A 72,089-nucleotide genomic window follows, 5' to 3' on the forward strand; every position below is an offset into this window, starting at 1 on the left:
AATGGCTCGTTTACACTCGCATGTCGCCAGTGTGTGCACCATCCAACAAGGACTTCTCCAGTCTTCGCATCCATAGAGGGGATCACACAGTATACCCAAGACCACGGCCATGAGTAAAGTCTGGGATCTAAACCTCCATGTGCAACTCTTCCCATCATCCAGGACAATGTGGGGATGATGCTTTTCCCCTATGATGGAGACCAGATCATATACAAAAGTGAGAACTAATTCGCTCAGGGAACATAATTTTGATATTTTGGGTCCAGAAAACTCCCCAGACATCAGCCCCATTGAGAACCTGTGGACAATCCTCAGTGACAAAAGCCCAGAAAGTGTGATGAGCTCCGCTCAGTGATAACAACGGGCGGCCATCAGTCAGGCTCTGCCGCTATCCAGCCGCCGGGGAGAATCACGTTTGCTACTGAGGATTTGGATTCTTCCCATAAATGCGGCCTCATTGTCACCTCTGTGCGGCAGACCCTCGCTCTCTACCAGTAATGTCTGCTCTTGTGGCCAAAAGATAGAGCAATTTATTACATATCAAAGTGCATACAATAAAAACGTGCTGCTGTAGCACTACAACTCCCAGCATGCCCATAGCGGCACTGTTACAGGGTGGAGGACCAGGCAGATAACAGACGACGTTTTCTGTACAATATATACATCTTGTAGACATTTGCATCGCGCTGCCCCCCGCAGGCGTCATCCATCACCGCAGAAATCAGCTGCGCAGCTCGTCCACCCAATGATTCTGCAGAAAAGGAGAAGAGTTTATATCCACGGTCAGATTACAGCAGAGGTGGCCGGTAATATCAGGTCTACTCCACCTGCGTCTGCGATAGCTCCTCCAGATCGCCATAGCAACCCTTCTTATATCGGATCAGGTCTCCCCACAGGACGGATTTCCCACAGCTGCAAGAAAGGAGGCAGAGGTCAAGGGGCGACATAATGAGCAGCACATAACCACAGAGGGGTCGGGATGAGGCCGCAGATATTTCTTCTGCAGGCTTCTAAAATTGGGGGTTTAGACTAAACTCAAGATGTCAGTAATGTCTCTGAGGGTTTGTTACAGTGTATCAGGCAGCCAGATATAGAGAGCAATGAAAGGCGGAGATGGCACATAACGTAGGAGAGTGAGGATGAGAGTGTGATGGCAGAGGCTCAGGTGGGGCTGACCTGGGGCACAGACCCTCTACGGGGATCAGATGTTCCGGCTCGCTTTGGAGGAAGACTTTGGCCAGGCATAGGATATGGGCAGTCATAGAGCAGCCAGGGTGCAGGCAGCGCAGGGCGTCATCCTGACTCTGTGGGAGGAAGAAGAAGAGATGCCATTATCACATGGGATAATCACAACTTTTAGGTCATTGTTCACCAACAGCCTGCACCCTCCACCCCACTGTGCCCATCTGCAGCGTGAGGACTCTACTGTGCCCCTAAGTGTACAGCCAGGCGCCCCCTGCGGCGTCGGCGTACGTGCTGACACCACCTGCTGTATGCATGTGCATACTCCTCTGTACTGCGCCCCTCACAGTACACCCAGGCACCCACCTGTAGTTTGTCGTAGCAGACCCTGCACCGCTGGGTGACGCCCTGCAGTTGGCCGCCCGTCTCCTCGCCTATTTCCCCTTGTGTCTTGGCAATGGGCTTGGCCCTCACTTGTCCGTACGCCAGCGGCATGTGCAGCGGAGGCTGGAGGAGGGGAGGCAGCTCCCTGTGGTACTCCTGTCTGAGCCAGCGCAGGGTGAGGGGTAAGCGCTTCCAGGGAGCCACGCGCAGCATGTGGTAGAGGACCAGGAGGTGGAAGTCGAAGCTGGACTGTTTCTTTGTCTTGCGTGGCACGTGGGTGAGCCGGCGAGAGACGTGCGGGTGCTGCCAGGCCCACTCAAACTGAGGAGAGAGGTGAAGACCCGGTTACATCCAGAGCTGAATTACAGCCAGAGCCTAACACCATGAACCTCCAGAGCTGCACCCAGAACTCCCGTACTCCAATCACACCCAGAGCTGCGCTCACACTGCAGCCTGCTCTTTATTCCTATACAGCATAGTTCTCACCCGTAAGGCAGCGATGTCATTAGGGAATCCGTGAACGATCAGCACCATGTCCCTGTATGAGGGGAAGGAAAAGTCACTGGTGTTGTACAGTAGACGTCTCCCCCGTGCCAGGAGCCGAGGGCCCTGAGTGCTCGCTTCCCCTCCTGGGATTTCCTTCCTTCTGATTTTCGGTCTCTGTTGCTGTAGGTGAACAGGACTGGACACCTGCTGCTCTGATGCTTCTCACAGCTGGAGGTTTGCTACACAGCATCCAGTGCACACAGTGCTCTGCGAGGGAAACACTCCGGACTGATGCAACAAACTATGAGGAAGGGAATTTCTGGGCTTCGCACACAGAGGACAGGCTGGATGATACTGTAACGACATCTCAGCTGTGTGAAACTCACAGGCTCCATGTGTCCACATTCACTTACCACAAGCAGAGGTGCTGAAAATCATGAGGGACGGAGACAGTATATTAGGAGGATACAACATGGATGCCAGCGCTGCTTACCAGGGGCCCCTCCCACTTGTCTTCCAGGCTCCGCCCTTTTGTTTGCCTCCGTTGTGCTGATGGATCCTTCTCTCTGGATTCACTGTGAAGCCGATGTAGATCCGACCTTTATACTTGGGGTTGGTGCAGAAAAGAAGGTAAACCCCGAAAAACCCCTCCACATCTACGACCATCCCGCCTGCGGGAGACACAGAAGAGCCGGAGATGAGCAGCAGATGAGCCCGGCGCTCCTGTATACGGTATATACTGTGCAGAGCCACACAGCATAGCAGTATGAGTCTATATACCGTATACAGACACACACACTGTATATATATTTCAATTCAAAGAAAGCCCAGATGAACGGCACCAGGGCTCTAATCCACCAGCAACAAGTCGAGGAGCAATCACAGGCGCACAGTGTGTAAAACACTGCTGGGAATAGCGGTGCTCAGCATCAGAAAAAACATGCCGAATTTATAAAAGAAGGGAGACGAGGCGGCTCTCCCCCAGATCTGCAGTGCTTCTTTATTCCACCATTACAGGTCACACAATAACGGACGGGCAGGTACATGAGGCATGCGGGGAGAAAAGCCGGATGACAGCCGTTTCCCGCACACAGACGCTCCCGCAGCTCCAGCTGTGTCATTACCTGATGTCATTTCCTTAAACAGGTCTATGACTGACAACAGGGGAACATTTAAAAAAAAAAACACGAATGGACATTTTCAATTAAAAACAAGTAACATCATTACATCTTTATGCTGACTGCAGGAACCATCACAAGAAGGCTAGTTTCACACCAGCGTTTATTCCACGCAGCGCACGGCGCCGCTAAGCCCCGCCCCCTGCCCGCCCCATCCGGTCATCGCCGCCTACTATCGCACATGGACGCATGCGATCTGCGCACCATCCTTAGCATAGGGTGCACAGATCGTGCGCGAGTAGGACTTTAGCGTGCGCTGCGCACTTTTGAAGGTGCGCCGAACGCAGCATGTTGCATTTTGGTACACCTTCAAAAGTGCGCAGCACACGCTAAAATCCTACTAGCGCACGATCTGTGCACCCTATGCTAAAGATGGTGCGCAGATCGCATGCGTCCATGTGCGATAGTAGGCGGCGATGACCGGATGGGGCGGGCAGGGAGCCAGCAGGGGGCGGGGCTTATCGGCACCGTGCTCTGCATGGAATAAACGCAAGTGTGAAAGTAGCCTGAGAATTTCTTTTTTTTAAAAAAAGTGTATAAAGATCCTTAAAAAAAATGTCTTTTCTTTACAGAAATTTTTTTTTTTTTACAAAAGGAGTTTTTGTTTTTTTTTACAAAAAATTTTTTTCTCTCTTTACAAAAAAATGGACGGCTCCAACCTATCATCGGTCCTGAAGGACCCTGCGCTTTGGATTTAAATATCCATCTGGCTTCGTGTCTCATCAACCATTTATTATGATTATTATGTGGTGGAAATTTTACGATTTCTAAACCAGCAAAGCCCAATAATTCCGGGTTGGATTTGTGTTTTTCTTGCCTATGTTTTATTAAGCGCAAAGACCCTTTTCCTGCACTAATCGAATGATCATGTTCACGGAATCTTGTTGCACGTGGTCTAATCGTTTTTCCTGTGTAAAAAAAATAAACAAGGACAAAACAGAATATATCCCACAAATGTACTTCTACAAGAAATAGAATCTTTCACTCTATGCTGAACGGGTGCGATTTTTAGAGGATTGGAAGTCCTATGTAAGTGACAGGAATTACAGTCACCGCATTTAAAGTTCCCTTTTGGTGGATTTTTCTTTATTTTTTTTAGTTTTTATCAAGAGCTAACAAACGCTTATAAGATCAGCGATATTATTAGTGCGTTTATATGCAGATTGCGGAGCCATAGGATGCCAGTTTCTTCTGATGGCTGTGTGTGACCCTGTCAATGGAACGATGTTTAAAGCTAAAGAAAAATCTCTTCTGTGGATTTATCTCACTCTGTATTTGCTTTTTGTGGTGTTTAGTGACCCTCTTTAATAAATCGCTTTGAGATACAGCTTTAACCCGTTCATGAGCTTCGTTCAGAACACCAATGGGATAACCGCTCCTCAACAATCGTGGTTTTAATTCCTCAATTTGTTTATTACAGATATCGTCGTTATTGTTCTGTTTCCTTTATCTAACCATCCGACTACAAGGAAGCCCTTTCTTAGTGTGCACTGTTAAAATGTGAGAGTGAATTACCGTATTTTCCGCTTTGTAAGACGCACTTTTTTTCCCCAAAATTTGGGGGGAAAACGGGTGCGTCTTACAAAGCGGACATGCCTTACCTAGGCTGTGATCGGGGGCGTCCGGCGGTTGCTGGCCGCTGCTGCGGGTGTGTCCGGTGCCGCGTTGTGTGCCCGTCGATGCCCGGGGCTCTGCCAACATTGTGCGACAGGCCAGAGCCCCGGCATTTCCTCAGTTCCCTGTGTGCCGGTAAAAAGATGGCCGCCGGCGCGTGCGCAGATGGGATCTCGGGACCCAGTTCTCGAGAGATGAGATTTGAAATCTCATCTCTCGAGAGGTGGGTCCCGAGATCCCATCTGCGCACGCGCCGGCGGCCATTTTCCCTGGGTTCCCTGTGTGCGCGCGGTGGTGCCTGCAAAAAAATGTCCACCGCGCGTGCGCAGATGGGATCTCGGGACCCAGCTCTCGAGAGATGAGATTTCAGATCTCATCTCTCGAGAACTGGTCCCGAGATCCCATCTGTGCACGCGCCGGCGGCTATTTTTTTTTTACCGGCACTTCAGCGCACATATACAGGGAACCGAGGAAATGCTGGGGCTCTGGTCTGTCGAACAATGTCGGCAGAGCCCCGGGCATCGATGGGCACACAACGCCGCACCGGAGCACCCGCAGCACCGGCCTCCAACCGCCGGACAAGTGGAGAAACCTGACACCAGCACAAGACTCTGCAGCAGCAACAGCACACATCGGAGCCCCCCCTCATCCCTGAATGCGGCCTGCAGCATCACTCCACGCCTGCCTCCTCCAGCAGCGAGCCTGGGACCCCTCTACACCGCAGCCACCAACCCCGGTAAGCAATAAGATGGAAGGATTATAAGAGGCACCACCATTTTATTAAAAAATATTTTTTTCTTATTTTTCTCCTCAAAAATTGTGGTGCGTCTTATAATCCGGAGCGTCTTATAAAGCGAAAAATACGGTAGTCGCGGTTGCTTTTCTATGTATCCTGGTGATCATATTACCATCGACAATATCGATTTTTACATCCAAAAATTCTATATTTTTTTGTCCAAAGCAGGAGGTAAATCGCACGTTGTCCACATTGATTTCGTTTAGATATTTAATGAAATTATCAAAATCATTCTGAGAATGATCCCATGTGATGAAAATATCATCCACAAATCTCAGGAAGATGCGGATGTGTTCTATAAAAGGATTGGAAATATTTGTAATATATTTTTCGTCAAATGCTGCTAGAAACAAATTAGCAAAAACCCATACTACGGGCGTCCCCATAGCGGTACCAGTATTCTGAAGATACCATTGGTTCAGACATTTAAATGCGTTATGGGATAATACAAAGTCCAATCCATCTAAAACAAACGCCATCCAATCAGAACTCCTGTCAGAACTCAGCAACATTTTTTGAATAGCTTCAATAGCATTTTTTTGAGGAATCCGTGTATAAAGGTTCACTGCATCAATTGTGGTTAGAGAAAAACTTCACTGCCAATCAAAGTTTGTTATTATTTTTTTTTTCTTGTTGTGATGGCTCCTGCAGTCAGCATTAAAGATGTAATGATGTTACTTGTTTTTAATTGAAAATGTCCATTCATGTTTCTTTAAATGTTCCCCTGTTGTCAATCATAGATCTATTTATGGAAATGACATCAGATAATGACACAGCTGGAGCTGGGAACGTCTGTGTGCGCGAAACGGCTGTCGTCCGGCTTTTCTCCCCGCATGCCTCATGGTATCTGCCGTCCTTTATTGTGTGACCTGTAATGGTTGAATAAAGAAACACTGCAGATCTGGGGGAGAGCCGCCTCGTCTCCCTTCTTGTTTTAAATACTGTATATATATATATATATATATATATATATATATATATATATACACACATATACATATACACCGCTCTCCTGCAGACACACACTGTATATATACACCGCTCTCCTGCAGACACACACTGTATACACTCACTGGCCACTTTATTAGGTACACCATGCTAGTAAGGGGTTGGACCCCCTTTTGCCTTCAGAACTGCCTCAATTCTTCGTGGCAGAGATTCAACAAGGTGCTGGAAGCATTCCTCAGAGATTTTGGACCATATTGACATGATGGCATCACACAGTTGGCGCAGATTTGTCGGCTGCACATCCCTGATGCGAATCTCCCGTTCCACCACATCCCAAAGATGCTCTATTGGATTGAGATCTGGTGACTGAGGAGGCCATTTGAGTACAGTGAACTCATTGTCATGTTCAAGAAACCAATCTGAGATGATTCGAGCTTTATGACATGGCGCATTATCCTGCTGAAAGTAGCCATCAGATGTTGGGTACATTGTGGTCATAAAGGGATGGACATGGTCAGCAACAATACTCAGGTAGGCTGTGGCGTTGCAACGATGCTCAATTGGTACCAAGGGGCCCAAAGAGTGCCAAGAAAAAATTCCCCACACCATGACACCACCACCACCAGCCTGAACCGTTGATACAAGGCAGGATGGATCCATGCTTTCATGTTGTTTACGCCAAATTCTGACCCTACCATCCGAACGTCGCAGCAGAAATCGAGACTCATCAGACCAGGCAACGTTTTTCCAATCTTCTACTGTCCAATTTCGATGAGCTTGTGCAAATTGTAGCCTCAGTTTCCTGTTCTTAGCTGAGAGGAGTGGTACCCAGTGTGGTCTTCTGCTGCTGTAGCCCATCTGCCTCAAAGTTCGACGCACTGTGCGTTCAGAGATGCTCTTCTGCCTACCTTGGTTGTAACGGGTGGCAATTTGAGTCACTGTTGCCTTTCTATCAGCTCGAACCAGTCTGCCCATTCTCCTCTGACCTCTGGCATCAACAAGGCATTTCCGGCCACAGAACTGCCGCTCACTGGATTTTTTTTCTTTTTCGGACCATTCTCTGTAAACCCTAGAGATGGTTGTGCGTGAAAATCCCAGTAGATCAGCAGTTTCTGAAATACTCAGACCAGCCCTTCTGGCACCAACAATCATGCCACGTTCAAAGGCACTCAAATCACCTTTCTTCCCCATACTGATGCTCGGTTTGAACTGCAGGAGATTGTCTTGACCATGTCTACATGCCTAAATGCACTGAGTTGCCGCCATGTGATTGGCTGATTAGAAATTAAGTCTTAACACACAGTTGGACAGGTGTACCTAATAAAGTGGCCAGTGAGTGTATATACGCCGCTCTCCTGCAGACACACACTGTATATATACGCCGCTCTCCTGCAGACACACTGTATATATACACCGCTCTCCTGCAGACACACACTGTATATATACACCGCTCTCCTGCAGACACACACTGTATATATACACCGCTCTCCTGCAGACACACACTGTATATATACACCGCTCTCCTGCAGACACACTGTATATATACGCCGCTCTCCTGCAGACACACACAGTATATATACACCGCTCTCCTGCAGACACACTGTATATATACACCGCTCTCCTGCAGACACACACTGTATATATACGCCGCTCTCCTGCAGACACACACTGTATATATACGCCGCTCTCCTGCAGACACACACTGTATATATACACCGCTCTCCTGCAGACACACACTGTATATATACGCCGCTCTCCTGCAGACACACACTGTATATATACACCGCTCTCCTGCAGACACACTGTATATATACGCCGCTCTCCTGCAGACACACACAGTATATATACACCGCTCTCCTGCAGACACACTGTATATATACACCGCTCTCCTGCAGACACACACTGTATATATACACCGCTCTCCTGCAGACACACACTGTATATATACACCGCTCTCCTGCAGACACACACTGTATATATACACCGCTCTCCTGCAGACACACTGTATATATACGCCGCTCTCCTGCAGACACACACAGTATATATACACCGCTCTCCTGCAGACACACTGTATATATACACCGCTCTCCTGCAGACACACACTGTATATATACACCGCTCTCCTGCAGACACACACTGTATATATACGCCGCTCTCCTGCAGACACACACTGTATATATACACCGCTCTCCTGCAGACACACACTGTATATATACGCCGCTCTCCTGCAGACACACTGTATATATACGCCGCTCTCCTGCAGACACACACAGTATATATACACCGCTCTCCTGCAGACACACTGTATATATACACCGCTCTCCTGCAGACACACACTGTATATATACACCGCTCTCCTGCAGACACACACTGTATATATACGCCGCTCTCCTGCAGACACACACTGTATATATACACCGCTCTCCTGCAGACACACTGTATATATACGCCGCTCTCCTGCAGACACACACAGTATATATACACCGCTCTCCTGCAGACACACTGTATATATACACCGCTCTCCTGCAGACACACACTGTATATATACACCGCTCTCCTGCAGACACACACTGTATATATACGCCGCTCTCCTGCAGACACACACTGTATATATACGCCGCTCTCCTGCAGACACACACTGTATATATACACCGCTCTCCTGCAGACACACACTGTATATATACGCCGCTCTCCTGCAGACACACACTGTATATATACGCCGCTCTCCTGCAGACACACACTGTATATATACGCCGCTCTCCTGCAGACACACACTGTATATATACGCCGCTCTCCTGCAGACACACACTGTATATATACGCCGCTCTCCTGCAGACACACACAGTATATATACACCGCTCTCCTGCAGACACACTGTATATATACACCGCTCTCCTGCAGACGCACACTGTATATATACACCGCTCTCCTGCAGACACACACTGTATATATACACCGCTCTCCTGCAGACACACACAGTATATATACACCGCTCTCCTGCAGACACACACAGTATATATACACCGCTCTCCTGCAGACACACACAGTATATATACACCGCTCTCCTGCAGACACACACAGTATATATACACCGCTCTCCTGCAGACACACACTGTATATATACACCGCTCTCCTGCAGACACACTGTATATATACACCGCTCTCCTGCAGACACACACAGTATATATACGCCGCTCTCCTGCAGACACACACAGTATATATACACCGCTCTCCTGCAGACACACACTGTATATATACGCCGCTCTCCTGCAGACACACACTGTATATATACGCCGCTCTCCTGCAGACACACACTGTATATATACACCGCTCTCCTGCAGACACACACTGTATATATACACCGCTCTCCTGCAGACACACACAGTATATATACACCGCTCTCCTGCAGACACACACAGTATATATACACCGCTCTCCTGCAGACACACTGTATATATACGCCGCTCTCCTGCAGACACACACTGTATATATACACCGCTCTCCTGCAGACACACACTGTATATATACGCCGCTCTCCTGCAGACACACACTGTATATATACACCGCTCTCCTGCAGACACACTGTATATATACGCCGCTCTCCTGCAGACACACACAGTATATATACACCGCTCTCCTGCAGACACACTGTATATATACACCGCTCTCCTGCAGACACACACTGTATATATACGCCGCTCTCCTGCAGACACACACTGTATATATACGCCGCTCTCCTGCAGACACACACTGTATATATACACCGCTCTCCTGCAGACACACACTGTATATATACGCCGCTCTCCTGCAGACACACACTGTATATATACGCCGCTCTCCTGCAGACACACACTGTATATATACGCCGCTCTCCTGCAGACACACACTGTATATATACGCCGCTCTCCTGCAGACACACACTGTATATATACGCCGCTCTCCTGCAGACACACACAGTATATATACACCGCTCTCCTGCAGACACACTGTATATATACACCGCTCTCCTGCAGACGCACACTGTATATATACACCGCTCTCCTGCAGACACACACTGTATATATACACCGCTCTCCTGCAGACACACACAGTATATATACACCGCTCTCCTGCAGACACACACAGTATATATACACCGCTCTCCTGCAGACACACACAGTATATATACACCGCTCTCCTGCAGACACACACAGTATATATACACCGCTCTCCTGCAGACACACACTGTATATATACACCGCTCTCCTGCAGACACACTGTATATATACACCGCTCTCCTGCAGACACACACAGTATATATACGCCGCTCTCCTGCAGACACACACAGTATATATACGCCGCTCTCCTGCAGACACACACTGTATATATACGCCGCTCTCCTGCAGACACACACTGTATATATACGCCGCTCTCCTGCAGACACACACTGTATATATACACCGCTCTCCTGCAGACACACACTGTATATATACACCGCTCTCCTGCAGACACACACAGTATATATACACCGCTCTCCTGCAGACACACACAGTATATATACACCGCTCTCCTGCAGACACACTGTATATATACGCCGCTCTCCTGCAGACACACACTGTATATATACGCCGCTCTCCTGCAGACACACACTGTATATATACACCGCTCTCCTGCAGACACACACTGTATATATACGCCGCTCTCCTGCAGACACACACTGTATATATACACCGCTCTCCTGCAGACGCACACTGTATATACTGTATACACCGCTCTCCTGCAGACACACACTGTATATATACGCCGCTCTCCTGCAGACACACACAGTATATATACGCCGCTCTCCTGCAGACACACACTGTATATATACGCCGCTCTCCTGCAGACACACACTGTATATATACACCGCTCTCCTGCAGACACACACTGTATATATACACCGCTCTCCTGCAGACGCACACAGTATATATACACCGCTCTCCTGCAGACGCACACTGTATATATACACCGCTCTCCTGCAGACGCACACTGTATATACCGCTCTCCTGCAGACACACACTGTATATATACGCCGCTCTCCTGCAGACACACACTGTATATATACACCGCTCTCCTGCAGACACACACTGTATATATACACCGCTCTCCTGCAGACACACACTGTATATATACACCGCTCTCCTGCAGACGCACACTGTATATACCGCTCTCCTGCAGACGCACACTGTATATATACGCCGCTCTCCTGCAGACACACACTGTATATATACACCGCTCTCCTGCAGACACACACAGTATATATACACCGCTCTCCTGCAGACACACACTGTATATATACACCGCTCTCCTGCAGACACACACAGTATATATACGCCGCTCTCCTGCAGACGCACACTGTATATACCGCTCTCCTGCAGACGCACACTGTATATATACGCCGCTCTCCTGCAGACACACACTGTATATATACACCGCTCTCCTGCAGACACACACAGTATATATACGCCGCTCTCCTGCAGACACACACTGTATATATACGCCGCTCTCCTGCAGACACACACTGTATATATACGCCGCTCTCCTGCAGACACACACTGTATATATACGCCGCTCTCCTGCAGACACACACTGTATATATACACCGCTCTCCTGCAGACACACACTGTATATATACACCGCTCTCCTGCAGACGCACACTGTATATATACACCGCTCTCCTGCAGACACACACTGTATATATACACCGCTCTCCTGCAGACGCACACAGTATATATACACCGCTCTCCTGCAGACGCACACAGTATATATACACCGCTCTCCTGCAGACACACACTGTATATATACACCGCTCTCCTGCAGACGCACACAGTATGTATACACCGCTCTCCTGCAAACACACACAGTATATATATACCGCTCTCCTGCAGACACACACAGTATATATACACCGCTCTCCTGCAGACACACACAGTATATATACACCGCTCTCCTGCAGACACACTGTATATATACACCGCTCTCCTGCAGACACACACAGTATATATACGCCGCTCTCCTGCAGACACACACTGTATATATACGCCGCTCTCCTGCAGACACACACTGTATATATACGCCGCTCTCCTGCAGACACACACTGTATATATACGCCGCTCTCCTGCAGACACACACTGTATATATACGCCGCTCTCCTGCAGACACACACAGTATATATACACCGCTCTCCTGCAGACACACACAGTATATATACACCGCTCTCCTGCAGACACACTGTATATATACACCGCTCTCCTGCAGACACACACTGTATATATACACCGCTCTCCTGCAGACACACACTGTATATATACACCGCTCTCCTGCAGACACACACTGTATATATACACCGCTCTCCTGCAGACACACACTGTATATATACACCGCTCTCCTGCAGACACACACTGTATATATACACCGCTCTCCTGCAGACACACACTGTATATATACACAGCTCTCCTGCAGACACACACTGTATATATACACCGCTCTCCTGCAGACACACACTGTATATATACACCGCTCTCCTGCAGACACACACTGTATATATACACCGCTCTCCTGCAGACACACACTGTATATATACACCGCTCTCCTGCAGACACACACTGTATATATACACCGCTCTCCTGCAGACACACACTGTATATATACACCGCTCTCCTGCAGACACACACTGTATATATACACCGCTCTCCTGCAGACACACACTGTATATATACACCGCTCTCCTGCAGACACACACAGTATATATACACCGCTCTCCTGCAGACACACACAGTATATATACACCGCTCTCCTGCAGACACACTGTATATATACACCGCTCTCCTGCAGACACACACAGTATATATACACCGGTCTCCTGCAGACACACACTGTATATATACACCGCTCTCCTGCAGACACACACTGTATATATACGCCGCTCTCCTGCAGACACACACTGTATATATACGCCGCTCTCCTGCAGACACACACTGTATATATACGCCGCTCTCCTGCAGACACACACTGTATATATACACCGCTCTCCTGCAGACACACACAGTATATATACACCGCTCTCCTGCAGACACACTGTATATATACGCCGCTCTCCTGCAGACACACACTGTATATATACGCCGCTCTCCTGCAGACACACACTGTATATATACGCCGCTCTCCTGCAGACACACACTATATATATACGCCGCTCTCCTGCAGACACACACTGTATATATACGCCGCTCTCCTGCAGACGCACACTGTATATATACACCGCTCTCCTGCAGACGCACACTGTATATATACACACCGCTCTCCTGCAGACGCACACTGTATATATACGCCGCTCTCCTGCAGACGCACACAGTATATATACGCCGCTCTCCTGCAGACACACACACATTATATATACACCGCTCTCCTGCAGACACACACTGTATATATACACCGCTCTCCTGCAGACACACACTGTATATATACACCGCTCTCCTGCAGACACACACTGTATATATACACCGCTCTCCTGCAGACACACACTGTATATATACACCGCTCTCCTGCAGACACACAATGTATATATACACCGCTCTCCTGCAGACACACACTGTATATATACACCGCTCTCCTGCAGACACACACTGTATATATACGCCGCTCTCCTGCAGACACACACAGTATATATACGCCGCTCTCCTGCAGACACACACTGTATATATACGCCGCTCTCCTGCAGACACACACTGTATATATACACCGCTCTCCTGCAGACACACACTGTATATATACGCCGCTCTCCTGCAGACACACACTGTATATATACGCCGCTCTCCTGCAGACACACACTGTATATATACGCCGCTCTCCTGCAGACACACACTGTATATATACACCGCTCTCCTGCAGACACACACTGTATATATACACCGCTCTCCTGCAGACACACACTGTATATATACACCGCTCTCCTGCAGACGCACACTGTATATACCGCTCTCCTGCAGACGCACACTGTATATATACGCCGCTCTCCTGCAGACACACACTGTATATATACACCGCTCTCCTGCAGACACACACAGTATATATACACCGCTCTCCTGCAGACACACACTGTATATATACACCGCTCTCCTGCAGACACACACAGTATATATACGCCGCTCTCCTGCAGACGCACACTGTATATACCGCTCTCCTGCAGACGCACACTGTATATATACGCCGCTCTCCTGCAGACACACACTGTATATATACACCGCTCTCCTGCAGACACACACAGTATATATACGCCGCTCTCCTGCAGACGCACACTGTATATACCGCTCTCCTGCAGACACACACTGTATATATACGCCGCTCTCCTGCAGACGCACACTGTATATACCGCTCTCCTGCAGACGCACACTGTATATATACGCCGCTCTCCTGCAGACACACACTGTATATATACACCGCTCTCCTGCAGACACACACAGTATATATACACCGCTCTCCTGCAGACACACACAGTATATATACACCGCTCTCCTGCAGACACACACTGTATATATACACCGCTCTCCTGCAGACACACACAGTATATATACGCCGCTCTCCTGCAGACACACACAGTATATATACGCCGCTCTCCTGCAGACACACACTGTATATATACGCCGCTCTCCTGCAGACACACACTGTATATATACACCGCTCTCCTGCAGACACACACTGTATATATACGCCGCTCTCCTGCAGACACACACTGTATATATACACCGCTCTCCTGCAGACACACAGTATATATACACCGCTCTCCTGCAGACACACACTGTATATATACGCCGCTCTCCTGCAGACACACACTGTATATATACGCCGCTCTCCTGCAGACACACACTGTATATATACACCGCTCTCCTGCAGACACACACAGTATATTTACACCGCTCTCCTGCAGACACACACTGTATATATACACCGCTCTCCTGCAGACACACTGTATATATACGCCGCTCTCCTGCAGACACACAGTATATATACACCGCTCTCCTGCAGACACACTGTATATATACGCCGCTCTCCTGCAGACACACACTGTATATATACGCCGCTCTCCTGCAGACACACACTGAATATATACGCCGCTCTCCTGCAGACACACACTGTATATATACACCGCTCTCCTGCAGACACACACTGTATATATACACCGCTCTCCTGCAGACGCACACTGTATATATACACCGCTCTCCTGCAGACACACAGTATATATACACCGCTCTCCTGCAGACACACTGTATATATACGCCGCTCTCCTGCAGACACACACTGTATATATACGCCGCTCTCCTGCAGACACACACTGAATATATACGCCGCTCTCCTGCAGACACACACTGTATATATACACCGCTCTCCTGCAGACGCACACTGTATATATACGCCGCTCTCCTGCAGACACACACAGTATATATACACCGCTCTCCTGCAGACACACACTGTATATATACACCGCTCTCCTGCAGACACACACAGTATATATACACCGCTCTCCTGCAGACGCACACAGTATATATACACCGCTCTCCTGCAGACACACACTGTATATATACACCGCTCTCCTGCAGACGCACACAGTATGTATACACCGCTCTCCTGCAGACACACACAGTATATATATACCGCTCTCCTGCAGACACACACAGTATATATACACCGCTCTCCTGCAGACACACACAGTATATATACACCGCTCTCCTGCAGACGCACACAGTATATATACACCGCTCTCCTGCAGACGCACACTGTATATATATACCGCTCTCCTGCAGACGCACACTGTATATATATACCGCTCTCCTGCAGACGCACACTGTATATATATACCGCTCTCCTGCAGACACACACAGTATATATACACCGCTCTCCTGCAGACACACACAGTATATATACACCGCTCTCCTGCAGACACACACTGTATATATACACCGCTCTCCTGCAGACACACACAGTATATATACACCGCTCTCCTGCAGACACACACAGTATATATACGCCGCTCTCCTGCAGACGCACACAGTATATATACGCCGCTCTCCTGCAGACGCACACAGTATATACAGTGCCTACAAGTAGTATTCAACCCCCTGCAGATTTAGCAGGTTTACACATTCGGAATTAACTTGGCATTGTGACATTTGGACTGTAGATCAGCCTGGAAGTGTGAAATGCACTGCAGCAAAAAAGAATGTTATTTCTTTGTTTAATTTTTTTTTAAATTGTGAAAAGTTTATTCAGAGGGTCATTTATTATTCAACCCCTCAAACCACCAGAATTCTGTTTGGTTCCCCTAAAGTATTAAGAAGTATTTCAGGCACAAAGAACAATGAGCTTCACATGTTTGGATTAATTATCTCTTTTTCCAGCCTTTTCTGACTATTTAAGACCCTCCCCAAACTTGTGAACAGCACTCATACATGGTCAACATGGGAAAGACAAAGGAGCATTCCAAGGCCATCAGAGACAAGATCGTGGAGGGTCACAAGGCTGGCAAGGGGTACAAAACCCTTTCCAAGGAGTTGGGCCTACCTGTCTCCACTGTTGGGAGCATCATCCGGAAGTGGAAGGCTTATGGAACTACTGTTAGCCTTCCACGGCCTGGACAGCCTTTGAAAGTTTCCTCCCGTGCCGAGGCCAGGCTTGTCCGAAGAGTCAAGGCTAACCCAAGGACAACAAGGAAGGAGCTCCGGGAAGATCTCATGGCAGTGGGGACATTGGTTTCAGTCAATACCATAAGTAACGTACTCCACCGCAATGGTCTCCGTTCCAGACGAGCCCGTAAGGTACCTTTACTTTCAAAGTGTCATGTCAAGGCTCGTCTACAGTTTGCTCATGATCACTTGGAGGACTCTGAGACAGACTGGTTCAAGGTTCTCTGGTCTGATGAGACCAAGATCGAGATCTTTGATGCCAACCACACACGTGACGCTTGGAGACTGGATGGCACTGCATACGACCCCAAGAATACCATCCCTACAGTCAAGCATGGTGGTGGCAGCATCATGCTGTGGGGCTGTTTCTCAGCCAAGGGGCCTGGCCATCTGGTCCGCATCCATGGGAAGATGGATAGCACGACCTACCTGGAGATTTTGGCCAAGAACCTCCGCTCCTCCATCAAGGATCTTAAGATGGGTCGTCATTTCATCTTCCAACAAGACAACGACCCAAAGCACACAGCCAAGAAAACCAAGGCCTGGTTCAAGAGGGAAAAAATCAAGGTGTTGGAGTGGCCTAGTCAGTCTCCTGACCTTAACCCAATTGAAAACTTGTGGAAGGAGCTCAAGATTAAAGTCCACATGAGACACCCAAAGAACCTAGATAACTTGGAGAAGATCTGCATGGAGGAGTGTGCCAAGATAACTCCAGAGACCTGTGCCGGCCTGATCAGGTCTTATAAAAGACGATTATTAGCTGTAATTGCAAACAAGGGTTATTCCACAAAATATTAAACCTAGGGGTTGAATAATAATTGACCCACACTTTTATGTTTAAAATTTATTAAAATTTTACTGAGCAACATAACTTTTTGGTTTGTAAGATTTATGCATCTGTTATTAAATCCTGCTCTTGTGTGAAGTTTGAAGGCTCTAACTTATTTGCATCTTATCAAACCTGCTAAATCTGCAGGGGGTTGAATACTACTTGTAGGCACTGTTTATACCGCTCTCCTGCAGACACACACAGTATATATACGCCGCTCTCCTGCAGACGCACACTGTATATATACACCGCTCTCCTGCAGACACACACTGTATATATACACCGCTCTCCTGCAGACACACACTGTATATATACGCCGCTCTCCTGCAGACACACACTGTATATATACACCGCTCTCCTGCAGACACACACTGTATATATACACCGCTCTCCTGCAGACACACACTGTATATACACCGCTCTCCTGCAGACACACTGTATATATACACCGCTCTCCTGCAGACACACACTGTATATATACACCGCTCTCCTGCAGACACACACTGTATATATACGCCGCTCTCCTGCAGACACACACAGTATATATACACACCGCTCTCCTGCAGACACACACAGTATATATACACACCGCTCTCCTGCAGACACACACTGTATATATACGCCGCTCTCCTGCAGACACACACTGTATATATACACCGCTCTCCTGCAGACACACTGTATATATACGCCGCTCTCCTGCAGACACACACTGTATATATACCGCTCTCCTGCAGACACACTGTATATATACACCGCTCTCCTGCAGACACACACAGTATATATACACCGCTCTCCTGCAGACACACAGTATATATACACCGCTCTCCTGAAGACACACACTGTATATATACACCGCTCTCCTGCAGACACACACTGTATATATGCCGCTCTCCTGCAGACACACACTGTATATATACACACCGCTCTCCTGCAGACACACACTGTATATATACACCGCTCTCCTGCAGACACACACTGTATATATACGCCGCTCTCCTGCAGACGCACACTGTATATATACACCGCTCTCCTGCAGACACACACTGTATATATACACCGCTCTCCTGCAGACACACACTGTATATATACACCGCTCTCCTGCAGACACACACTGTATATATACACACCGCTCTCCTGCAGACGCACACTGTATATATACACCGCTCTCCTGCAGACACACACTGTATATATACACCGCTCTCCTGCAGACACACACTGTATATATACACCGCTCTCCTGCAGACACACACTGTATATATACACCGCTCTCCTGCAGACACACACTGTATATATACACCGCTCTCCTGCAGACACACAGTATATATACGCCGCTCTCCTGCAGACACACACTGTATATATACACCGCTCTCCTGCAGACACACACTGTATATATACACCGCTCTCCTGCAGACACACACTGTATATATACACCGCTCTCCTGCAGACACACACTGTATATATACACCGCTCTCCTGCAGACACACACTGTATATATACACACCGCTCTCCTGCAGACACACACTGTATATATACGCCGCTCTCCTGCAGACACACAGTATATATACGCCGCTCTCCTGCAGACACACACTGTATATATACGCCGCTCTCCTGCAGACACACACTGTATATATACACCGCTCTCCTGCAGACACACACTGTATATATACGCCGCTCTCCTGCAGACACACACTGTATATATACACCGCTCTCCTGCAGACACACACTGTATATATACACCGCTCTCCTGCAGACACACACTGTATATATACACCGCTCTCCTGCAGACACACACTGTATATATACACACCGCTCTCCTGCAGACACACACTGTATATATACACACCGCTCTCCTGCAGACACACACAGTATATATACACCGCTCTCCTGCAGACACACACAGTATATATACGCCGCTCTCCTGCAGACACACACTGTATATATACGCCGCTCTCCTGCAGACACACTGTATATATACGCCGCTCTCCTGCAGACACACACTGTATATATACGCCGCTCTCCTGCAGACACACACTGTATATATACACCGCTCTCCTGCAGACACACACAGTATATATACACCGCTCTCCTGCAGACACACTGTATATATACGCCGCTCTCCTGCAGACGCACACAGTATATATACACCGCTCTCCTGCAGACGCACACAGTATATATACACCGCTCTCCTGCAGACACACACTGTATATATACGCCGCTCTCCTGCAGACACACACTGTATATATACGCCGCTCTCCTGCAGACACACACTGTATATATACGCCGCTCTCCTGCAGACACACACTGTATATATACACCGCTCTCCTGCAGACACACACAGTATATATACACCGCTCTCCTGCAGACGCACACTGTATATATACACCGCTCTCCTGCAGACGCACACTGTATATATATACCGCTCTCCTGCAGACGCACACTGTATATATATACCGCTCTCCTGCAGACACACACAGTATATATACACCGCTCTCCTGCAGACACACACAGTATATATACACCGCTCTCCTGCAGACACACACAGTATATATACACCGCTCTCCTGCAGACACACACAGTATATATACACCGCTCTCCTGCAGACACACACAGTATATATATACCGCTCTCCTGCAGACGCACACTGTATATATATACCGCTCTCCTGCAGACACACACAGTATATATACACCGCTCTCCTGCAGACACACACTGTATATATACACCGCTCTCCTGCAGACACACACAGTATATATACACCGCTCTCCTGCAGACACACACAGTATATATACGCCGCTCTCCTGCAGACGCACACAGTATATATACGCCGCTCTCCTGCAGACGCACACAGTATATACTGTATATACCGCTCTCCTGCAGACACACACAGTATATATACGCCGCTCTCCTGCAGACGCACACTGTATATATACGCCGCTCTCCTGCAGACACACACTGTATATATACACCGCTCTCCTGCAGACACACACTGTATATATACGCCGCTCTCCTGCAGACACACACTGTATATATACGCCGCTCTCCTGCAGACACACACTGTATATATACACACCGCTCTCCTGCAGACACACACAGTATATATACACCGCTCTCCTGCAGACACACACTGTATATACACCGCTCTCCTGCAGACACACTGTATATATACACCGCTCTCCTGCAGACACACACTGTATATATACACCGCTCTCCTGCAGACACACACTGTATATATACGCCGCTCTCCTGCAGACACACACAGTATATATACACACCGCTCTCCTGCAGACACACACAGTATATATACACACCGCTCTCCTGCAGACACACACTGTATATATACGCCGCTCTCCTGCAGACACACACTGTATATATACACCGCTCTCCTGCAGACACACTGTATATATACGCCGCTCTCCTGCAGACACACACTGTATATATACACCGCTCTCCTGCAGACACACAATGTATATATAAGCCGCTCTCCTGCAGACACACACAGTATATATACACCGCTCTCCTGCAGACACACAGTATATATACACCGCTCTCCTGAAGACACACACTGTATATATACACCGCTCTCCTGCAGACACACACTGTATATATACGCCGCTCTCCTGCAGACACACACTGTATATATACGCCGCTCTCCTGCAGACACACACTGTATATATACACACCGCTCTCCTGCAGACACACACTGTATATATACACCGCTCTCCTGCAGACACACACTGTATATATACGCCGCTCTCCTGCAGACACACACAGTATATATACGCCGCTCTCCTGCAGACACACACTGTATATATACGCCGCTCTCCTGCAGACACACACTGTATATATACGCCGCTCTCATGCAGACACACACTGTATATATACGCCGCTCTCCTGCAGACACACACTGTATATATACGCCGCTCTCCTGCAGACACACACTGTATATATACGCCGCTCTCCTGCAGACACACACTGTATATATACGCCGCTCTCCTGCAGACACACACAGTATATATACGCCGCTCTCCTGCAGACACACACAGTATATATACGCCGCTCTCCTGCAGACGCACACTGTATATATACGCCGCTCTCCTGCAGACGCACACTGTATATATACGCCGCTCTCCTGCAGACGCACACTGTATATATACGCCGCTCTCCTGCAGACGCACACTGTATATATACGCCGCTCTCCTGCAGACGCACACTGTATATATACTCCGCTCTCCTGCAGACGCACACTGTATATATACGCCGCTCTCCTGCAGACGCACACTGTATATATACGCCGCTCTCCTGCAGACACACACAGTATATATACACCGCTCTCCTGCAGACACACACTGTATATATACACCGCTCTCCTGCAGACACACTGTATATATACGCCGCTCTCCTGCAGACGCACACAGTATATATACGCCGCTCTCCTGCAGACGCACACTGTATATATACGCCGCTCTCCTGCACACACACACTGTATATATACGCCGCTCTCCTGCAGACACACACTGTATATATACACCGCTCTCCTGCAGACACACACTGTATATATACACCGCTCTCCTGCAGACACACTGTATATATACGCCGCTCTCCTGCAGACACACACTGTATATATACGCCGCTCTCCTGCAGACACACACTGTATATATACGCCGCTCTCCTGCAGACACACACTGTATATATACGCTGCTCTCCTGCAGACACACACTGTATATATACACCGCTCTCCTGCAGACACACACTGTATATATACACCGCTCTCCTGCAGACACACACTGTATATATACACCGCTCTCCTGCAGACACACACAGTATATATACACCGCTCTCCTGCAGACACACACAGTATATATACGCCGCTCTCCTGCAGACACACACTGTATATATACGCCGCTCTCCTGCAGACACACTGTATATATACGCCGCTCTCCTGCAGACACACACTGTATATATACGCCGCTCTCCTGCAGACACACACTGTATATATACACCGCTCTCCTGCAGACACACACAGTATATATACACCGCTCTCCTGCAGACACACACTGTATATATACACCGCTCTCCTGCAGACACACTGTATATATACGCCGCTCTCCTGCAGACGCACACAGTATATATACACCGCTCTCCTGCAGACGCACACTGTATATATACGCCGCTCTCCTGCAGACACACACTGTATATATACGCCGCTCTCCTGCAGACACACACTGTATATATACGCCGCTCTCCTGCAGACACACACTGTATATATACACCGCTCTCCTGCAGACACACACAGTATATATACACCGCTCTCCTGCAGACGCACACTGTATATATACACCGCTCTCCTGCAGACACACACTGTATATATACACCGCTCTCCTGCAGACACACACAGTATATATACACCGCTCTCCTGCAGACGCACACAGTATATATACACCGCTCTCCTGCAGACACACACTGTATATATACACCGCTCTCCTGCAGACGCACACAGTATGTATACACCGCTCTCCTGCAGACACACACAGTATATATACACCGCTCTCCTGCAGACACACACAGTATATATATACCGCTCTCCTGCAGACACACACAGTATATATACACCGCTCTCCTGCAGACGCACACAGTATATATACACCGCTCTCCTGCAGACACACACAGTATATATACACCGCTCTCCTGCAGACACACACAGTATATATACACCGCTCTCCTGCAGACGCACACAGTATATATACACCGCTCTCCTGCAGACGCACACTGTATATATATACCGCTCTCCTGCAGACGCACACTGTATATATATACCGCTCTCCTGCAGACACACACAGTATATATACACCGCTCTCCTGCAGACACACACAGTATATATACACCGCTCTCCTGCAGACACACACAGTATATATACACCGCTCTCCTGCAGACACACACAGTATATATACACCGCTCTCCTGCAGACACACACAGTATATATATACCGCTCTCCTGCAGACGCACACTGTATATATATACCGCTCTCCTGCAGACACACACAGTATATATACACCGATCTCCTGCAGACACACACAGTATATATACACCGCTCTCCTGCAGACACACACTGTATATATACACCGCTCTCCTGCAGACACACACAGTATATATACACCGCTCTCCTGCAGACACACACAGTATATATACGCCGCTCTCCTGCAGACGCACACAGTATATATACGCCGCTCTCCTGCAGACGCACACAGTATATACTGTATATACCGCTCTCCTGCAGACACACACAGTATATATACACCGCTCTCCTGCAGACACACAGTATATATACACCGCTCTCCTGCAGACACACACTGTATATATACACCGCTCTCCTGCAGACACACACTGTATATATACGCCGCTCTCCTGCAGACACACACTGTATATATACGCCGCTCTCCTGCAGACACACACTGTATATATACACACCGCTCTCCTGCAGACACACACTGTATATATACACCGCTCTCCTGCAGACACACACTGTATATATACGCCGCTCTCCTGCAGACACACACAGTATATATACACCGCTCTCCTGCAGACACACAGTATATATACGCCGCTCTCCTGCAGACACACACTGTATATATACGCCGCTCTCCTGCAGACACACACTGTATATATACGCCGCTCTCCTGCAGACACACACTGTATATATACGCCGCTCTCCTGCAGACACACACTGTATATATACACCGCTCTCCTGCAGACGCACACAGTATATATACACCGCTCTCCTGCAGACGCACACAGTATATATACACCGCTCTCCTGCAGACGCACACAGTATATATACACCGCTCTCCTGCAGACGCACACAGTATATATACGCCGCTCTTCTGCAGACGCACACAGTATATATACGCCACTCTCCTGCAGACGCACACAGTATATATACGCCGCTCTCCTGCAGACGCACACAGTATATATACGCCGCTCTCCTGCAGACACACACAGTATATATACGCCGCTCTCCTGCAGACACACACAGTATATATACGCCGCTCTCCTGCAGACACACTGTATATACACGCCGCTCTCCTGCAGACACACACTGTATATATACGCCGCTCTCCTGCAGACACACACTGTATATATACGCCGCTCTCCTGCAGACACACACTGTATATATACGCCGCTCTCCTGCAGACACACACTGTATATATACGCCGCTCTCCAGCAGACACACACTGTATATATACGCCGCTCTCCTGCAGACACACACTGTATATATACGCCGCTCTCCTGCAGACACACACTGTATATATACGCCGCTCTCCTGCAGACACACACTGTATATATACGCCGCTCTCCTGCAGACACACACAGTATATATACGCCGCTCTCCTGCAGACACACACTGTATATATACGCCGCTCTCCTGCAGACACACACTGTATATATACGCCGCTCTCCTGCAGACACACACTGTATATATACGCCGCTCTCCTGCAGACACACACTGTATATATACGCCGCTCTCCTGCAGACACACACTGTATATATACGCCGCTCTCCTGCAGACACACACTGTATATATACGCCGCTCTCCTGCAGACACACACTGTATATATACGCCGCTCTCCTGCAGACACACACTGTATATATACGCCGCTCTCCTGCAGACACACACTGTATATATACGCCGCTCTCCTGCAGACACACACTGTATATATACGCCGCTCTCCTGCAGACGCACACTGTATATATACGCCGCTCTCCTGCAGACGCACACAGTATATATACGCCGCTCTCCTGCAGACACACACTGTATATATACGCCGCTCTCCTGCAGACACACACAGTATATATACGCCGCTCTCCTGCAGACACACACTGTATATATACACCGCTCTCCTGCAGACACACACAGTATATATACACCGCTCTCCTGCAGACACACACTGTATATATACGCCGCTCTCCTGCAGACACACACTGTATATATACGCCGCTCTCCTGCAGACGCACACAGTATATATACGCCGCTCTCCTGCAGACACACACTGTATATATACGCCGCTCTCCTGCAGACACACACTGTATATATACGCCGCTCTCCTGCAGACACACACTGTATATATACGCCGCTCTCCTGCAGACACACACTGTATATATACACCGCTCTCCTGCAGACACACACTGTATATATACACCGCTCTCCTGCAGACACACACTGTATATATACACCGCTCTCCTGCAGACACACACTGTATATATACACCGCTCTCCTGCAGACACACACTGTATATATACGCCGCTCTCCTGCAGACACACACTGTATATATACGCCGCTCTCCTGCAGACACACACTGTATATATACACACCGCTCTCCTGCAGACACACACAGTATATATACGCCGCTCTCCTGCAGACACACACAGTATATATACGCCGCTCTCCTGCAGACACACACAGTATATATACACCGCTCTCCTGCAGACACACACTGTATATATACGCCGCTCTCCTGCAGACACACACTGTATATATACGCCGCTCTCCTGCAGACACACACTGTATATATACGCCGCTCTCCTGCAGACACACACAGTATATATACGCCGCTCTCCTGCAGACACACACTGTATATATACGCCGCTCTCCTGCAGACACACACTGTATATATACGCCGCTCTCCTGCAGACACACACTGTATATATACGCCGCTCTCCTGCAGACACACACTGTATATATACACCGCTCTCCTGCAGACACACACTGTATATATACACCGCTCTCCTGCAGACACACACTGTATATATACGCCGCTCTCCTGCAGACACACACTGTATATATACGCCGCTCTCCTGCAGACACACACTGTATATATACGCCGCTCTCCTGCAGACACACACTGTATATATACGCCGCTCTCCTGCAGACACACACTGTATATATACGCCGCTCTCCTGCAGACACACACTGTATATATACACCGCTCTCCTGCAGACACACACTGTATATATACGCCGCTCTCCTGCAGACACACACTGTATATATACGCCGCTCTCCTGCAGACATACACTGTATATATACACCGCTCTCCTGCAGACACACACAGTATATATACACCGCTCTCCTGCAGACACACTGTATATATACACCGCTCTCCTGCAGACACACACTGTATATATACACCGCTCTCCTGCAGACACACACTGTATATATACACCGCTCTCCTGCAGACACACACTGTATATATACACCGCTCTCCTGCAGACACACACTGTATATATACACCGCTCTCCTGCAGACACACACTGTATATATACACCGCTCTCCTGCAGACACACACTGTATATATACACCGCTCTCCTGCAGACACACACTGTATATATACACCGCTCTCCTGCAGACACACTGTATATATACACCGCTCTCCTGCAGACACACACTGTATATATACACCGCTCTCCTGCAGACACACACTGTATATATACACCGCTCTCCTGCAGACACACACTGTATATATACACCGCTCTCCTGCAGACACACACTGTATATATACACCGCTCTCCTGCAGACACACACTGTATATATACACCGCTCTCCTGCAGACGCACACTGTATATATACACCGCTCTCCTGCAGACACACACTGTATATATACACCGCTCTCCTGCAGACACACACTGTATATATACACCGCTCTCCTGCAGACACACACTGTATATATACACCGCTCTCCTGCAGACACACACTGTATATATACACCGCTCTCCTGCAGACACACACTGTATATATACACCGCTCTCCTGCAGACACACACTGTATATATACACCGCTCTCCTGCAGACACACACTGTATATATACACCGCTCTCCTGCAGACACACACTGTATATATACACCGCTCTCCTGCAGACACACACTGTATATATACACCGCTCTCCTGCAGACACACACTGTATATATACACCGCTCTCCTGCAGACACACACTGTATATATACACCGCTCTCCTGCAGACACACACAGTATATATACACCGCTCTCCTGCAGACACACACTGTATATATACACCGCTCTCCTGCAGACACACATACACACGGTGCGGTTCCTCTTCCCCATGACGTCACACACCGCACAGCCGCCTCTCACCTGCGCTCCCCGCTCTCCTCTCCTCGGTCAGGTCCTCACTTCCTGGTTACGGGTCCTCCGTGTGCGGTTTCCATGGTGACAGACACGTCCTGCACTGACGCCTGTAACCTGCTCCCCGCGGTGACACACTACACGAGGTCAGTGACCAAAATTCTCTTATTATCATCACATGAAATATTCATCTAACACTGAGGAACGATTGCAAATCAAAAATAATATTTTCAGGCAATATTTCGAGCAGCTCAGGCCATAAATGCTGGGTCCTACATCGATCCTGTTTCTGATTGGCTGCTTTGTACTTGTCTCCACCTCTTTCTTTATCTAGTGCTCACTGATTGGAGGAGGATCCTGTCAGTCACGGGACTCACTGCTGCTTGGAGACCGTCTGGCCAATGAAATGAGTCGATGCCCAGTACAGGGTGGTAATGTTTGCACATGCGCAGTAGTTAGTCAGGTTGGAGAATCATGGCTGCAGACGGCGCGATCAGTGCAGAGACTCTGAAGGAGAAACTGACGCGGGAGCTGCAGGCGGAGCATGTGGTGAGGAGCGAGCGCGGGGTCACATGACCAGGAGGACTACAAGGCTCACACAACCTTCCCAGTGTTTCCTGTCACGGTGCTGTGCTCCCCTTAATAACACTGATGTCACGTGTCTGGATTATCAGACTGAGCTCTGGTTACAGCTGCGACCACTCATCTCCTTCCCCAGAGCAGAGACCGGCAGACGGGGAGGAGAGACTGCTGAGCATTGTAGTCCCCCAGGTGTATACTGCTGTGTAATTACTGATCATCTCTGTGTCCTCCAGGAAGTAGAAGACACCTCCCCAAACCACTGCTCCACCAGCTTCAGAGTGCTAGTGGTCTCCGCGCAGTTTGAAGGAAAAGCGCTGCTCCAGAGGCACAGGTGAGAACCGGACACAAGCTGCGCTATGCCCCAGAGCTGCACTCACTGTGTGCATACATTACTGATCCTGAGTTACATCCTGTATTATACCCCAGAGCTGCACTCACTATTCTGCTGGTGCAGTCACTGTACACATACATTACTGATCCTGAGTTACATCCTGTATTATACCCCAGAGCTGCGCTCACTATTCTGCTGGTGGAGTCACTGTGTACATACATTACATTACTGGTCCTGAGTTACATCCTGTATTATACCCCAGAGCTGCACTCACTATTCTGCTGGTGCAGTCACTGTGTACATACATTACTGATCCTGAGTTACATCCTGTATTATACCCCAGAGCTGCACTCACTATTCTGCTGGTGCAGTCACTGTACACATACATTACTGATCCTGAGTTACATCCTGTATTATACCCCAGAGCTGCGCTCACTATTCTGCTGGTGGAGTCACTGTGTACATACATTACATTACTGGTCCTGAGTTACATCCTGTATTATACCCCAGAGCTGCACTCACTATTCTGCTGGTGCAGTCACTGTGTACATACATTACTGATCCTGAGTTACATCCTGTATCTCTTTTATTATAAAAAAATATCAAAAACACAATACATAAGACAGACAAAAACAACATTCCAGAAATCAAAAACCACGATACATGAACTAAAATAAACCACACCGACATACAAAAAAAAACTTGTGCAAATATGCGAGCTTACGACAGTCCATCTCTGAAGGACATAGTGCAGTGTCTCCAGGCTTTGCAGCCTGAGGGACCCCCAGCAGGAACCTCCAAAAAAAAAAAAAAAAAAAAAAAGAAAACAAACAAAAATCCATTCCTTCACATTCAAACCCATTCACACCTTCACTCATGCTCCCATTCATTCCTATATACTGGATTTAAAACAGGAAAGTAAACACTTTTTCTGGCCCACTGCCTTAAACAGAAAAAACAGCCATCTTGGCAGACCCTCAACTACTTCCCCTCAACACAGCAAGAAACCACCCCCCTTTTTCCCCTTTTTTTTTTTTTTTTTTTATATATATAATTTTTTTTTTTTTTTTTTTTTATTTTATTTATTTATTTATTTTTTTATTTATTTTTTTTAATTTTTTAATTTTATTTTTTTTTTTTTTATTTATTTATTTTTTTTTTCCCACCACCCACACCACAGGTCCACAAGTTCGTAGCCTTTTCCACACCTAGGTCCATGAAAGTTTATGGCCTCAGAAAAAAAACAGCACCTCAGGGTCCAGGAAAGTTTATGGCCCGTATCTACATTTCCTTATATATTTCCCATGGTCCTTGGTGTAGTTCCCAGGCCATCTCCTTCTGATCTTCGGCCCTTGATTTCTCAGGGTCCATTCCAGGGTCCAAACTTCCCCCCTCCCTCCCGCAAGAAACCCCCACCCAACCTGACTGTACCCCTTCCCCCTTTCCTAACTATAATATATACATTTTTTTTAAAAGCACCATCCTAGCGACATACAATACTGCATACATGTACAGATACACAAAAAGCACATACTACACTTGTTATACACCTAAGATACGACCTGCTATAACCAGTGATAATATTACCCAAACAATAAGTATTAACCACATTTCCAAAAACCTTGCCACAGGCCCAAGTTTGGTGCCTGCAAGCCCAATATCCATTAAATTTCATGCTTCCAAAACAAAAAGCTAAAGTGACATGCACCAGCCCAACACCAGGAAAGGAGTTCTGGAGGCCCCATCCCTCACTAACACATTCACCCTGTCCCTCAACAACTAAGACTGTCCCTACTTCTGTCCCTAAAGAAACTGTCCCTATCTGTCCCTACCTGCCCCTACTCTACCTAACTTATCATAACTAACTCTCTATCTGTCCCTCAGTGCCTGTCCCTCCCTGTCCCTATCTGCCCCTAATTCTGTCCCTAACACCCAGTGAAACTTATGCTATCCCTACCCTCATTCACACGGAGCTAGCTCTCCCTTGAGTGCGTTTCTAAAAGGAGAGGCCCCTCCAAAGCCAAGAGGCCTTCCTCACACCCAACCTTTCGAACTCCAAAGAACGGACCTTCACCAGGTCACCCAAGATGTTTCCTACCACCTCATCCCTCGGAAGGGTTTTTTTCCGCGTCGAAACTAGGCACCGTGCATTCCAAGTGTAGAACCTAACCACTACACTGACTAGGAATAAAGTGCACGGGTCCCGGCCACCCAGGGATCTGAACGCTCCATAGGCCCACTCAGCGTAGGAGAGGGACGCCAGCCGCGGCCAACGTATGGAAGCACCCACCCTGTTGTAAACCTCTGCATTAAAGGGACAATGAAGCAGGAAGTGCTCCATGCTTTCCAGCACGTCGCCACACTCCTCACGGGGACAACCCCGATCATCGGATTTCCTGCACTTCAAGTTATCCTTTACATACAGCCTCCCGTGGAAGCAGCGCCAAGTCAAGTCCCAAAACTTCATGGGGATCCGCTTAGAATTTAAAAGCCCCAGCCCGACCTCCAGATCCCGGCCTGGGCAATCCTTAAGGGCCAGGGGCTTCTGGAAATGTGTCAACAGGACCCTCCTGTCAAGGCATTGCCTCGACATGGTCCTGATTTCCCACATTCCCAAACCCCACCGGCGGATCACCTTCAGAACCGGGGTAGCGTAAGCCGGGAGATGCCCATGAGGTGAGCGTAGGTCCTTCACCTGCCCTCCTGTCTCCCATTCCTGGAAGAAAGGCCAAAGCCAACCCTTGCAGGAGACTACCCACGGAGGAGCCCTCTCTAGCCAGAGGTTGGAGATGTTAGTCTTAAGAAAGGTGTTTACTAGAAACACCACCGGGTTGACCATACCCAACCCACCTAGTCTCCTCGTACGGTATGTAACCTCCCTCTTGATTAGGTTAAGCCTATTCCCCCATAACAATTGGAAGAACAGGCTATAGACCCGTGTCCAGAGAGGTTCCGGCAAGATGCACACACTGCCCAGGTATATTAATAAAGGTAGCAGAAAGCCTTTAGCCAGGGCAACCCTTTCCCTCAGGGTTAAAGACCAACCCTTCCATTGGTCCACCTTTTGGGCGGCGATCTTAAGTCTGCCCTCCCAATTTTGCTGGGGGTAATCCCCGGGGCCAAATTCGATGCCTAGAATTTTGGCGGTGGCCTGGGGCCCTGGAAGGGTGTCCAGGAGATCAAACCTGGGATCTCCCCCTCCCAGCCAGAGACTTTCACACTTATCCCGGTTGATCATGGACCCGGATGCCTCCGAGTAGCGCACTACCTCCGACATGACCCAATCCGCCTCCCTTCTCGAGGACACGAAAAGGGAAACATCATCAGCATACGCCACCACCCTCAGAGAGGACCCAGAGCCCGCCTGGTCCATCCCGACTCCCGCCAACGGTCCACGATCTACCCTCCTTAGGAAGGGATCGATCGCGAACACGTATAAAAGCGGGCTCAGCGGACAGCCCTGACGGACCCCAGAACCCACCTCAAAAGGGCGACCCGACCAACCGTTCACCAGCGGAAAAGTCTCAGCCCCTTGGTACAAGATCTCTAACCATTTTACAAACCTCCCAGGCAGACCATACCTCAAAAGGACGGACCAGAGGTACTCGTGGTTGACCCGGTCAAAGGCTTTCGCTTGATCTAATGACAGCAAGTACCCCCTCCAGTGACCTGCCCTACCCTGCTCCACTGCCTCTCGGACACCGAGCACAGCACTAAAAGTACTGCGGCCCGGAACAGAGCAATGCTGGGCCCCTGAAAGGAGCCGGGGTGCAAACTTCACCAGCCGATTAAACAGCACCTTGGCCAGAACCTTCCGGTCCGTATCGAGAAGCGCTATGGGACGCCAATTCTCGATACGGGACGGATCCTTACCCTTTGACAGAATAATGAGGGCTGACTTCCTCATTGAGTCGGGAAGAGTGCCCGAGGAGAGACACTCATTAAATACCCCTGTCAAGAGGGGGACCAAGGAGTCCCTAAAAGTCTTATAGAACTCGGATGTTAAGCCATCCGGACCTGGCGATTTCTTGGGCCGAAGCCCATCAATGGCCAGTCTCACTTCCTCTTCCCTGATTTCCTCTGCCAAAACACCAAGAGAGGGATCACCCCCTGGCTCAGGGACGGTTTCAGCCAGGAAAGCCGACATCCTGTCCCGATCCAGATCCTTCTTTTCCAAGAGGTGTGAGTAGAAGGATCTGACCACCTCCAGGATCCCTGATTTGGATCTGTTCAGGGACCCCGTACTGTCGATCAGTCCTGTCACCATCTTACAATTCACTGACATCTTACAGTTTCTGTAAGGGTCGGGTGAGCGGTACTTCCCGAAGTCCCTCTCAAAAACTAAAGATGTGTGTCTATCATACTGACACCTCTTGAGCAAAGATTTCACTCTGGAGATTTCCTCACGGTCACCTCCAGTCGAGACAAGCTGCTCGAGTTTCCTCCCCAGGGCCTGGTACAAGCGGTGCCTGTTCAGACTCCTGAGGCTCGAGAGCTGACGGAAGAACCCCGCCACCCGCTTTTTGAAGATCTCCCACCACTCTGACTTACTACTACAGAGATCCAACAGCGGTACCTGGCTCTGAAGAAAGTCCTCGAAGGATTGTCTCACCTCCGCTTCTTCCAGCAGGGACGAATTGAGCTTCCACAGCCCTCTTCCCATCCGATGAGTCTCTGCAACATTCAGAGAAAAGAAAATTAGACAGTGATCGGAGAACTCCACCTCAACGGCGGACACAGCAGAAAAGATGGCGTCCTCCTTCAAAAAAAACCTGTCTATTCTAGACCTACAGCTACCCCTATGGTAGGTGAAACCTCCGTGACCTGGGGTGTGCCGGATGTGGACATCCACCAGGCGAGCTTCGCTGGCTATGCTATTCAACGCGACGCTATCATAAGCCAGGCGATCTCCGGGACCCCCCCGGTCACGGGACCTCGTAATGGTGTTGAAGTCCCCACCGAAGACCACCTGCCGGCTCGTAAAAAGAAAGGGCTTGATCCTCAGGAAGAGACATTTGCGGTCCCACTTGGACTGCGGGCCGTAGATGTTGATGAGCCGGAGCTCTTGTCCCCTCATGAAGACATCTAGGATCAGGCACCTCCCCATTTCCAACTCAGTAACCCGTCGGCATTCAACAGCTGCAGTCTTAAAAAGGACTGCCACCCCGCTATACGGCTCGGCCGCAAGAGACCAGTATGAGGGCCCGCACCTCCACTCCCTCCGTGCTTTATAGATGGCCCCCATGTCTGTTAGTCTGGTCTCTTGCAAGAATAAAATTTCTGCCTCAATCCGGGAGAAAAAATCAAAGGCCGTGAAGCGAGCCGCATCTGACTTTATGCTGGCAACATTAATAGATGCCAGCGTCAACGGGGCGAGTTCCGCCATCATGGGTGATCAAGTTGGATGGCCAACTTCTTACCACTGCTATCACCTCCACCTGGGGAGGGGTCGGACACCTTCCTTTTCAGGGAAGCTCCCGTTGTGTCCATCCCACCCCCCCCGGTGTCCTCGCCCCTGGGTTCCAGGTCTGTCCCCCCCCCAGGAGGAACACTGCCCCCTGAGGGACGGACCCCACCATCCCCCGAAGGACCCTCCGGTGGTACCCCCGGCCCAGCATCCTCGTCTTGCGGCCCATCATCCGAGCCTCCGAGGACGCTGAACCGGTTGGAGAGATCAATCAGAGGGGGGTCAGCGGGCCCTTCCGTGCGCACCCTGGTGGTCGGGGGCGGGGGAGATTTTGAAGGCTTGCCAGCCTTCTTCCCCCCCGATTTGTTACGATTGGCATGTTTACTTTTGCCACCCGCTGCTGTAGGCTGCTCCTGGACCTCCTCATCAACACTTTCATACTGTGAGGACCCGTCCGAGTCAGCCGCTTTATCCTCCCTCTCCATCCTCCTGATCTCCTCTCTCACCACACTCTCCCTCAGGACCTCAGAGGCTTTTGCCACGGGCCTGGAGGGAGGAGCAGGCATCGACCCGGTTGCCCGAGACTTCACCTGCCCCCCACCCCCATGGCGTTTTTCTTGCCTCCGCACGTACGCGGGGCCCCTCACCTTGGCATTGCCCTTCCTCACCGGTCCCTCAGCCCCTTCCCCTCTGCCACCACCTGCCACAGCTGCAGGAGCGCCGCCAGAGGTTTCTCCCTCACGGACTCCTCCCGCCGGGCCTGCAGCGGCATTAGAAAAGGAGCGAGGGCAGCGGCTGAGAGGGTGACCTAGGTCACCACACAAGTGACACCGAATGTCTTTACACGAGGCGGCCAGATGACCTACCCCACCACACAAGGCACATTTCTGTACCTTGCAGCTAGCGCTGAAGTGAGTGGGGTCGCCGCACTTGTGGCAGACCTTCGGTTGCCCCTGGTAGAAGACCAGGATCCTGTCCCTTCCCAGGAACGCCGAGGAAGGGATGTGGGTGACCGTGCCGCCGGAAACCTTCAGTTTAACCATGAAGGTCCAGCCCCCCGACCAGATGCCGAATTCGTCCCTGTTCTTTTTGGGGACCTCGGTGACTTCCCCGTAACGGGAAAGCCACGTCATAATGTCCACGCCGGCAAGTGACTCGTTACAAGTGACCACAGTCACTCACTTGACGGAATTTTGGCGAGACACCGCTTGCGCAACGAAGTCTCGCCATCCGGGCTCTTCCCGCACCAGCTCATAGTTAGACCAGAAGAGCTCAAGCCCCTCTGGCCGCACAAAGCTGACGTCGAAGAAGCGGGACGCCGAAGGATGTATCAGGGCAAAGATGTCATTCGCCCCGAAGCCCATCTTAAGGAGGAGCTCCACCACCTTGCTCCTAGGTGGACAAGCTTCACTGCCCCCCCACCTAAGACGGACCACATTCCTCCTTTGCGGCCCCTGCCCGGCTGTGGGGAGAGACCAAACAGTCCCTCCCTCCCTTTGGTTTTGGAAGGCAGCAAGGCCATGTCTCTCTATCCAGAAAGACAAGTCCACTGTCCTCCCCTCTACCACTATCGACCTTTCTCCTTTTTTGAGGGCCTCCAGGAAACGGTGGTGCAAAGCGCCGTCCCTGGAGCCCGGAGGCGAGGAGACCCCCCCCAGGACCACCCCGACCCCCAGCCGCGGCCCCTGCATAACTATGTTGGGGTCTTGCGGCCAGGGGGGCAGACGGGCCAGCCCGTGCACTTTTCTTCACCCCCGCCGCCGGCTTGCCAGGGAGCGCCAGAGTCCCCGCACCCTCAGATGAAGGTAGGTGGGCCGGGGACCCCGACAACTCCCCGCCAGCTTTTGGGGGCAGCACAGCATTACTTGGAAGGGTGGGTGGGACAGAGGGCAGCGGGCCCGCAGCGGCCACGCCCCCCCCGCCGGTCGCAGCCACCCCAGGCAGAGCCGCGGCCCCCTGCGAGGCCACGGCCCCCCCGGGTGACGCGAGCACAGCGGGCGGAGTCGCGACCGCTGAGGCCACGCCCCCCCCGCCAGTCACAGCCACCACGGGCAGAGCGGCGACCCCTTGCGAGGCCATGCCCCCCCGGGCGACGCAGACGCAGCGGGTGGGATGACGGCCGAGGAGGACATCCCCCCCCCCCCCCCCCCCGCACGCCACAGCCTTTGCAGGCCGGGCAACACTCGGGGAGGCCACGCCCCCCTCACGGACCACCGCTGCCACCCCATGCCCACCACTTGAGACAGGCAAGGCCGGCCACTCCCCCTCGTCGCCCAGCGGCGGCGGAGCCCCCTGCACGGACCCCTTTTTGGGTCGACGTGCCGGAGACCCCGCTCTCACCACAGGCGCCGACATGGGAGCGACCAGCACTTTGCACCGCCTCAGCTGCTGCTTGATGTTCTGTTCGCCCTTCCTAGGCTTCTGGACCCCCACTAGCGATCCAGACTTAGCGGATCCGTACGTGGGGGGTCCAGAAGCCCCAGCACTCGCCGCCGGAGGTGCGGCCCTGGCTGTACCAACTTTACCTGGTGCCAGGCCAGCCTCCCCTGCCACCAAGGGCTGAGCCTGGACACCACCACCAACACCACAACCAGCACCGACCTCCATGTCGCTGCCCTGGTCTGAACTGTCACCAGATGCGACAGTCAGGTCACAACAGTCATCTCTCTCCCCGCTCCCTCGCTGCGGACCCACCACAGGGCCCGAGCCGGGGTGGGTAGCGGGTTCCACACAGCGGGACAGAGGGGCCCCGGGAAGAGGAGCAAAAACCAGTTGTTCCTCCACGCCTTCAGAGGCCTTACGCCTGCGCCTCCTGTTTCTCCTCTTCCCGGTTGCCTCATCCTCCTGGCAGACCTCATACCCAAACAACAGCGTGCCAAACCGTGCTGGGGATTCAGTCTGCCGTACTTGTTTAAGGATGAGGCAGCCCCCCTCAGAACTACTCCCGCTCCCTCCATCCTCCCCCTCGCTCCCGCTTTCCTCCGCGTTACTGGAGTCCAGCGGGAGGGCCACCTGCTCGGGGGCTATCCCGCTGCCTGTTACCTGGCTCACGCTGGTGTCCGCCAGGTCTTCAGGTGGAGGTGGCCCGGATGTGGTGTGGGCGCCATCTTGCTCTTCCTCCTCCTCGCTTTCCTCCACCTGGACGGGGACTCCTGACCCCCCAGGAGACCCACCGGCCATGGCCCTGAACCGGTCCTCGTTCTGCAGCTTCTCCTGGAAGGGGCCGCTGCCGGCCATGATGGTACTTCGCCGGTCCTCCAGGGCCCGAATCTCCCCTTTCAGCCGCTTGACCGTGGCGGTGACCTCCGCTCTCTTTGAGGCAGGGAGCCTGTTTTTACTGGTGACCCGGGCTCCCTCCAACTCCCCCCGGAGTCTCCTGAGCTGCTTGCCGGCCTCCTCGTACTCGGAGAGGTGGGCATGAATGCGGGAGGCGTAGGTGGTAGCTGGCTCTCCCGCAACCTTGGAGCCCCAGATGTTAAGGGGGGGCCCCGCCTCACCTCTGCCGGCTGCTGCACCTCCGGGGGAAGGGCCCGCCACAGCCTTCACTTCGGGGGTCCCGGACCCTGGAGCCTTGCGGCCCCCTGGGGTCCGCTTTTTCCCCATCCCTGGGACTGGCTGGCTGTGCCTTGGGCCTCCTGGTGGTGGATGAGGCCCCCCACCCCCAGCTGGCTTGCCGGAGGGTGGGAGCCAGGTGCACAGCCCCGGCGCTCAGTCCCAGGTAGAGTCCTCTTTCCTGGGAAGGGGGCAGATGGAAAGTCCTTGCAGGAAAAAAAAAACCTCCCTTCCCAGGAGCTTAGCAAAAGCCTAGCCTGCAGAGCTCAGCCCAGACGCTCCTCCTCTTCCTGGGCATGCCCAGAGCTGCACTCACTATTCTGCTGGCGCAGTCACTGTGTACATACATTACATTACTGATCCTGAGTTACATCCTGTATTATACCCCAGAGCTGCACTCACTATTCTGCTGGTGCAGTCACTGTGTACATACCTTACATTACTGATCCTGAGTTACATCCTGTATTATACTCCAGAGCTGCACTCACTATTCTGCTGGTGCAGTCACTGTGTACATACATTACATTACTGATCCTGAGTTACATCCTGTATTATACTCCAGAGCTGCACTCACTATTCTGCTGGTGCAGTCACTATGTGCATACATTACATTACTGATCCTGAGTTACATCCTGTATTATACTCCAGAGCTGCACTCACTATTCTGCTGGTGCAGTCACTGTGTACATACATTACATTACTGATCCTGAGTTACTTCCTGTATTATACCCCAGAGCTGCACTCACTATTCTGCTGGTGCAGTCACTGTGTACATACATTACATTACTGATCCTGAGTTACATCCTGTATTATACTCCAGAGCTGCACTCACTATTCTGCTGGTGCAGTCACTGTGTACATACATTACATTACTGATCCTGAGTTACATCCTGTATTATACCCCAGAGCTGCACTCACTATTCTGCTGGTGCAGTCACTGTGTACATACATTACATTACTGATCCTGAGTTACATCCTGTATTATACTCCAGAGCTGCACTCACTATTCTGCTGGTGCAGTCACTGTGTACATACATTACATTACTGATCCTGAGTTACATCCTGTATTATACCCCAGAGCTGCACTCACTATTCTGCTGGTGCAGTCACTGTGTACATACATTACATTACTGATCCTGAGTTACATCCTGTATTATACCCCAGAGCTGCACTCACTATTCTGCTGGTGCAGTCACTGTGTACATACATTACATTACTGATCCTGAGTTACATCCTGTATTATACTCCAGAGCTGCACTCACTATTCTGCTGGTGCAGTCACTGTGTACATACATTACATTACTGATCCTGAGTTACATCCTGTATTATACCCCAGAGCTGCACTCACTATTCTGCTGGTGCAGTCACTGTGTACATACATTACATTACTGATCCTGAGTTACATCCTGTATTATACTCCAGAGCTGCACTCACTATTCTGCTGGTGCAGTCACTGTGTACATACATTACATTACTGATCCTGAGTTACATCCTGTATTATACTCCAGAGCTGCACTCACTATTCTGCTGGTGCAGTCACTGTGTACATACATTACATTACTGATCCTGAGTTACATCCTGTATTATACTCCAGAGCTGCACTCACTATTCTGCTGGTGCAGTCACTGTGTACATACATTACATTACTGATCCTGAGTTACATCCTGTATTATACCCCAGAGCTGCACTCACTATTCTGCTGGTGCAGTCACTGTGTACATACATTACATTACTGATCCTGAGTTACATCCTGTATTATACTCCAGAGCTGCACTCACTATTCTGCTGGTGCAGTCACTGTGTACATACATTACATTACTGATCCTGAGTTACATCCTGTATTATACTCCAGAGCTGCACTCACTATTCTGCTGGTGCAGTCACTGTGTACATACATTACATTACTGATCCTGAGTTACATCCTGTATTATACTCCAGAGCTGTACTCACTATTCTGCTGGTGCAGTCACTGTGTACATACATTACATTACTGATCCTGAGTTACATCCTGTAGCTCTTTTTTATTATAAAAGTATCAAAACACAATACATAACAGACTACATAATACAAAACACAATACATAGCAGACAAACAATGCTCCCGACATAAATATTTGTGCAAACCTCGCAATTTTACCTGATCCCCCAGGCTTTCCAGCCTAGAGGGCCCCAGCAGGATCCCTCCACCCCTATACAACTTGAAATAAAGAAACCCCTATGTAACACATTCATCCCCTACGCACACCCTTTCACACTCCATTCGCGCTTTGCACCCATACCTATATACAAGTAATAAAGAAAAAAAACCATATTCCGGCCCTTCTGCCTTAAAAAAAACCATAGCCACTTATACTGGCAAAACCCCAGCACCAGCCTAACACCTCTACGAAAAATTTATTTATTTTTTTTTAAATTTTAATAATTTTTTCCTTTTTTGTTTTTATTTATCATCCCCCCACCACACCCAAGGTCCAAAAGTCCATGGCCCATTACACGAAACACACAAGGTCCATCAATGTTCATGGCCTATCACATCTATCTCTTGGCAAAAAAAGTTTATGCTCCAAGAGGAAAACCCTCACCCGGCTCCACCCAAAACCTATGCTATTTACCACGTGGTCCATTCTTCTTTTCCTTTCCACGATTTGTCCATCCACTTTCCCTTCAGATAAAGGTCCTCTTTTCCCATTCTCACCCCCCATTCACCCCCCTCCCAACCTCACTACACCCTCCCATGCACTCCTAACTAAAACAAAAGAAAGTATGTATAATACACAAAAATACAAATATACAATATATATCTACATATACACCACATAACATTATTACCATATTTGTTTTGGCTTGCCACCACACACTTTTCTTTGCAGACCCAAGATCAGTGCCTGCAAGCCCAATATCCATTAATGCTCTATGTTTCCAAAACAAAAGTCTAGAGTGGCATGCTTTAGCCCACCACCAGGAAAAGGAGTTCTCGAGGCCCCGTCCCTCACTAACTCATTCACCCTGTCCCTCAACAACTAAGACTGTCCCTGCTTCTGTCCCTAAAGAAACTGTCCCTATCTGTCCCTTCCTGTCCCTACTCCACCTAACTTAATATAACTAACTTTCTATCTGTCCCTCAGTGCCTGTCCCTCCCTGTCCCTATCTGCCCCTACTTCTGTCCCTAGCACACCCAGTGAAACTTATGCTATCCCTACCCTCATTCACACGGAGCTAGCTCTCCCTTGAGTGCGTTTTTAAAAGGAGAGGCCTCTCCAAAGCCAAGAGGCCTTCCTCACACCCAACCTTTCGAACTCCAAAGAACGGACCTTCACCAGGTCACCCAAGATGTTTCCTACCACCTCATCCCTTGGGAGGGTTTTTTTCCGCGTCGAAACTAGGCACCGTGCATTCCAAGTGTAGAACCTAACCACTACACTGACTAGAAATAAAGTGCACGGGTCCCGGCCACCCAGGGATCTGAATGCTCCATAAACCCACTCAGCGTAGGAGAGGGACGCCAGCCGCGGCCAACGTATGGAAGCACCCACCCTGTTGTACACCTCTGCATTAAAGGGACACTGAAGCAGGAAGTGCTCCATGCTTTCCAGCACGTCGCCACACTCCTCACGGGGACAACCCCGATCATCGGATTTCCTGCACTTCAGGTTATCCTTTACATACAGCCTCCCGTGGAAGCAACGCCAGGTCAAGTCCCAAAACTTCATGGGGATCCGCTTAGAATTTAAAAGCCCCAGCCCGACCTCCAGATCCCGGCCTGGGCAATCCTTAAGGGCCAGGGGCTTCTGGAAATGGGTCAACAGGACCCTCCTGTCAAGGCATTGCCTCGACATGGTCCTGATTTCCCACATTCCCAGACCCCACCGGCGGATCACCTTCAGAACCGGGGTAGCGTAAGCCGGGAGATGCCCATGAGGTGTGCGTAGGTCCTTCACCTGCCCTCCTGTCTCCCATTCCTGGAAGAAAGGCCAAAGCCAACCCTTGCAGGAGATTACCCACGGAGGAGCCCTCTCTAGCCAGAGGTTGGAGAGGTTAGTCTTAAGAAAGGTGTTTACTAGAAACACCACCGGGTTTACCATACCCAACCCGCCTAGTCTCCTCGTACGGTATGTAACCTCCCTCTTGATTAGGTTAAGCCTATTCCCCCATAACAATTGGAGAAACAGGCTATAGACCCGTGTCCAGAGAGGTTCCGGCAAGATGCACACACTGCCCAGGTATATTAATAAAGGGAGCAGAAAGCCTTTAGCCAGGGCAACCCTTTCCCTCAGGGTTAAAGACCAACCCTTCCATTGGTCCACCTTTTGGGCAGCGATCTTAAGTCTGCCCTCCCAATTTTGCTGGGGGTAATCCCCGGGGCCAAATTCGATGCCTAGAATTTTGGCGGTGGCCTGGGGCCCTGGAAGGGTGTCCGGGAGATCAAACCTGGGATCTCCCCCTCCCAGCCAGAGACTTTCACACTTATCCCGGTTGATCATGGACCCGGATGCCTCCGAGTAGCGCACTACCTCCGACATGACCCAATCCGCCTCCCTTCTCGAGGACACGAAAAGGGAAACATCATCGGCATACGCCACCACCCTCAGAGAGGACCCAGAGCCCGCCTGGTCCATCCCGACTCCCGCCAACGGTCCACGATCTACCCTCCTTAGGAAGGGATCGATCGCGAACACGTATAAAAGCGGGCTCAGCGGACAGCCCTGACGGACCCCAGAACCCACCTCAAAAGGGCGACCTGACCAACCGTTCACCAGCGGAAAAGTCTCAGCCCCTTGGTACAAGATCTCTAACCATTTTACAAACCTCCCAGGCAGACCATACCTCAAAAGGACGGACCAGAGGTACTCGTGGTTGACCCGGTCAAAGGCTTTCGCTTGATCTAATGACAGCAAGTACCCCCTCCAGTGACCTGCCCTACCCTGCTCCACTGCCTCTCGGACACCGAGCACAGCACTAAAAGTACTGCGGCCCGGAACAGAGCAATGCTGGGCCCCTGAAAGGAGCCGGGGTGCAAACTTCACCAGCCGATTAAACAGCACCTTGGCCAGAACCTTCCGGTCCGTATCGAGAAGCGCTATGGGACGCCAATTCTCGATACGGGACGGATCCTTACCCTTTGACAGAATAATGAGGGCTGACTTCCTCATTGAGTCGGGAAGAGTGCCCGAGGAGAGACACTCATTAAATACCCCTGTCAAGAGGGGGACCAAGGAGTCCCTAAAAGTCTTATAGAACTCGGATGTTAAGCCATCCGGACCTGGCGATTTCTTGGGCCGAAGCCCATCAATAGCCAGTCTCACTTCCTCTTCCCTGATTTCCTCTGCCAAAACACCAAGAGAGGGATCACCCCCTGGCTCAGGGACGGTTTCAGCCAGGAAAGCCGACATCCTGTCCCGATCCAGATCCTTCTTTTCCAAGAGGTGTGAGTAGAAGGATCTGACCACCTCCAGGATCCCTGATTTGGATCTGTTCAGGGACCCCGTACTGTCGATCAGTCCTGTCACCATCTTACAATTCACTGACATCTTACAGTTTCTGTAAGGGTCGGGTGAGCGGTATTTCCCGAAGTCCCTCTCAAAAACTAAAGATGTGTGTCTATCATACTGACACCTCTTGAGCAAAGATTTCACTCTGGAGATTTCCTCACGGTCACCTCCAGTCGAGACAAGCTGCTCGAGTTTCCTCCCCAGGGCCTGGTACAAGCGGTGCCTGTTCAGACTCCTGAGGCTCGAGAGCTGACGGAAGAACCCCGCCACCCGCTTTTTGAAGATCTCCCACCACTCTGACTTACTACTACAGAGATCCAACAGCGGTTCCTGGCTCTGAAGAAAGTCCTCGAAGGATTGTCTCACCTCCGCTTCTTCCAGCAGGGACGAATTGAGCTTCCACAGCCCTCTTCCCATCCGATGAGTCTCTGCAACATTCAGAGAAAAGAAAATTAGACAGTGATCGGAGAACTCCACCTCAACGGCGGACACAGCAGAAAAGATGGCGTCCTCCTTCAAAAAAAAACCTGTCTATTCTAGACCTACAGCTACCCCTATGGTAGGTGAAACCTCCGTGACCTGGGGTGTGCCGGATGTGGACATCCACCAGGCGAGCTTCGCTGGCTATGCTATTCAAAGCGACGCTATCATAAGCCAGGCGATCTCCGGGACCCCCCCGGTCACGGGACCTCGTAATGGTGTTGAAGTCCCCACCGAAGACCACCTGCCGGCTCGTAAAAAGAAAGGGCTTGATCCTCAGGAAGAGACATTTGCGGTCCCACTTGGACTGCGGGCCGTAGATGTTGATGAGCCGGAGCTCTTGTCCCCTCATGAAGACATCTAGGATCAGGCACCTCCCCATTTCCAACTCAGTAACCCGTCGGCATTCAACAGCTGCAGTCTTAAAAAGGACTGCCACCCCGCTATACGGCTCGGCCGCAAGAGACCAGTATGAGGGCCCGCACCTCCACTCCCTCCGTGCTTTATAGATGGCCCCCATGTCTGTTAGTCTGGTCTCTTGCAAGAATAAAATTTCTGCCTCAATCCGGGAGAAAAAATCAAAGGCCGTGAAACGAGCCGCATCTGACTTTATGCTGGCAACATTAATAGATGCCAGCGTCAACGGGGCGAGTTCCGCCATCATGGGTGATCAAGTTGGATGGCCAACTTCTTACCACTGCTATCACCTCCACCTGGGGAGGGGTCGGACACCTTCCTTTTCAGGGAAGCTCCCGTTGTGTCCATCCCACCCCCCCCCGGTGTCCTCGCCCCCGGGTTCCAGGTCTGTCCCCCCCCCCCAGGAGGAACACTGCCCCCTGAGGGACGGACCCCACCATCCCCCGAAGGACCCTCCGGTGGTACCCCCGGCCCAGCATCCTCGTCTTGCGGCCCATCATCCGAGCCTCCGAGGACGCTGAACCGGTTGGAGAGATCAATCAGAGGGGGGTCAGCGGGCCCTTCCGTGCGCACCCTGGTGGTCGGGGGCGGGGGAGATTTTGAAGGCTTGCCAGCCTTCTTCCCCCCCCGATTTGTTACGATTGGCACGTTTACTTTTGCCACCCGCTGCTGTAGGCTGCTCCTGGACCTCCTCATCAACACTTTCATACTGTGAGGACCCGTCCGAGTCAGCCGCTTTATCCTCCCTCTCCATCCTCCTGATCTCCTCTCTCACCACACTCTCCCTCAGGACCTCAGAGGCTTTTGCCACGGGCCTGGAGGGAGGAGCAGGCATCGACCCGGTTGCCCGAGACTTCACCTGCCCCCCACCCCCATGGCGATTTCTTGCCTCCGCACGTACGCGGGGCCCCTCACCTTGGCATTGCCCTTCCTCACCGGTCCCTCAGCCCCTTCCCCTCCGCCACCACCTGCCACAGCTGCAGGAGCGCCGCCAGAGGTTTCTCCCTCACGGACTCCTCCCGCCGGGCCTGCAGCGGCATTAGAAAAGGAGCGAGGGCAGCGGCTGAGAGGGTGACCTAGGTCACCACACAAGTGACACCGAATGTCCTTACACGAGGCGGCCAGATGACCTACCCCACCACACAAGGCACATTTCTGTACCTTGCAGCTAGCGCTGAAGTGAGTGGGGTCGCCGCACTTGTGGCAGACCTTCGGTTGCCCCTGGTAGAAGACCAGGATCCTGTCCCTTCCCAGGAACGCCGAGGAAGGGATGTGGGTGACCGTGCCGCCGGAAACCTTCAGTTTAACCATGAAGGTCCAGCCCCCCGACCAGATGCCGAATTCGTCCCTGTTCTTTTTGGGGACCTCGGTGACTTCCCCGTAACGGGAAAGCCACGTCATAATGTCCACGCCGGCAAGTGACTCGTTACAAGTGACCACAGTCACTCGCTTGACGGAATTTTGGCGAGACACCGCTTGCGCAACGAAGTCTCGCCATCCGGGCTCTTCCCGCACCAGCTTATAGTTAGACCAGAAGAGCTCAAGCCCCTCTGGCCGCACAAAGCTGACGTCGAAGAAGCGGGACGCCGAAGGATGTATCAGGGCAAAGATGTCATTCGCCCCGAAGCCCATCTTAAGGAGGAGCTCCACCACCTTGCTCCTAGGTGGACAAGCTTCACTGCCCCCCCACCTAAGACGGACCACATTCCTCCTTTGCGGCCCCTGCCCGGCTGTGGGGAGAGACCAAACAGTCCCTCCCTCCCTTTGGTTTTGGAAGGCAGCAAGGCCGTGTCTCTCTATCCAGAGAGACAAGTCCACTGTCCTCCCCTCTACCACTATCGACCTTTCTCCTTTTTTGAGGGCCTCCAGGAAACGGTGGTGCAAAGCGCCGTCCCTGGAGCCCGGAGGCGAGGAGACCCCCCCAGGACCACCCCGACCCCCAGCCGCGGCCCCCGCATAACTATGTTGGGGTCTTGCGGCCAGGGGGGCAGACGGGCCAGCCCTCCCACCACTACCACCACTTGTGCCAGCACCCTCATTCGTCCTCACACTCACTCTCCCATTCACTCTTTTATTATTTGCATTCACTCCAGCACACTCACCCACATTCACAGTAGCACTCACTCCCTCATCCATGTCACTCATATCACCATTCACTTCAGCAAACATCTCCTCAAATATGTCCACTCCGCTTTCATACTCACTCTCACTCGCACAATTGGTGAACATAGCAACATTTTTTACATTTTTAACATTTCCCAAACCAGTGTAGTTCCTCTCTTTGCCTGCTGGGGGCCCTGAGCTCTCTTGCTGGGAGCTACTCCAGCTCCTGTCCAGGAGCGCCGCTGCCCCTTTAAATGCCTCAGTGCAGATGACATCATGCACTCTGCCCTGGCTGGGCCTAGGAGCAACAGCAGCTCCTGGTTTCAGCTCCATTTTTTTTTCTTTTGCTGAGTTTTCCTTGCTCTGGGCAGGGACGGCCACTGGCACCGCTCCCTGCCCTGCACTTTTCTTCACCCCCGCCGCCGGCTTGCCAGGGAGCGCCAGAGTCCCCGCACCCTCAGATGAAGGTAGGTGGGCCGGGGACCCCGACAACTCCCCGCCAGCTTTTGGGGGCAGCACAGCATTACTTGGAAGGGTGGGTGGGACAGAGGGCAGCGGGCCCGCAGCGGCCACGCCCCCCCCGCCGGTCGCAGCCACCCCAGGCAGAGCCGCGGCCCCCTGCGAGGCCACGGCCCCCCCGGGTGACGCGAGCACAGCGGGCGGAGTCGCGACCGCTGAGGCCACGCCCCCCCGCCAGTCACAGCCACCACGGGCAGAGCGATGACCCCTTGCGAGGCCATGCCCCCCCCGGGCGACGCAGACGCAGCGGGTGGGATGACGGCCGAGGAGGACATGCCCCCCCCCGCACGCCACAGCCTTTGCAGGCCGGGCAACACTCGGGGAGGCCACGCCCCCTCACGGACCACCGCTGCCACCCCATGCCCACCACTTGAGACAGGCAAGGCCGGCCACTCCCCCTCGTCGCCCAGCGGCGGCGGAGCCCCCTGCACGGACCCCTTTTTGGGTCGACGTGCCGGAGACCCCGCTCTCACCACAGGCGCCGACATGGGAGCGACCAGCACTTTGCACCGCCTCAGCTGCTGCTTGATATTCTGTTCGCCCTTCCTAGGCTTCTGGACCCCCACTAGCGATCCAGACTTAGCGGATCCGTACGTGGGGGGTCCAGAAGCCCCAGCACTCGCCGCCGGAGGTGCGGCCCTGGCTGTACCAACTTTACCTGGTGCCAGGCCAGTCTCCCCTGCCACCGAGGGCTGAGCCTGGACACCACCACCAACACCACAACCAGCACCGACCTCCATGTCGCTGCCCTGGTCTGAACTGTCACCAGATGCGACAGTCAGGTCACAACAGTCATCTCTCTCCCCGCTCCCTCGCTGCGGACCCACCACAGGGCCCGAGCCGGGGTGGGTAGCGGGTTCCACACAGCGGGACAGAGGGGCCCCGGGAAGAGGAGCAAAAACCAGTTGTTCCTCCACGCCTTCAGAGGCCTTACGCCTGCGCCTCCTGTTTCTCCTCTTCCCGGTTGCCTCATCCTCCAGGCAGACTTCATACCCAAACAACAGCGTGCCAAACCGTGCTGGGGATTCAGTCTGCTGTACTTGTTTAAGGATGAGGCAGCCCCCCTCAGAACTACTCCCGCTCCCTCCATCCTCCCCCTCGCTCCCGCTTTCCTCCGCGTTACTGGAGTCCAGCGGGAGGGCCACCTGCTCGGGGGCTATCCCGTTGCATGTTACCTGACTCACGCTGGTGTCCGCCAGGTCTTCAGGTGGAGGTGGCCCGGATGTGGTGTGGGCGCCATCTTGTTCTTCCTCCTCCTCGCTTTCCTCCACCTGGATGGGGACTCCTGACCCCCCAGGAGACCCACCGGCCATGGCCCTGAACCGGTCCTCGTTCTGCAGCTTTTCCTGGAAGGGGCCGCTGCCGGCCATGATGGAACTTCGCCTGTCCTCCAGGGCCCGAATCTCCCCTTTCAGCCGCTTGACCGTGGCGGTGACCTCCGCTCTCTTTGAGGCAGGGAGCCTGTTTTTACTGATGACCCGGGCTCCCTCCAACTCCCCCCGGAGTCTCCTGAGCTGCTTGCCGGCCTCCTCGTACTCGGAGAGGTGGGCATGAATGCGGGAGGCGTAGGTGGTAGCTGGCTCTCCCGCAACCTTGGAGCCCCAGATGTTAAGGGGGGGCCCCGCCTCACCTCTGCCGGCTGCTGCACCTCCGGGGGAAGGGCCCGCCACAGCCTTCACTTCAGGGGTCCCGGACCCTGGAGCCTTGCGGCCCCCTGGGGTCTGCTTTTTCCCCATCCCTGGGACTTGCTGGCTGTGCCTTGGGCCTCCTTGTGGTGGATGAGGCCCCCCACCCCCAGCTGGCTTGCCGGAGGGTGGGAGCCAGGGGCACAGCCCCGGCGCTCAATCCCAGGGAGAGTCCTCTTTCCTGGGAAGGGGGCAGATGGAAAGTCCTTGCAGGGAAAACCTCCCTTCCCAGGAGCTTAGCAAAACCCCAGCCTGCAGACGCTCAGCACAGACGCTCCTCCTCTTCTGGGGTGTGTCCAGATCTGCACTCAGTAAGCTGCTGGTGCAGTCACTGTGTACATACATTACATTACTGATCCTGAGTTACATCCTGTATTATACCCCAGAGCTGCACTCACTATTCTGCTGGTGCAGTCACTGTGTACATACATTACATTACTGATCCTGAGTTACATCCTGTATTATACCCCAGAGCTGCACTCACTATTCTGCTGGTGCAGTCACTGTGTACATACATTACTGATCCTGAGTTACATCCTGTATTATACCCCAGAGCTGCACTCACTATTCTGCTGGTGCAGACACTGTGTACATACAGTAATGGCCAAAAGTTTAGAGAATGACACAAATATTATATTTTCACATGATCTGCTGGCCTCTGGTTTTTATGTGTGTTTGTCAGATGTTTTTATCACATACAGAAATATAATTGCAATCATATTATGAGTAACAGAAGGTTATATTGACAGTTAGAATGAGTTAATGCAGCAAGTCAATATTTGCAGTGTTCTTCTTCAGGACCTCAGCAATTCTCCCTGGCATGCTCTCAATTAACTTCTGGATCAAATCCTGACTGATAGCAGTCCATTCTTGCAAAATCAATGCTTTTATTTTGTCTGAATTTGAAGGTTTTTGTTTGTCCACCCGTCTCTTGATGATTGACCACAAGTTCTCAATGGGATTAAGATCTGGGGAGTTTCCAGGCCATGGTCCCAAAATCTCTATGTTTTGTTCCCTGAGCCATTTAGTTATCACCTTTGCTTTATGGCAAGGTGCTCCATCGTGTTGAAAAAGGCATTGTTGATCGCCAAACTGCTCTTGGACGGTTGGGAGAAGTTGCTCTTGGAGGACATTCTGGTACCATTCTTTATTCATGGCTGTGTTTTTAGGCAAGACTGAGAGAGAGCCCATTCACTTGGCTGAGAAGCCACCCCACACATGAATGGTTTCAGGATGCTTCACAGTTGGCATGAGACAAGACTGGTGGTAGCGCTCACCTGGTCTTCTCCGAATAAGCCGTTTTCCAGATGTCCCAAACAATCGAAAAGGGGATTCATCAGAGAAAATGACTTTACCCCAGTCCTCAGCAGTCCACTCCCTGTACCTCATGCAGAATATCAGTCTGTCCATGATGTTTTTTCTGGAGAGAAGTGGCTTCTTTGCTGCCCTCCTTGAGACCAGGCCTTGCTCCAAGAGTCTCCGCCTCACAGTGGGTGCAGATGCACTCACACCTGCCTGCTGCCATTCCTGAGCAAGCTCTGCACTGCTGGTAGCCCGATCCCGCAGCTGAAACACTTTTAAGAGACGGTCCTGGCGCTTGCTCGTCTTTCTTGGGCGCCCTGGAGCCTTTTTGGCAACAAGGGAACCTCTCTCCTTGAAGTTCTTGATGATGCGATAGATTGTTGACTGAGGTGCAATCTTTCTAGCTGCGATACTCTTCCCTGTTAGGCCATTTTTGTGCAGTGCAATGATGACTGCACGTGTTTCTTTAGAGATAACCATGGTTAACAGAAGAGAAACAATGATGCCAAGCACCAGCCTCCTTTTAAAGTGTCCAGTGGTGTCATTCTTACTTAATCATGACAGATTGATCTCCAGCCCTGTCCTCATCAACACCCACACCTGTGTTAATGGAGCAATCACTGAAACGATGTTACCTGGTCCTTTTACGGCAGGGCTGCAATGATGTTGAAATGTGTTTTGGGGGATAAAGTTCATTTTCTAGGCAAATATTGACTTTGCAAGTAATTGCTGTTAAGCTGATCACTCTTTATAACATTCTGGAGTATATGCAAATTGCCATTAGAAAAAATGAAGCAGTAGACTTTGTAAAAATTAATATTTGTGTCATTCTCAAAACTTTTGGCCATGACTGTACATTACTGATCCTGACTCACATCCATTAGGCCCCTGATCTCCTCACAGGTTTGTGTCTCTCCGCTGCCCTCTACAGGCTTGTTAATAGCTGCCTTGCAGAAGAGCTGAAGATCATTCACGCCTTTGAACAGAAGACACTGACTCCAGCGCAGTGGGAAGAAGAAAAGCAAAAGTGACAAGATCACAGACATTGTTATATGGACTGGAGGGCTCTGTGACCTGGGTTGAGTGACCAGAACTTAGAGAGTTAATCTGATGTAAAAATAAAATGTGTTCTAGTAATTATTACATTTGCTTTCACCTTCCAAGATAATACAGATATGGACAAGATTATGTCTGCAGCCACCACTAGGGGGCCTATGTTATTAACTCCCCCTAGTGGTGGCTGCCGACAGGATCTTATCATGTATCTCTGTATACAGAGAGCTCCCCCTAGTGGTGGCTGCCGACAGGATCTTATCATGTATCTCTGTATACAGAGAGCTCCCCCTAGTGGTGGCTGCAGACAGGATCTTATGTATCTCTGTATACAGGGAGCTTCCCCTAGTGCTGGCTGCAGACAGGATCTTATCATGTATCTCTGTATGCAGCGAGCTCCCCCTAGTGGTGGCCGCAGACAGGATCGTATCATGTATCTCTGTATACAGGAGCTCCCCATAGTGGTGGCTGCAGACAGGATCTTATGTATGTCTGTATACAGGGAGCTCCCCCCCTAGTGGTGACTGCAGACAGGATCTTATCATGTATCTCTGTATACAGCGAGCTCCCACTAGTGGTGGCTGCAGCCAGGATCTTATCATGTATCCCTTTATACAGGGAGCTCCCCCTAGTGGTGACTGCAGACAGGATCTTATCATGTATCTCTGTATACAGGGAGCTCCCCCTAGTGGTGACTGCAGACAGGATCTTATCATGTATCTCTGTATACAGGGAGCTCCCCCTAATGGTGGCTGCAGACAGGATCGTATCATGTATCTCTGTATACAGGAGCTCCCCATAGTGGTGGCTGCAGACAGGATCGTATCATGTATCTCTGTATACAGGGAGCTCCCACTAGTGGTGGCTGCAGCCAGGATCTTATCATGTATCTCTGTATACAGGGAGCTCCCCCTAGTGGTGACTGCAGACAGGATCTTATCATGTATCTCTGTATACAGGGAGCTCCCCCTAGTGGTGGCTGCAGACAGGATCGTATCATGTATCTCTGTATACAGGTGCTCCCCCTACTGGTGGCTGCAGACAGGATCGTATCATTTATCTCTGTATACAGGGAGCTCCCCCTAGTGGTGGCTGCAGACAGGATCTTATCATGTATCTCTGTATACAGGGAGCTCCCCCTAGTGGTGACTGCAGACAGGATCTTATCATGTATCTCTGTATACAGGGAGCTCCCCCTAGTGGTGACTGCAGACAGGATCTTATCATGTATCTCTGTATACAGGGAGCTCCCCCTAATGGTGGCTGCAGACAGGATCGTATCATGTATCTCTGTATACAGGAGCTCCCCATAGTGGTGGCTGCAGACAGGATCGTATCATGTATCTCTGTATACAGGGAGCTCCCACTAGTGGTGGCTGCAGCCAGGATCTTATCATGTATCTCTGTATACAGGGAGCTCCCCCTAGTGGTGACTGCAGACAGGATCTTATCATGTATCTCTGTATACAGGGAGCTCCCCCTAGTGGTGGCTGCAGACAGGATCGTATCATGTATCTCTGTATACAGGTGCTCCCCCTACTGGTGGCTGCAGACAGGATCGTATCATTTATCTCTGTATACAGGGAGCTCCCCCTAGTGGTGGCTGCAGACAGGATCTTATCATGTATCTCTGTATACAGGGAGCTCCCCCTAGTGGTGACTGCAGGCAGGATCTTATGTATCTCTGTATACAGGGAGCTCCCCCTAGTGGTGGCTGCAGACAGGATCGTATCATGTATCTCTGTATACAGGAGCTCCCCATAGTGGTGGCTGCAGACAGCATGTTATGTACCAGTTGATTGACATGGGCCAGTTTGAGGCTGTAGACAATTGACTCTTTATTTTTCTGGTTTGTATTTTATTATTAAACAATATTTCATATTTAAAAATAATAATCCTGCCTTCCGCTTCTGTCAGGTTTTCGCGTTGTTGCAGTGTTGTCTCTCCCATGTTGGGGGATGGTCGGGCAGCTTTGCCATTCAGTACTGCAGGAAAGCTGAATGTTGTCACCCGGGATTAGAGATGACAGAACCTGACAAGATGACGGCTCAAAGGGTCTTTTTTTGGGGGGGGATTATCAAGTATCATAATCAGTAATATTTACACCTTGCTGTGCCCCCCAGGACGGCACAGAGGACTGCGATGGGCAGTGGATCGGGGGCAGGCGGCACGATGGCGGTTTCATTGGCCGTCTGCGCTGTTAGTCCTTAGTCCGCGGTCCCGTCGTCTGAGGATCGGGTTGATGGCTCCTTGTAATGTGTCCCCCAGGAGGAGGGAGCATCGCGGGTTAGAGGGACGTCTCCCGGCTAATTGGCCGCTCTGCCCTCCAGCTCGGCGATGCGTTGCCCCTGCTCGGTGACGGTGGCCTTCAGCTGCTTTATCTCCTCCATCAGCTGCTCCAGGCTGGAGTCCTGCGTGTGGTAGGACAGGTGCGTTAGTGTACGGTGGATGGCAGTGCCCGTGCCTTCGCGGTGCCCCGTGTCTGATGCCTCTTACCCCGCTCCCGTTGGACGACTGGCTGCGTTTTGGCAGCCGCACGTTCAGGACGTTCTTGTTGACCTTTAGTTCTCTGCTTTTGCTCGGGACGTATCCGTCCTTCAGGGAGATGAGCAGCGGCTCCGCGTTCTTGCCCGACAGCCACTCGTCTGCGGTAATCGCCGGGTCCGGGCCGATGGTGTCCGGATACAGATCGTCCTGGAACAGGTCAGACTGCGGAGGATAGGAGTGATAGTCAGTGATGCCCCCCGTGCTTGGTCTGATGCCCGCGGGAGCAGAGTCGGTGATGCCCCCCGTGCTTGGTCTGATGCCCGCGGGAGCAGAGTCGGTGATGCCCCCCGTGCTTGGTCTGATGCCCGCGGGAGCAGAGTCGGTGATGCCCCCCGTGCTTGGTCTGATGCCCGCGGGAGCAGAGTCGGTGATGCCCCCCGTGCTTGGTCTGATGCCCGCGGGAGCAGAGTCGGTGATGCCCCCCGTGCTTGGTCTGATGCCCGCGGGAGCAGAGTCGGTGATGCCCCCCGTGCTTGGTCTGATGCCCGCGGGAGCAGAGTCTCACCTTCCTGGGCACCGTCATGGCGATGGGTTCACATTTCCTCTCGTGCAGCTTGTAAAATCTGAAATGATAGATTCACCGTAATGATGGCACCGCTGAGCTGATAGCGGGCGCCGCTCCGCCTTGACACCTACCTGGCGATCTCACACTTGTTCACCTCCAGCCCGCGCTTTGGCATGTAGCCCATCCCCCGCTGCGAGTCTTTACTGCTGTACAGCGACAGGTAATGGACGTAGGGCGCCTCGTCTGTCACCTCGAAGTAGCGGATGCTGCTGTCCCCCTGTGACGAGACACAGAAATGTGACCCCCGCTGCGTCCGGCACCCCATAAAGATGAGCGCAGCACACAATCGCCATCGCCCACCTTCCCGCACACATAGACAATGTTTGTATCGGGGTCAAAGAAGGGGATGAGGACGCCGCTGCTCGTGTCCAACTCCTGCAGGGTCAGTGGGGAATCCAAGGCCTTCTGTAGAGGAGAAACACAAGACGTGGAGGTGAGATGCTCTGCATGCACAGACAGGCCCATCACCACTTCTGCATGTGTCATACTGCGGGCAGCCAGGAGGTGGCAGCACTCTACACTCACCGTGTCCCATAGGGCCACCTGTCGCTCGCTCATCCGGCTGAACCCTGTGGTCAATATCTGCTCATCGGACACAAAGATGGCGCGGACCGGCCGGCTGCCCTCGTGGGGCTTCTCTTTCTCCTGCAGGAAGAGGATAGAGCGCTGGATATAGTCACTGGGGCAATACTCGGCTGTGAATGTGGTCTGCCACCCTGCTGGTGGATTCTGGTATTGCCTGACAATAACTCTGACAATGCCGGAATGCTCTGCAGGCGCAATGCTCTGCGCTCTCACCGTCACCACGGTCCCGGCTCTGGGCTCTATGATCCGGATCTTCTTGTCTTTGCAGGAGGTGCAGATGAGGGACCCGTTCCTGTTCCAGGCCACGCTGTATATGAGGTCGGTGTGAGTCTCGTCTATGGAGATGATGGACTGTCCGCAGCCCACGTCCCAGATCAGGACCACGTTATCGCACCCTGGGGATACAGAGCACGGTACATAGTCCTCCCGTACAACAGTGCCGCCTGCGCTATATGACGTGGGTCACGCTGTGCCCACTTATTACCCGCACCCCGTACAGGACAGTGCCGCTGGCGATGCATGACGTGGGGCCCTCGGTGCTGACATATCGCCCATCGCTCAGTCATTCCTGTGGTAATTCCCTGCGCTGAGTTCAGGTTGTTAAACGAGTGCGAGCGACGGTATTGAAGTCATTCACGCTTGTGAGGAAGAATGATGGGGCAGAGCGATCCCTAGTAGATCAGTCTGTCCCATACAGGATCGTGTTATCAGCAGCACATCTGCAGGTTACAGCGGGCGACATGCTGCCGAGAGCAACCATTCCTATCCGCCATGAACAATCAAATCACACGATGAGCGAGCAGCATTGCGCTTGTTTGGGGGCGATTGCCGACATCTTTATATTTATGAACCCGGGATTTATAAACGTGTATCCACAGAGCACAGGCATGCCCACGAGTGTATCCACAGAGCACAGGCATGCTCGCCCACGCGTGTATCCACAGAGCACAGGCATGCTCGCCCACGCGTGTATCCACAGAGCACGGGCATGCTCGCCCACGCGTGTATCCACAGAGCACGGGCATGCTCGCCCACGCGTGTATCCACAGAGCACGGGCATGCTCGCCCACGCGTGTATCCACAGAGCACGGGCATGCTCGCCCACGCGTGTATCCACAGAGCACGGGCATGCTCGCCCACGCGTGTATCCACAGAGCACGGGCATGCTCGCCCACGCGTGTATCCACAGAGCACGGGCATGCTCGCCCACGCGTGTATCCACAGAGCACGGACATGCTCGCCCACGCGTGTATCCACAGAGCACGGGCATGCTCGCCCACGCGTGTATCCACAGAGCACGGGCATGCTCGCCCACGCGTGTATCCACAGAGCACGGGCATGCTCGCCCACGCGTGTATCCACAGAGCACGGGCATGCTCGCCCACGCGTGTATCCACAGAGCACGGGCATGCTCGCCCACGCGTGTATCCACAGAGCACATACAGGTATACTCATTGCACATTGCTAACAGTGGAGCCTGTGCTGTATGTGGTGGGTTCTACGTTGCCCCCTTCCCCCACCGCTCGCGCTGCCGCCTGGGCTGTATGATTTGGGGTATATTGTGCCCATTTCTTACCTGCACTCAGCAGGACGTTCTGAGCAGTCGGGTGCCACAAAACGATGCCCACCCGCTTTGTGTGGCCCTCCAGCGTGACAAGGGGATCTGTGAGGGAGCGGGTGAGACCACCGTCCGGAATCTCCCACACCTGGTGAGAAAGTGGAGGCACAAGTAACGGACTGTGCACGGCACAGGCGAAATACATGAGCAGAGTAGACGGCGACGTTCCCACTGGTGTCTGGCCACCATCAGGGGGCAGCATCGATCTCGCGCCCATTTATTGCCCCCAGTCTTACCATGACAGTGCAGTCCTCTGAGCCGCTGGCAATGACGTTGTCGTTGTGGGGGCACCAGTCAATGTCCAGCACCGGAGCCGTGTGCCCACAGACCACAGGCTGAGACTTATCCAGGCGTCCTGTCTGTGAAGAGACGACACATGAAGAGAATACCTGGCACGTGTCAGTCCCCCGCAGAGCACCGCTGAGCCCCCCATGCTCTGCCTCTGCAGTGTTCACACCAGGCAGTCTCCTACAATGCATAGCAGAGGTGCTGTATACCCCCACAAGCGGGCGGCGATGGGATTTGGGGCTTCTGTAGCTCAGAAGTTTACAGGAAGCTGGCAGAATTGTGATTGCAGCTCTGACAACCAGGATAGTGAGTCAGACCTGTGCTAGGAGTAGTTGTCACTTCCCTGCCCGCGCTCCTCACAGTGACTGGCATCGTGCTGGAGCAGTGACTGCACCTGAGCGGAGGCGCGGGCCGCGGGGCTGTGCGATGTGCTGCGGTCGGATGCTCTGCAGTGACGCTGGTGACATTAGTGATGTGGCTTTTCACGCTCGTTCCTCCCATCGCTGTGGTTTGTACGAGGAAGGTGTCGCGAGAATCGACCTTCAGGACCAAATAAGGACAAGTCTGAGCATGGCGGTGTCACCGCACTTCCCCTATCACTGCAGAGCGGGGGGTGAACACTAACAAGTCAGGGGGGGACCCCCTTTTTATGAGGGTCTACATTACTGTTGGGCTGTCAGACACACATCTGCCTCTGGGCGCCCGTTCCGCCTCAGCACCAGATAAAGGGTCGCACTGGCAGGAACCACGTTTAATTTTCACACGTTTGTCGTGTAAGTGGCTGAAGGGGTTAAATGCTCGGCCGCTCTGCAGATTTTATGAGGGTCATAAGATGTTCTACCCCCTGAGGAAATGACATCCCCCCATGGCTCTCACAGAGCGGGCATGTCACGGGGACACACAGGGGCCATTGTGCGCTGCGATCACCGCGCGGCCCCCGTGTGATCCGTGTGTGTCAGCCGCCGCTCCTGTCTGCGCCGTCCTCCGCACCGGGCTCAGGTGGGTGACGGCGTCCCACTCATACCATGAATGCACGGGAACATGGCGGCCATCAGAAGGCAGCGTCGTGGGCGATCCTGCCGCTGAGGTCTATGTACGGTTGTCGCTGGCGCGGTCCTGCAGCCTTTTCACCTGCATCAGCTCTCTCCACTTCCTGTGACAAAACCACCACATCCTGACCGCAGCCAACGCTTTCAGCTCTTGCAGACACTTCTGTAAAATGAATGCGCCCTGCTACCCCCGACCGTTCATCTGCCATACACCCACCTTGGACAGGGGCAGCACCATGAAGGCTCCTCCGCCGCTGGCCTCCACCACGATGGCCAGGAACTTGGGGTTGACGGCGCAGAAGTTGCTGTCCCATGTGTTCTGCGATACGCGGATGTCGTCGTAGCACTGGTCGGCCTTCACCGGCTGCCCGAAGACGTGGCGGAATTTACTGCTGCGGACGACCTTCCTGCTCATGATGAGGCCTGAGAGACGGGGAGAAGAGATGAACGTGGGGGGCACAGGTACACAGCGATGGTGTCAGGAGGCAGCTGCGTAAAGGACGTCGTGGTCAGAAATGGCGACATCTTATTTTACCGTTGTCCCCTGGAGACTGCAGCCTAATGGAGGTACGACGTCCTGCAATCACGGGGGGCAGCGATAAGTGACCAAACCCCAGAATTACGTGCCCACCCTGCAGGGGTAGATGACATGCCTCCAGCATGTTATACCAGGGGGTGTTCTCCTAGATGACCCCAGAACCTGGTGATGCCCCATATAGGTCGTGTCGAGGGGATCTGCGCCCACCAGTAACCCAACAGCCTAAAACGTGGCCCCCTGCCTCTTACCTGGTGTGCGGAGCGGGGTACAATGGAGGGTGATGCTCGGCGTCAGCTGCTCGGAGTCTGCATCAAACTTCTGCTTTTTAGGAGAATATTCTGTAAGAAGGAGGAGGAGGAGTGCAGGAAGCCGGGTGGGTGTCTTATCTTCCTTGGCAGGGGAGGGGTTAACTGCGATTCAAAATCAGGTCCTTGGGCTCAAAGCAGATAAAGGGTTAAATATGGTAAAAAGCGAGCAAGGGGTTTAATAGAGCCCCCCATTAATGAAGAGAGGTGCGGAATGGAGGGTCTCCCCAGTCAAGGTCGGGAGGTGAAGGTGAACCCTAACTCTGCTGGCGGGTGCAGAGTGTCAGCTCTGTGGTCAAGGGAGGCTCCGAATGTGTCACTTCAGCTGGTGGGCGCCTCTTGGGTCCAAGGGCGGCATTATAGGGGGTCCCCACATGAGGGGACCAGATCTTGCTTTTCGGCGGTCGAGGAGGGAAAGGTCCATTGCTCTTCTACATTCACTTTATGGTTTTGTTCTACTATAGAAGTTGACGTAATGTCAATCAAAGAGGTTCTGCAGCAGCTGGGGCGTGTCTGGAATCATTTGCCCTCTATATAGTCCCACTGACTAGCTGTGGGCTCCCTGCACCGGGGGTTATTATGTGACGGGGTGGTCCCGTCTGCGCTCATTATGGCGGACGTCCTTCCGGGGGCTCTGATGTAACCCGCTCATTGCCTCACCCGGATTGTGTCACCCAGAGGCCACATCCCGCAGCGGGCACAGTCATCATCTGATTGCCTCATGTTCAACTCCTGAGGGGGGGGGGGTGTCAGGACATGCTGGGAGTTGTAGTCCCACAGTGTCTGGAGCCGCACACATGACTACTGTACGTCACCCCCCCCCCATCTCTTGTGACATTTATATAATCCGCCCGTGTGCCTGTATAGTGGCGCCATCTAGAGGGCGAGTGGCCATGTAGCAGCATCCTATTTTCTGTGACAGCTGCTCAGCGCCCTCTGCTGGCTGTCACTGCATACAGCATGACTAACAAATAAAGCCGCACTAACATGGAAGATATGGAATTGGAATTGCGTTACTGCTCTAGAAAGTCAGTTAGAACTGAAGATACGTAGCGCATAAATTGGCCAATTCATGTATATCCAGCATGACCAGCCAGCGCCATTACCCGGCTCCGTACTGACCCGCAGCCACCATAGAAAGCAAAGCTATACAGCCTCTCCCCGTGTTGTTGTGTTGTTTCGCCCCCCCCCCCTTTTTTTTTTCCCACAACCCTTGGGGTTTTGATTTTTATTTTTCCCGGACACTGGATTATTTATGTTATGTATTTTATAATCACGTGTTGCCGTTTCTCTTTCGACGGCTCAGTGAGTAAGACCCCGGGATGGGTCGATACGTCTGTGTAGCTGCAGTCGCTTTGTATATGATCACATGCTTTCTTCCCTTGAACCATTGATTTCGTGATATGGATTGTAATAAATAAATTTACGTTCACCATAAATCTCGAGCGTGCGGTGACCCTTTGGTTCTCTATTAACAGGGGCTTCCGAGCCCTTTCCACTGGCACCTCGCCTACCGGATTGAGCGCACTCTAATATTGTACCTTTTCATGTGTAGGAGAGATAGTAAGCTGTGACAGGCCGAAGGAGGAGGTTAGAGATAAAAGGTGAGCGGCAGATGGGGAGAGGGGAAGAGCAATGGGGATGTTTGTCTCCCATGATGAGGGTGGGGATGTCACAGGAGAGAGAGTGTGGAAGCCAGGTGGCAAAGTGATCAAGGAACTGACAGGTGGGACTCCGATACACCACCACCACTCGCATGGAGAAGGGGACGTAGAGTCTGACAGCATGGACCTCAAAAGAAGGGAAGACTAGTGACTGTTCTTGGGGGATAACCTGAAAGGTACATGTGGGTGATCGGAGCAGACCAACGCCTCCACCTGCTCTGTTGTCCGATCTCTGGGTATTAGAGAAGTGTAGACCACCATATGAGAGAGCAGCGGCGGTGTCTGACTGATGGATCCAGGTTTCAGTAGAAGTCAGAAGGTTAGGAGAATCAGAAAAGAAGTCAAGGATCAAGGAGAGTTTATTATCTGCGAAATGAGAATTCCAGAGTGCACAGTTAAAGGAGACAGAAGACACGCAGAGAATATTAATGAGATTTGAGGGGTTTCGGAGTGTAGTAGGTGAGAGAGGTTCAACTACATGAAGGGCCAGGGTTGGGAGAGATATCTCCTGCGAATAGGAGAAGGAAGATAGAAAAAGTGAGCAGATGAGTAAGTGATTTGTGAGAACGTCATTTGTGTTGTATGATGGGATGGAATTGATCTGTGCAGTTTAGGATTGTGAAAAGAGCGTGAGAGCTGTACGTAGGAGAGGACTGAGGGGCTGATAAAGATGGAGTGTAAAGAGTTAGTGCAAGGACAATGGATGTGAGTGAATGCAGCAGCCAGGATATAAAAATGGTGCATGTTTCTTGCAATGTTGCAAATGTTTTGCAGTGGCCGAGTCATAGCCCAGTCCTTACTCTAATCTTTGGTCAGACTTGTCGTTCACCAGGGGAAACCATCTAACTTGAAGGAGCTGGAGAAGTTTTGCCTTGAGGTATGGGCAAAAATCCCAGTGGAAAGAACAAAGATAACACAGCTTGCAACTGGTATTATAGCTTAGGATGTTGGCATCTTGTCTGTCAGCTTGCAAAGTGAAAGTAAAAAATGTGCTCCAGCTGCACACAGTGTGAGCAGGAACTTCATGTTTTGTTTTAAGGCGGCAGACCACGTGTCCGCTATGGGTCCCGTGAGTCGGGGGTGGGGGCCCAATGCCAGCACTAGCCCCTCCCCCATCGTACATTCAACTGTTTTGGCATCCTGGATGCCGAAACAGTTTAAAACAATGCTGGGAGAGGGAGTCGTCAGCTGACCTTCCCTCTCCCATCATCCCCTTTCTGCGTCTGAGCACTGTGATGTCTCAGCGCAGATGGCGCAATGACGTCACCAAAGTGCAGAGGATCAGAAGATGTTGAGAAGAGCGGAGCAGCAGGGGAACTGAGAGAGGCGAGTATTTGAATATATTTTTTCTGTATGGATCAATATACGGGGCCCATCATACTATATGCAGCAATATATGGGGCTCATTATACTGTATGGAGCATTATATGGGGCCCATTATACTGTATGGAGCATTATATGGGGCCCATTATGCTGTATGGAGCATTATATGGGGCCCATTATGCTGTATGGAGCATTATATGGGGCCCATTATGCTGTATGGAGCATTATATGGGGCCCATTATGCTGTATGGAGCATTATATGGGGCCCATTATGCTGTATGGAGCATTATATAGGGCCCATTATGCTGTATGGGGCATTATATGGGGCCCATTATACTCAATGGAGCAATATATGAGGCCCATTATACTGATTGGAGCAATATGCGAGGTCCATTATACTGCATGGAGGACTATATGTTACCTATAATACTGTATGGAGGATTATTCGGTGCCCATAATAGGGTATTGAGGACTACATAGGAGGAAAATGACTTTGTAAGGGCTGCAAAGTTGTGAGTTATGTTCTTCTGAGACTCCACCAAGTATGATTTTTTTTTTTTTTTTTTTTGTGGGGGGGGGGGGTAAAAATAGAACTTCTGCCGTGGAGTCCAATGATTTCTATATACGCCCTTGCCTCTTGATGAACCGTAATCACACAGTCCACGTATAAGAGAATATACATCCACTTTCCGTCTGTACACTTTGTGTATAAACATGGATCTGTTTGTCCTCTCTTACACCCTTCTTCCAGTAAGACTTTGCTCGTTTTGGTGGTACATGTTCTTGCCGATCTCTTCAAACCATAGAGAGATTTTGGTAGTTTGCGAATGAGATTCTCTTCACCCCCCTCTTTGATGTAAGCCTCAGGTCATGTACGAGTCCTCATTGTCACCATTTTTAAAAAGCCGGTTTTGATGTTGACGTGTGGGACATTTCTTATGTACAGCAGCTATAGACATTAGAGTCCTGAGTGTGGTCTGCTTACCAGCTGGAGAACATGTGGAGTCATCCTAATCTTCCATATTTCTGAGACTATCCTTTTGCAACCCTTGCCTTCAGAGTCATACTTTCTTACCTTGTAGTTTGGTGAGTTTCCAAGTTTAAAGTTGGAAAAAGGACTTAATTTCCTCATTAGCCGCATTAATCCACTTCAGATTTTCCTGGAGAGGTAGTTATATCTCATCCCATGAGTGCGGTTCTGATTTAAGTAGTGTTTTGACAAATTAGGATAGAGCTGGTATATCTGTTATGGACTGACCTGATTTGGAGTAGCGGTATTGCAACCACTAGGGGCAGCAGCGGCAAGTAGCGTAGTTAGGATATAGTCATAGGTCAGTACACGGAGAAGCAGTAGAATATTGAGGATAAGTAGCAGGTGAAAGGAATCTTGACTAGAAGCTGGTAGCGCAATAATCTCACAAGGAAGGGAGTGCAAAGCCAAGTTTAAATAGGGTGTTCAATCAGGGTGGAGCCAATCAGAAACTCAGGGTGGAGACCAACAGGAACGATAAAGGTACAAGTATTAGGGTTAGCACAGAACTGTCCAGCGAGAGAAGGTGGCCCATGCAGTCACTGACGTGGCACCACGTGCGCCAACAACCCTGACAGGCTGAGGGGCCCCCTTCACTAGCACCAGTGAAACAGATCCTATCAGCCCAGTAGGATTGCCACCAGTTCCTCGTTCGATATATGCCTGGTCTGGTAACAGGATTATGTCGGCCAGGAACCAGCCACCAGTGGCGTGTGAGATTAGTCCAAGAAACGGACGTGTGGATCAAGATTAAAGAGCAGCCCAAGGTTAAATTATATATTTACTCGCCTTAAGAGCACACTAGACAAAATACTGTATAAACACAATGGTTATACATATATAATGATCCAATATGCGAATAAAATAGTCGTAGGACAAAAGTTATAAGCAAAATATATAGTCAGTTACCAGTTAGATGAAAGGCCTGGCCTGCGAGGGAGGCGCTGCCACATGGGAGGCTTGTGGTCCCTTTTGTGTGTGACTTCTCTCACAATGTGTCCTCATGACCTCCCAAAAGAAAAGCAATAGAATATGCTTCACACAAGCATTTAACTTTCTGGGTCACTCTCCTCCTGTCGTCTGGGCTGAGTCTAAATCTCCTCCCCTGGAGGTTTCGAGATAAATCTCCCAAAACCTATGAAAGATCATAACTCCTTTCTGGGCGGTCCTAGGACAGCGGTTCTGGTGCCATCGGATCTGACCGGGCCCCTGCTACTCATGGAGACTAGACACAATTTTGCTACCTAGTGGTTGTTCTATGTATCTCCCTTTCCGTGCATGTTAGAATGACACAAGACCAGGTAGGCGCTTGCCCTGTTTTGGGCATCTCAGAAATATACACGATGTACAGCTAGGACATATAGTATTTCCATAACTTCTTTATGAAATCCTAGCTGGCTGAACAAAGTACTCAGGCCGCATGGCCTGAATCCAAAGGAGGTCTTCCTGTAGTACAAATTCAAACAAGAAAAATTATAGCCAGCTCACCCAGTTAGACGTCCTTAGTGGTTCTGCTCACTGCCAGGAAGCCGCACGGAGTTGTAATGGGAGAGGCACACCCATGTTGCAATAGAAACAAAAACAGCAAATAATTCCAGCGGATGCTTCCTCCTTGGCCATAAAATCCATTTTATTTTTATCTTTAAAATAGTTCCATGTGGCAGAAACCCAAATATATACAGGGGGTCAGAAGAAAAAAAGGGCACACTGCTGCTTTATGCGTGCAGACTACGCGTTTCGACCTTACTAGGTCGTCTTCTAGGTCTTCAAGACCTAAAAGAAGACCTAGTAAGGTCGAAACGCGTAGTCTGCACGCATAAAGCAGCAGTGTGCCCTTTTTTTCTTCTGACCCCCTGTATATATTTGGGTTTCTGCCACATGGAACTATTTTAAAGATAAAAATAAAATGGATTTTATGGCCAAGGAGGAAGCATCCGCTGGAATTATTTGCTGTTTTTGTCTTCCTGTAGTAGGTTGCATACCAGCTAGTGGGGGGCTCTGAAGGGGCCTGACTAGTGATCCCCCAGTACCCGTTGTAAGATCCCTCGAACAGGACCAGAGTGGAATACCTGGGGGACACAGGTGCTACCTCCAGTTAGACCCCGGACACGTAGCAGCTGTCCCAGTGGGACAAACGGGTAAACAGATATTAGATATGGTGGAGCTGACGGTGGACACCGGGTATACAAGGTGAAGCTGGCTCTGGCAAGGATAGTCAGGTTCCGGGTAGATTGGAGGAAGATGACTCCAGCAACTTTAGTGTTGTCCACAGGTACAGATGGCGAAACGGGATGGAACTTGAGAGAAATGGTACAGATGTGGTCTAGGATAGTCAAACCACTGGTCACTGATATTCTGCGGAGACAGAGTGTAAGCAGAGTGCTAAACGGAATGCTATAACAGCGCAGGCAGAACAGCGACAGAACCGGGATTAGCAAGAGTAGATACTCATTGCTTCGGCGCTCTCCCAATGGCAGAGGGGCCAGAAATAGTAATCAGTGCGCTGCCATTGGTTAATTGATATTTTCAAAAAATGCACGCTGTCTCTTTAAGAGACTGGAGGTAAGCGCGCGTCCTAAGCACTCTCCTTGGAGGCCTGCTGGCAGCGTGCCAGGAAGCAGAGGAGAGAGAGGCAGGAGCAGGACTCCGAGGGACAGAGAACGAGGACCTCGCAGAGGTACAGGGCAGCCTCGGGAGCAGAGGTGGGTGTAACAGGCAATGAGGGAATAAGTACCCTTAGCGGAATCCATTTTAATGCATATCAGCGGTCACTAAGGGGTTAAGGCGGATTCTGCTTTGGATACCCCACTGCTGCTTATATTTTATGTCTTTCGCTTATACTCCTCTACAAGCTATCCTCTGACATACTCAAATGTAAGCTCATAATCTGGGCGAGCATCTAGTGCAGTTACAAGTGTGTCATAGCTTTCCAGTAGATCACTTAGCAGTAGTCTATTATGGTAGGGTGCCATATAGATAGGAAGTGAAGAGAGACAAAAAGGTATAATTAAAAGGATATCTTTATTAAATAGCAATGTTAATGAAAAAGACAGGGCCAGAAGGGGCCTCCAAATAAAAAGGGGAAATGACCACAGCAATTAATAAATATATAAAGAAGTAAAGTGCACAATGGAAGTATATTACAGGCCCCAAATAAGTGAATGGACCTTGGCTATACGGAAACTCCTAATTCCTAATTTCACATACTACTAGTTATGCTGGTAGACTGAAATCAATGGAAGATAATAAACATTCAAGAATCCCTCACAGTCGCACCACACACAGTACAATGTCCCCATAGTTCCCACAGTCACACCACACAGCCTATATTCTGTCAGAATAAATCCCCAGATCAGGTTAATTACCTGTTGTAAGGCTGTAACGCCCCCGGAAGAAGCAACTTGCGAAACGGGGCTGGTCGGGCAGGGGGATCATCACCAGCAGCAGCTACCCTACACGCACGGCTCCTTAGCACCAATCCCAAACATCAGCCTTACACAGCAGGTAATTAACCCACATGGATTCTTGAATGTTTATTATCTGCCATTGATTTCAGTCTACCAGCATCACTGATGGTATGGGAAATAATATGTCAATTACAAGCAGCCCTCTTTCTTCCAGTTTCATCTCTTTGAGCTTTGTGTCTCCGTTCCCTTTTTTTTTTTTTTAGGCTGCATTCAATATTCCTTTTGCAAAACTCGGCCATAATAAGCAACATTTTGGCATTGGCTGTGCTCCCATATTGCTATCCCCTTTTTTAGGGAATTAGGAGTTTCCATATGGCCAAGGTCCATTCACTTTTTTGGGGCCTGTAATATAGTTCATGGTGCACTGTACTTATTTATATATTTATTACCGCATATATTCGTGTATAAGCCGACCCCCCCCTCTAATTTTGCCACAAAAAACTGGGAAAACTTATTGACTCGCGTATAAGCCTAGGGTTAATGGTGGTCCATGAAGATGCTCCATAGATAACCCCCCATATGCTGCTGCACAAGGGTTAATGCTGCCCCAAGAACATGCTCCATAAATACCCCCCATATGCTGCTGCACAAGGGTTAATGCTGCCCCAAGAAGATGCTCCATAAATACCCCCATATGCTGCTGCTCAAGTGTTAGTGCTGCTCCATAAGATGATCCATAAATACCCCCCATATGCTGCTGCACAAGGGTTAATGATGCTCCATAAATACCCCCTATATATTGCTGCACAAGGGTTAATGCTGCCCCATAAGATGCTCCATAAATACCCCCCATATGCTGCTGCACAAGGGTTAATGCTGCCCCATAAGATCCATAAATACCCCCCATATGCTGCTGCACAAGGGTTAATGCTGCCCCAAGAAGATGCTCCATAAATACCCCCCATATGCTGCTGCACAAGGGTTAATGCTGCCCCATAAGATGATCCATAAATACCCCCCATATGCTGCTGCACAAGGGTTAATGATGCTCCATAAATACCCCCTATATATTGCTGCACAAGGGTTAATGCTGCCCCATAAGATGCTCCATAAATACCCCCCATATGCTGCTGCATAAGGGTTAATGTTGCCCCATAAGATGCTCCATAAATACCCCTTATTTGCTGCTGCTGCAATTAAAAGAAAAAATGACATACTCACCTCTCCGTCGCTGGGGGCCAGGTGCCGGTGTCCTGGGCCCCCCGGCACCGGCGATATTTACCGGTCCCTGCTCCATGGCCTTCCACCGCTGTGTCTCCCGGCTCTCTGCAGTGATGTTCATTCAGCAGAGGGCGCGCACTGACTACGTCATCGCGCCCTCTGTCCTGAGTGTCACAGCAGGAGGACCCGGAGACACAGCGGTGCACCGATGGAACGGGGACAGGTGAATATTGCTCTGCCCCCATCATACTCACCCCCTCCTGGCGCACAGTCTTCTCTGCAGCCCCTGCTTGGCTGCTTCTCCATCGGTCGTCTGCTTCCTGCATTCGGCGGTCACGTGGTACCGCTCATTAAACTCATATGCGCATATTCATGAGTTTAATGAGCGGTACCATGTGAGAGCTGAAAGCAGGAAGCAGATGACCGTCTCTGACACCCCCGGTATATGACTCGCGTATAAGCCGAGGGGGGGGACTTTCAGCCCCAAAAAATGGTCTGAAAATCTCGGCTTATACGTGAGTATATACAGTAATTGCTGTTGGTCATTTCCCCCTTTTATTTGGAGGCCCTTTCTTGCCCTGTCTTTTTAATTGTTTCTTTTTTTACATTGTTATTTAATTATTTAATATTTAATAAAGATATCCTTTTAATTACATATCTTTTTTGTGTCTCTTCTCTTCCTATCTATATGGCACCCTACCATAATAGATTATGTTGATGATGTAATACTGAAGTGTCCTTTGCCTTCCGTTAATTAGGACTATGGGAATAAACACTCTTAGTAGTAGTGCAGCAACATGGAAATCCTCTAGATCTTTCCAATGCCCAGCAGGCGCTGCACATTTTCTAGAGTACTTTCACACATTGGTCGTCAGGGGCGCAGGCAATTTCAGAAAAAGCAAGCTGGTCAAATGTAAATGTATTTCATGAGCTGATAAACACAGACAGGTATTTATATATGTAGATTGGTAATACAATACATTATTTTGATAAGCAGAGGCCAAAAATGTCTTCCGGTTGAGGTGCCACCTGCAGGTCATTGTCTTTCTGCAGGTTTATGAAAATAAATGTTTAAACTGTATTTAGTGATAAAATCATGGATGTGTGGTTTGTTTGGCTCTTTTCTTGCTAAAGGGAGCAAGTTTACCTTTCAAATGCTGTATCACTTGTGTGTGTGTGTGTGTGTGTGTGTGTGTGTGTGTGGGGCGAAGTAATCAGCGAAAAAGCAGTGCATGTATACAAATGTGTTCATATGTGACTCGCCTGCAGTGAAGTGTGCAATCCTCCAATGTGCCTGAAATAGGCTGGGCAAGCTGGAAACACTCCAAGGCAAATGTTTGAATTTGTTTGTGATGTCTGTAAGCAGCTTTGTGGTAGTGTGCTTTGGGGTAGTGTGCTGCCACCTGCAGGTCATTTGACCTTTCAAATAGTGTATCATTTGTTTGTGTGGGTGGAGTGTGAACTGAGCAAGTGTGCAATTCAATAGGCATTGCATGTTTACAAATGTGTTTGCATATGTGACTCGCCTGCAGTGAAGTGTGCAATCCTCCAAATTGGCTGAAATAGGCTGGACAAGCAGTTCGGCAAGCTGGTTTGTTTGGCTGTTTTCATGCTAAAGGGGGGCAAGTTTACCTTTCAAATGGTGTATCATTTGTGTGTGTGTGTGGGTGCAGTATGAACAGAGATACAAAGTAATAACTGAAAAACAGTGTTTAGAAATAATAGAATAGATTTCTTATGTAATGTGGTATATCTTGGCCTTTATTTAGCTTAGACTGATACAGCTTTCTTATTAAATAGAGCTTATTGCTGAGATTTATCCTTTTATGCACTTTCTGCAGCTGTTCCCACATTTCTTTTGCAGGTTCGCATTTACATACATGCACAATCTGATTGGTCACCACAACAACTGGACAAACAAGGGAACACCGGGTTCACAATTACAACAGTGGGCCCTGCTATAGTAAACGGGGAAAGGGACACCTTCCGCACTCTCCTACAGATGTGCCCTGATCTCCCTGACGTCCCTATACAGGTTCTTTCAACATGTTGCTGAGCAGGATACCTTAGCCCTCACTTACCGTGCACCTAACCCTCAATAGGGAATTGATAAGTTGCGGACACTGGTACCACCACTGCACTAATATAACACCAAGGAAAGATAACAGACAAGGTAAGACAAACAACACTTAGCTTCCTCTGCTGCTAATGCTCCGAGCAGCAGAGTAAGGCACCACGTCACTCAGCCAGCTCCTGTCTTGACCACGGTTAGTATCCAAAAGGAAGTGTATCACCAACACCAGCTGATGCCTCAGGTGACCTTATATAGGACGGTGGGAGTGGTCACCACCAGCAGACTAACTAAACATGTAGTAACACCAGCGGCGAAAAACTGACATTAACCCCCGATGGCCAGAAAGGAAAAAAGTTTAAATATGAGCAGCCCAAACTGACACAGATCCAAAAATGGATTGTGGCAGCTATCTTTGATTCTTCTTAGTACACTGTTGCTCTCACTCCTCTAGCCTGTTCTGTGTGTTTGGGTTTTTGGGTCCCAAGGTCTCTTGGCCCATACCATGTTGGCAGCGAATTAATCTCTATTGTCCAGCTGTTCAACAGTGAATAAATATTTATTCAGGAACAAATATAACAGCTTACAACTGGTATTATAGCTTAGGATCTTAGCATCTTGTCGGTCAGCCTGGACAGTGAAAGTAAAAATGTGCTCCAGCTGCACACAGTGTGAGCAGGAACTTCATGTTTTTGTTTTTTTAACAGTACTTTGCTGGCAATATATGACTATTGCTGGAGACAGAGACTCGTGCACTATTAAACAGTAGTAAGTAGTTGATACAATAATAAGCATTATTCCAACAGAAGCAAACCCTAAAAAAACTGTGAAATCCTGGGGTTTTGAGAGAGAAAAACACGAAAAAATGCCATTGAGGTGAATACTTAAGCAAATCACTGTATGGGAGTTGTAGTAGTGACTAAGCCATATAATAGGAACCTGAGGTTGATATCCTGCTGCACGGGGGCTGTGGTAGACCTCATACTATACGTAGCGGCTGTAGTAGTGACTGTGCTATGTAATGCAAGTTGTGGTTACCATACTGCATGGGGGGCTTTGATGGACATCACAGTGTATATTGTGGACTGTTGTGGATATTATACTTAATGAGCAACTGTAGTGACCATAATGTGTAGAGGTAGTGTGTGAGGAGGGGCTAAAGTTTGGAGAGGATAGTGTGGTGGGCAAAATGAGGGTATAGTGTGAAGAGGGGTCACAAAATGGATATGGAGAAAGGGCAGCATGAAATGGTGGCACAATATGCACAGAGGTTAGCATGGTGGAGGACAGTGTTGAGATAGAGTGTAAGGGGAAAACAGTGAAGAGGGGACAGCCATGGTATAGTCCATGGTTCATAGGGGCAGACTGTTATAACTGATAATGGCAGATAGTGTGGTTGTTATAACAAAAGGCAGACTGTGTGTTGCGTGCACCAAATTACCATTTCCCGGGATGTGGACATCATATAGTGTGGTGTGACTGTGATGGAACGATGGGGACATTATACAGTGTGAGGTGTGACTGAGGGGGAACTATGGGGACATTATACAGTGTGTGGGGTGACTGTGAGGGAACGATGGGGACATTATACAGTGTGTGGTGTGACTGTGAGGGAACTATGGGGACATTATACAGTGTTGTGAGGTGTGACTGAGGAACTATGGGGACATTATACAGTGTGTGGTGTGACTGTGGGAACTATGGGGACATTGTACAGTGTGTGGTGTGACTGTGGGAACTATGGGGACATTGTACTGTGTGTGGTGTGACTGTGGGGGAACTATGGGGACATTATACACTCTGGTGTGACTGTGAGGAACTATGTGGACATTATACAGTGTGTGGTGTGACTGTGAGGAACTATGGGGACATTATACTGTGTGTGGTGTGACTGAGGGAACTATGGGGACATTACACAGTGTGTGGTGAGACTGTGAGGGAACTATAGAGACATTATACAGTGTGTGGTGTGACTGAAGGAAGTATGGGGACATTATACAGTGTGTGGTGTGACTGGGGGGAAGTATGGGGACATTATACAGTGTGGTGTGACTGGGGGAAGTATGGGGACATTATACAGTGTGTGGTGTGACTGTGGGGGAAGTATGGGGACATTATACAGTGTGTGGTGTGACTGTGGGGGAAGTATGGGGACATTATACAGTGTGTGGTGTGACTGGGGGAAGTATGGGGACATTATACAGTGTGTGGTGTGACTGTGAGGGAAGTATGGGGACATTATACAGTGTGTGGTGTGACTGGGAACTATGGGGACATTGTACAGTGTGTGGTGTGACTGGTGGAACTATGGGGACATTATACAGTGTGTGGTGTGACTGTGGGGGAACTATGGGGACATTATACAGTGTGTGGTGTGACTGGGGGAACTATGTGGACATTATATAGTGTGTGGTGTGACTGTGAGGGAAGTATGGGGACATACAGTGTGTGGTGTGACTGAGGGAACTATGGGGACATACAGTGTGTGGAGTGACTGTGAGGGAATTATGGGGACATTATACAGTGTGTGGTGTGACTGTGGGGACATTATACTGTGTGTGTGTGGTGTGACTGTAGGGGAACTATGGGGACATTATACAGTGTGTGGTGTGACTGTAGGGGAACTATGGGGACATTATACAGTGTGTGGTGTGACTGGGGGGGAATTATGGGGACATTATACAGTGTGTGGTGTGACTAGGTGAACTATGGG

General features: G+C 50.6%; 3 protein-coding genes across 4 annotated transcripts; 1 reads left to right on the forward strand and 2 right to left on the reverse strand.

Annotated features, from left to right (window-relative positions):
* Positions 1–507: 507 nt before the first annotated feature.
* Positions 508–28,673, reverse strand: LOC141050757 (structure-specific endonuclease subunit slx1-like). Its single transcript, XM_073547397.1, has 7 exons — positions 28,256–28,673; positions 2,546–2,723; positions 2,053–2,104; positions 1,549–1,887; positions 1,177–1,304; positions 828–912; positions 508–751 (listed from the first exon to the last, which is right to left on the reverse strand). Exons 2-7 carry the CDS (start codon positions 2,716–2,718, stop codon positions 722–724), a joined length of 807 nt encoding a protein of 268 aa, XP_073403498.1. The 5' UTR covers positions 2,719–2,723; positions 28,256–28,673; the 3' UTR covers positions 508–721.
* Positions 28,640–51,249, forward strand: LOC141050761 (bolA-like protein 2). The gene is made up of 3 exons (XM_073547402.1): positions 28,640–28,795; positions 29,062–29,159; positions 51,044–51,249. Exons 1-3 carry the CDS (start codon positions 28,721–28,723, stop codon positions 51,141–51,143), a joined length of 273 nt encoding a protein of 90 aa, XP_073403503.1. The 5' UTR covers positions 28,640–28,720; the 3' UTR covers positions 51,144–51,249.
* Positions 51,250–52,978: 1,729 nt separating this feature from the next.
* CORO1A (coronin 1A) lies at positions 52,979–59,848 on the reverse strand. Of its 2 annotated transcripts, XM_073547350.1 has the most exons (11): positions 58,604–59,848; positions 58,035–58,240; positions 56,717–56,839; positions 56,439–56,568; positions 55,076–55,257; positions 54,803–54,922; positions 54,578–54,682; positions 54,349–54,494; positions 54,218–54,275; positions 53,662–53,874; positions 52,979–53,576 (listed from the first exon to the last, which is right to left on the reverse strand). In XM_073547350.1, exons 2-11 carry the CDS (start codon positions 58,230–58,232, stop codon positions 53,472–53,474), a joined length of 1,380 nt encoding a protein of 459 aa, XP_073403451.1. In that variant the 5' UTR covers positions 58,233–58,240; positions 58,604–59,848; the 3' UTR covers positions 52,979–53,471. The 2 variants fall into 2 exon arrangements, with proteins under 2 accessions (XP_073403451.1, XP_073403452.1); XM_073547351.1 differs by lacking the exon at positions 58,604–59,848 and having other exon boundaries at positions 58,035–58,512.
* Between the last annotated feature and the right edge of the window lie 12,241 nt (positions 59,849–72,089).

Source organism: Dendrobates tinctorius, unplaced genomic scaffold (genome assembly GCF_039654945.1).
Source record: "Dendrobates tinctorius isolate UK_male_01 unplaced genomic scaffold, ASM3965494v1 ptg000152l, whole genome shotgun sequence".
Taxonomy (NCBI): Eukaryota; Metazoa; Chordata; class Amphibia; order Anura; family Dendrobatidae; genus Dendrobates; species Dendrobates tinctorius.

Excerpts from the sequence above, each read along its gene's own strand:
- LOC141050761 (XM_073547402.1), top strand. The coding sequence starts at position 28,721 with ATGGCTGCAGACGGCGCGATCAGTGCAGAGACTCTGAAGGAGAAACTG. Across the intron at positions 28,796-29,061 it reads AGCTGCAGGCGGAGCATGTG|GAAGTAGAAGACACCTCCCC; the intron begins GTGAGGAGCGAG and ends TGTGTCCTCCAG. Across the intron at positions 29,160-51,043 it reads GCGCTGCTCCAGAGGCACAG|GCTTGTTAATAGCTGCCTTG; the intron begins GTGAGAACCGGA and ends TGCCCTCTACAG.
- LOC141050757 (XM_073547397.1), bottom strand. The coding sequence starts at position 2,718 with ATGGTCGTAGATGTGGAGGGGTTTTTCGGGGTTTACCTTCTTTTCTGC. Across the intron at positions 1,888-2,052 it reads ATGACATCGCTGCCTTACGG|TTTGAGTGGGCCTGGCAGCA; the intron begins GTGAGAACTATG and ends CTCTCTCCTCAG. Across the intron at positions 752-827 it reads AGGAGCTATCGCAGACGCAG|AATCATTGGGTGGACGAGCT; the intron begins GTGGAGTAGACC and ends CCTTTTCTGCAG.
- CORO1A (XM_073547350.1), bottom strand. The coding sequence starts at position 58,232 with ATGAGCAGGAAGGTCGTCCGCAGCAGTAAATTCCGCCACGTCTTCGGG. Across the intron at positions 53,875-54,217 it reads CCATGACGGTGCCCAGGAAG|TCTGACCTGTTCCAGGACGA; the intron begins GTGAGACTCTGC and ends TATCCTCCGCAG. Across the intron at positions 53,577-53,661 it reads AGTCGTCCAACGGGAGCGGG|GACTCCAGCCTGGAGCAGCT; the intron begins GTAAGAGGCATC and ends TACCACACGCAG.